The sequence below is a fragment of the Gastrolobium bilobum genome, unplaced genomic scaffold (assembly GCF_033153095.1).
Source record: "Gastrolobium bilobum isolate Gb01-03AN ecotype WA unplaced genomic scaffold, APGP_CSIRO_Gbil_v1 utg7242, whole genome shotgun sequence".
Lineage (NCBI taxonomy): Eukaryota > Viridiplantae > Streptophyta > Magnoliopsida > Fabales > Fabaceae > Gastrolobium > Gastrolobium bilobum.
In genome coordinates this window covers 57901-121240 of record NW_026898428.1, presented here as the reverse complement: position 1 = coordinate 121240, position 63340 = coordinate 57901, and the positions used below count along the sequence as shown (strand labels likewise).

At 34.1% G+C, this 63340-nt stretch overlaps 3 protein-coding genes across 6 annotated transcripts; all 3 read right to left on the bottom strand.

The window, feature by feature from the left end:
• Positions 1 to 5869: 5869 nt before the first annotated feature.
• LOC133316238 (gibberellin 20 oxidase 2-like) lies at positions 5870 to 7254 on the bottom strand. The gene is made up of 3 exons (XM_061517964.1): positions 6698 to 7254; positions 6249 to 6570; positions 5870 to 6133 (listed from the first exon to the last, which is right to left on the bottom strand). Exons 1-3 carry the CDS (start codon positions 7249 to 7251, stop codon positions 5870 to 5872), a joined length of 1140 nt encoding a protein of 379 aa, XP_061373948.1. The 5' UTR covers positions 7252 to 7254.
• A 19911-nt stretch (positions 7255 to 27165) lies between these two features.
• Positions 27166 to 47013, bottom strand: LOC133316252 (phosphoglucomutase, chloroplastic). 2 transcript variants are annotated; one of them, XM_061517980.1, is made up of 22 exons: positions 46509 to 47013; positions 46342 to 46407; positions 45977 to 46021; positions 45801 to 45893; positions 45647 to 45699; positions 45375 to 45426; positions 45198 to 45266; positions 44795 to 44863; positions 32987 to 33109; positions 32825 to 32877; positions 31944 to 32022; positions 31792 to 31856; positions 31643 to 31710; positions 29279 to 29397; positions 29116 to 29190; positions 28881 to 28996; positions 28373 to 28514; positions 28151 to 28236; positions 28026 to 28068; positions 27821 to 27898; positions 27611 to 27716; positions 27166 to 27523 (listed from the first exon to the last, which is right to left on the bottom strand). In XM_061517980.1, exons 1-22 carry the CDS (start codon positions 46725 to 46727, stop codon positions 27456 to 27458), a joined length of 1887 nt encoding a protein of 628 aa, XP_061373964.1. In that variant the 5' UTR covers positions 46728 to 47013; the 3' UTR covers positions 27166 to 27455. The 2 variants fall into 2 exon arrangements, with proteins under 2 accessions (XP_061373964.1, XP_061373963.1); XM_061517979.1 differs by having other exon boundaries at positions 28026 to 28072; positions 28155 to 28236; positions 46509 to 47011.
• An 853-nt stretch (positions 47014 to 47866) lies between these two features.
• LOC133316253 (O-fucosyltransferase 1) lies at positions 47867 to 53481 on the bottom strand. 3 transcript variants are annotated; one of them, XM_061517981.1, is made up of 9 exons: positions 53316 to 53481; positions 53069 to 53231; positions 52860 to 52938; positions 52658 to 52728; positions 52354 to 52442; positions 51344 to 51467; positions 50973 to 51256; positions 49083 to 49212; positions 47867 to 48924 (listed from the first exon to the last, which is right to left on the bottom strand). In XM_061517981.1, exons 1-9 carry the CDS (start codon positions 53321 to 53323, stop codon positions 48322 to 48324), a joined length of 1551 nt encoding a protein of 516 aa, XP_061373965.1. In that variant the 5' UTR covers positions 53324 to 53481; the 3' UTR covers positions 47867 to 48321. The 3 variants fall into 3 exon arrangements, with proteins under 3 accessions (XP_061373965.1, XP_061373966.1, XP_061373967.1); XM_061517982.1 differs by having other exon boundaries at positions 47867 to 48921; XM_061517983.1 differs by lacking the exon at positions 53316 to 53481 and having other exon boundaries at positions 52844 to 52938; positions 53069 to 53206.
• Positions 53482 to 63340: the final 9859 nt, after the last annotated feature.

Below are 63340 nucleotides of genomic sequence, written 5' to 3'. Positions count from 1 at the left end.
CACTGGTAATCATGTTGCTTGTTTTTATCAATCATCTCTTGGACCCTGGATAATAGACTCAGGTGCTACTCATCATCTTTGTGGTAATAAAGATCTCTTCACTTCACTTTCTTATTCTAATAACCTACCCTCTGTCACTCTTGCTGATGGCATTAAGGCTCTTGCTCGTGGAATGGGGAAGCCAATCCAACTCCCCTTTTAACTTTGCGTTCTGTTTATTATATACCTGACATTCCTTTTAGTTTAATCTATGTTAGCCAGTTGATTCATTCTCTTTCATGTCCTGTTACCTTCTCTAAACAATCATTTTCTATGCAGAAGACGATTGGAGCGGGCATTTAGTCACGAGGTCTCTACTATCTGATTGCACCACCTTCTCCAGTAGCCTGTTCTCTCACAGAGTCTCCTGAGCTAATTCACAGCTGTCTGGGTCATCCAAGCCTCTCCAAGCTTCGACATATGATTCCCTTTTTATCCAGTCTTACGTCTTTAAACTGTCATTCTTGTCAGCAAGGAAAGCACACTCGCTCCTCCTTTGCTAATAGAGTCAATAAAAGAGCCGATGCTTCTTTTTCTATTGTTCATTCTGATATTTGGGGTTGGAGTCGAACAATGTCTGTTTTGGGTTTTCAGTATTTTGTCACCTTTATTGATGATTTCTCTCGTTGCACTTGGGTTTATTTAATGAAAAATCGTTCTGAATTATTTTCAATTTATCAAAAATTTTGTGCCGAGATAAATACTCAATTTGGTGCTTCTATTCAAATTTTGCGCAGTGATAATGCAAAAGAATATGTGTCTCTTGAGTTTTCTAATTTTTTGGAGAAACGTGGGACGTTACACCAGACCACTTGTCCACACACTTCACAACAAAATGGAGTGGCTGAACGTAAGAATCGGCATCTAGTTAAAACTGCTCGTACCCTATTAATTCATATGAATGTTCCACTTCGTTTTTGGACAGATGCTATAATCACCTCTTGCTTTCTCATCAATCGCATGCCCTCTTCCGTACTCAATAACGAAGTTCCACTTAGTGTTTTATTTCCTGGAGCACCTTCCTATCCTCTACCTCCACATGTATTTGGATGTACCTGCTTTTTTCATGATCTTACTCCAGGAAAAGATAAATTAACATCCAAAGCCTTCAAGTGTATTTTCCTTGGATATACTCGTTTTCAAAAGGGGTATCGTTGCTACTCTCCTGATCTCAAGCGTTATATTGTCTCGGCTTATGTCACTTTCCTTGATCAACAATCTTTTCATTCTATCCCATCTCAGATAACACAAGTTGATCAAGTTCTTCCTGTTCCTTTTCTTGATTTGTCTTTACCAGTTGCAGGAGACTCTATCCCGGAGGAGCAGCCCCTTGCCTCCATCCCTGTGGACCGTCCTTTTCTCACCTATCAACGTCGTCAGCCTGCGCCTCCAGCGGATTTGACCCTTACTGACTCACCGCCTGCTGCTGTCGACTCTTCCCCTCAGGATCCTCCATTAGAGATTACTCCCATTGCCCTTCGCAAAGGTATTCGATCCACTCGTAACCCTCATCCACTTTATAGTTTCTTGAGTTATGATAGACTTTATTCACCATATTTTACTTTGTTTATAGTATTTCGTCTATTTCTATTCCTAAAACCACAGGTGAAGCACTCTCTCATCCGGGTTGGCGTCAAGCAATGATTGATGAAATGCAAGCACTTCACTCCAGTGGCACATGGGATCTTGTTCATGCTACTCCTGAAAAGTCAGTTGTCGGTTGTCGATGGGTATTCACTGTCAAAGTTGGTCTTGATGGCACTGTTGATCGCCTCAAAGCTCGTTTGGTGGCCAAGGGATATACTCAGATATTTGGTCTTGACTATGGGGATACTTTTTCTCCTGTTGCCAAGATGGCATCTGCTCGCCTATTTCTTGCACTTGCTGCCATTCATCAATGGCCTCTTCTACAACTTGATATCAAAAATGCATTCTTACATGGTGACTTGCAAGAGGAAGTATATATGGAGCAACCACCAGGTTTTGTTGCTCAGGGGGAGAGTTCTGGCATGGTATGCAAGCTTCGTAAATCTTTATATGGCCTGAAGCAGTCTCCTCGGGCCTGGTTTAGTCGCTGCAGTCCGCTGTTCAATCCTTCGGTTTATCCCGAAGTAAAGCGGATCATTCTGTCTTCTATCGGCATAGCTCTTCTGGCCAGCGCTTCTATTTCCTGGTCTATGTTGATGACATCATTATTACTGGCAGCGATCAAGCTGGGATTGATCAGTTAAAGAAGTACTTATTCAATCAGTTTCAGACCAAAGATCTTGGCAGACTTCGATATTTCTTAGGAATCGAAGTAGCACAGTCTAGGAAGGGCATTTCCATTTGTCAGAGGAAGTATGCACTGGATATATTAGATGAGACTGGTATGTTGGGATGTAAACCCATTGATACACCTATGGATCCTAATATTAAGTTATTACCTGGACAGGGGGAGCCATTGGCAGACCCTGGTCGTTACCGCCGACTAGTTGAAAAGTTGAACTATCTTACTGTGACAAGACCAAACATCTCTTTTTCAGTTAGTGTGGCAAGTCAATTCCTTGACTCTCCTTGTGACTCTCATTGGGATGCAGTTATCAGGATTCTTCGATATATCAAAAAGGCACCAGGAAGAGGTTTATTATACACTAATAAGGGGAATGCAGAAGTGTCTAGCTATTCAGATGTTGACTGGGCAGGTTCTCCTTCAGACAGACGATCCACCTCGGGGTATTGTGTTCTCCTCGGAGGAAATTTGATCTCTTGGAAGAGTAAGAAGCAAACTGTGGTTGCCAGATCAAGTGCAGAGGCAGAATATCGGGCCATGGGAATGCGACATGTGAGCTCATCTGGCTAAAACAATTGCTTAAGGAATTACATCTATGTGAACAACGGCCCATGAAACTCATTTGTGACAATCAAGCCGCATTGGACATATCCTCTAACCCAGTCTTTCATGAGAGGACTAAACATATAGAAATTGATTGTCACTTTGTTAGAGAAAAGATTCAGTCAGGCGAGATCGAGACAGCATTTGTCAATTCCAGTGATCAACTTGCAGATGTTTTCACCAAGGCTCTTAGAGGTCCCCGAATAGATCATATATGTAACAAGCTGGGTGCTTATGATATATACGCACCAGCTTGAGGGGGAGTGTTAGAAATAATATTAGTTTTATTATTATTAGCTTATTATTCTAGAAGGTTATTTGGGCTTAGCCCATTAGGTCATTTAACCTCTTTAAATAGATGACTCTTGTACAGTTTTATACAATTGAATACAATACATTCATACATTATAACTCAACCTAAAAGCTTAAGCTGTTGGGTGATGCTACATTAATGGTTTAATATATCTCAACACGCCCCCTCACACGAGAGCCCACTGGGCTTGAAGGGTGGATAATGCACAGGTCCACCTACTTGTACGAACAAAGAAATTCCACTTGAAAGAAAGTGGGGGGCGACGAGGATCGAACCTAGGACACGAGGCTTGATACCATGTAAAGAACCTTGGGATATGGTATCAGCTCTGATACCATGTAAAGAACCTTGGGATACACCACCCCAAAAGCTAGCTTTAAGGGTGGGAGTGCCCAAGACCTTATAAACCTCATATTAGTTGCACATACAATCAATGTGAGACTATATATCTCAACACGTCCCCTCACACGAGAGCCCATTGGGCTTGAAGAGTGGACAATGCAACAGGCCCGGCCTACCTGTGCTAAGAAACACCACAAGAGAAAGTGGGGGGCGACGATGCTCTGATACCATGTAAAGAACCTTGGGATACATCATCTTAAAAGCTAGCTCTAAGGGTGGGAGTGCCCAAGACCTTATAAACCTCACATTAGTTGCACATACAACCAATGTGGGACTATATATCTCAACAGTTTCAGAATGGGTTCCAATATAATTGGACTTTTGTATCATGATTTGCGATGCGCATCGACATTTTTTTGAGTTTTTAATTATTTTTTATTTCCATAATAACAATTTTTTTTATTAGGGATTAATGTTTATCATTTTAAAAGATATAAAATTATGTCATTTTAATCAAAACTATTGTGTTTCTTGGTGAGAGAAATAAAAACCATGGCGGGAGAAAGTGAGAATTTTTTTTAATTTAAATTTTAAATAAAAAATATTAATTTTAACTCAAATGACAGTCATTTAAAAAGATAAATATTTTTCTTTTTCTATTATTAAAATTTTTATTACTTATTTAAGGGTGTTGTGAACTCTAATTATTTGGTTTAATAAAAATATTATTAAGAATTATGGCTACTCTGAATCCTAATTTGTTCTATTTAACCAATTTTATGCACACTTCGCCATTACAAAAGATAAAATAAAATAAAATAATTCAGCAATTTAAGTTAGATAAACTAAATAATTATGTGGGAAGTCAATTCAAACACCTAATCATCTTTCATCTTTGTTTTGCATGCTAAACTACCTAATTGATCAGCCTCATCTACTAAAAATGACAATTACCTAAGCCTCCAATTTTTTAAGTATCCACAATGGGTTTTCAGCTCCCCAGCTATTCCACCGACTCATTCAAATAGTAGGCCACCTATTTTTATGGTATTTATTTGCTGGTTTTTAACCTCACTCTCACATTGATCCAAGATCTTGAATATATAGAAAGATATTCGTTGATGCATGAGAGTTGTGACGTAGGATGTAACACTAAATTAAAGCATCATTTTAATTAAGGGGTTATATTTATAAAATTTTTTTTTTACAAACTTACAAACTATATTAAGTATGACTAATCAGACTTCAATCAAGAGTATATCACCGATCAGACATAATATAGTTTGTAAATAAAAAATTTATAAATATAACTTTCCCCTTTTTATTAACTTACAATTAGGATTCATTAGTTGTTAACTTTTGTTTTCTTTTGAGTAAAACAATTGAACCTGGGAATACAAAATCTGACTACTCAATAGAGGAAAAATGGTGAGTTTCTAAATGAGGAATCTCAGTTGTAAAGTAATTGTTTTCCTTAGAACTAGTATTAAATAAAGGGAAAAACAACTCTCATGTTGTAAGAAAGTTTTTTCTTATACTAGTGACCTTCAATCTTTGTGTAGTATTTTCTTTTGTTTTTTATTTTTTAATAGATGTGAATTCCACACAAAATATGTCTATAACATAAAATATTTATGTCTTACTGCATAAAAAAATCAAAACCCTTAAATAAATGTATAAATTATTTTGGTCTTTGAAAGTTTTGACTAATATGAATTGGTCCTCCGATGAACTTGTTAGTAAGTTAATAACTTACCTAAAATAAATTTATTAATGAAATGAAAACTTCAAAAACTACTCTTTATAGACAAGAATTTTCCGAAACCAAAGAACCACAATTATACAGACGTGATAAGATTTTTTGACATGAGTATAAAAAAAATTTGGTTGACACCAAATCCTAACCGTTAATTTGTCTTGATCTAATGACTCTAATTTGTAAGATGTGATTTAATTAGTTGGGATTAATTTCCCTCTAATCCGACGCGTGATATACCTTACTGGATGCTGTTAGGCTAGGAGGTCATTCACAGTTGAAAGGTTACATTTGCATAGAGAAAAGTTGCTTGGATTACCATATCATATATGCACATTACATGAAGAACCCTTCTATATCATCAAAACGAACATTACAGAATTACCTGATGAATTTCACTTATTGATTCATCTAAACTATTTTATCCTCACTGTTTTGTTCATTACTCAACACTAGTGTACCATACTCAAAACATGAAGAAACTCCGATTCAGTCTCTCCTCGTTTCCTTAATCTGCCACATGCATTTCATTTTTCTTGAAATCTTAGTTCCTTTTCCGCTGAAGCCAATTGGCAAATGCCTCAAGTGTCTTCATGTCAGCTCTGTAGTGCTTCTGAGTAAACTCAAGCAGCATAGGCCATGTAAAATCTGGGTATAGCCTTGGACTGAAATTGTCCACTAATTGACAAGGTGCACTTACCACTTTATCATTTCTTGGACACAAAAAGAAAGCAAGAGATTTTCTTGTTGTCTGGCTGTTCACCACTGCCCTATGCAAGCAGCTCTTGTATCTCCCATTCGAAAGAGCCTAATCAATAGAAACCAAAAACAGGTTTAACACCAAATATTAAATCACCAACCTAAATTACAACCTCATTGTTTGGTTTGGTAAGTTGAGTGCATGAAAGGAAAAAGTAACATACCATGAAGGTATCACCAATATTGACAACAAAAGCATTGAAATCTGGGCTAACGGAATGCCATTGATTGTCAACATAAACTTGAAGGCCACCCACTTGGTCTTGGTGAAGAATGGTTAAAGATGTTGGATCACAATGAGGTCCAGTGCCTAAAGTGAGGTCAGGTTTTTGACAAGGTGGATAGTAATTAAGCCTCATTATTGAACTGTTCTCTTCAAAGAACTCCTTAAAATAGGCTTTACCAACTCCAAGGCTCATTCCTAGAAGCTCCATTATGCCTAAAGAAAGAGTGCTCATGGCTTCACAGTAGTCCTGATAAACCTTCCTGTATAAATAAACAAAAGCATAATTTAGCAGCAGAATCAAAGCAAATGAAAAACATGAGTTAATTATATATCAACAAAAAAAAGAAAAAAAGAAAAGAAAAAAAAAGGTGACATATTTTTGATTACCCAAATTGGTCAAACTCTTTGCCCATTGTATTGCATAAGTAGTCTTTGACAAGATTAGATGAGTTTGTGTCAGCTGAGAATTGAAAGGAAAGTGTCTCTTTCCAAGGAAGCTTGGAAGAGAACCTACCAGTGAAGCTACTAGCATAACCACAGTGTTCCCCTACTCTCCTCTGAGCTCTCTGTTTCTGAGACAGGGGAAGCTCAAAGAAGTCATTCATGTAAAGATGAGCATCAGAGATTAACTGTTTGTCAATTCCATGATTGACAACCAGAAAGAAACCATGCTTTTGGCATGCCTCACCAACAAGCCTTGAGGCTTCCATTGATGCAACTGGGTCACCTGAGAGGAACCCTCCCAAGTCAATGAATGGGACTACCAGTTCAGGTACATCAAAGCAGGCTTTCTCTTCATCAGGCCAAATGAATTGTTTAGGTAGATGAAGTTGGTCTCTAAGAACTGAGGCATCAAAAACCAATGGTGGTTCTTGTTCTTTGCTTTCTTGGTTTAGTGGTTGAGGCATGGAGTGTATGCTTGTTATGCAGTTTATTGCCATTGTATTAATTAATAATGCTAGCCTGTTGCTATGGTTGTGAGAGAGAGAGAGAGAGAGAGAGTGGTTGTTGTTACGAGGGAGTGAAATATAAGTTCGTAGATGAGATGAAAGAAAAGCCAAGGCCGTTTGTAATCTTATATAAGCACGGACACACATACACACACGCGCAGACGCACTGTACAAATAACATTTTTTTTTTTTGCTTTTATTCAGAATCTATTTTGATTCAAATTCACTTTCCACTTTGAATTTAATTTATCAACTTGTCTTTATTAACGTAATGTAAATTGGCATGAAACACAACTTACAGCACTAAATTTGCAAGAAAGGGATCCAAGGTGAGATATTTGCAGAATGGTAGTTCTCTCTGACAGGAAATAATTAGATTAAATTATTAAAATAAATAAATTTAATTTTTCTTTCTTGAAAATTAGTTGCTTAAGATTTCTCAATTATTTAAGTGATGGTCCAGCCGGTATTTATCTTTTATCTTGTTCCCTGAATTATGTTTCTCAATGGCATATTGTACTTTCTAGGTGAAATTAATGCTAATGTCAGAGTCTTCAGTCGAGAAACGAGGAGTTCAGTATTTAAGAAGAATTCCAGCTCACGATCAATTGTTAAAATCGAATTTTTATGTAGAAATGTAAAGGGATGCTAAAAATATAAATGGTAGAAACGATATGAAACATAAAGTTTTTATTACACAAAATTAAGATATAAAATTATATATATATATATATATATATATATATATATATATATATATGAGATAGGATCTTTTGACAACGGTGTCAAATTTTAAATTTGATATCTCATCTAAGGGCCGTTAGATAAAAAAAATCAATGCTGTCACATGCTTTCAAATCAGAGTCGTTGATCTTTTTTGATTTAACAGCTCTCAGATGAGGTGTCAAAATGTGGTGTCAAAGGATCATGCTTCTATATATATTATCACATAAGTCACTATTCAAAATTAAATGAATAATTTCATATTTAGAAGATATAATTTACATAACAATTCCACCGATGGTTTCACTTTCTTCTTTCTCTGCAATAGCGACCCCGTGCGAGATTTTTTTTTTTCATTGTGCATTTTGATTTAAGGGAAATGGAAAAAGTTTTTTTTTTAAAAAAAGAAAAAAGAAAATTGGACCATGGATTAAAAGTTGACCTGATTCAGGTTTTTTTTTTTGTATAAGACCCAATTTAATTTTTTATTTAAGTTACGTTTTTACACGTAGTTTTTACCTGTTTTTATTAAGAAAATTTTTTACTTGTGTTTTAACACTTATCAGTTTAGTAAAAACATAAAAATGTAAGTTTTTAAATTTTTACACTAGTTTTTGACAACAGTGATCACCATAGTATGAAATTTGTTGCTGTACATTACTTGTTATTTTTGAGTATGATTCATACTTTGCATATCAACGAGGGTTTTTCTTGACAGAGTCAGCAGAAAGTCAATTGAGATAAAACACCCGGGCCCTTAGAGGCCTGGTACTTGACTTATTGTAATTTTTTTCTTAGTTGTTTGGGTTTGAGAGCATATGAATAGTTACTATTAATGTTTCTAAATCTTATTTATATTCATTTGTAAATCGAGTAATTTGTAACGAGTGATGATAATATAATACAAACAAACTTAATATAATCTATATTAGATAATCAAAATAAATTAATATGTCATATTTTCCTTTCCTTTTTTTTTCTTCGATTTGTGTGATTGTCTTGTCCAACAGTTACAAGCCAAAGTGTTTGAATGATGTTAGAAATCAAAGTGTTTAAATGATGTTAGAAATGACACCATCTTACACACTTGACTTTCTCTTAATATTATGGAATAATAATCTTCTTATATGACATCCTAAAATTCCTAGTGCTCATTGCCACTTTCACACCCTCAACTCGGTGTAGCCTTTAGAAATGCCTGCAACCTTTTTGGGGGAAACAACTGTAGTAACTTGATGCAAACTGTGAAAGGCAAAAGCACAAGTAACTACTACAAGTGACTAGTCCACTATGGTATGTCTTTAACAAAATATCTTGGAAATTGAATGAATAAAATATCTTGGAAATTGAATGAATAAAACATCTTGGAAATTGAATGAATTTAGGATATCTAAGTGATTCATGAAAACAAGGGAAGAGTTCAAAAAGAATGGGAAATAAAAAAGGAGGAAAATGAAGAGGAAAAATCGTGAAAATAAAGAACAAACATAGAAGAAGTACATGCATGGATAGATAGGATCAACTAGTGTGACTAGTAACTAAATGATGGAAATAGCATCCGATATGTGAGAGGAGGGGAGAGACAGTTATAGAGACTAGTTTTTATTTTGATATCAGCTAGAGATTACAGAGGAAAAAAATGACAGGTATAGAGTTGGAGGTTTTCATGGAATGAAAGCACCAGAAATAACGAGCAAAATGACTTGGTAGCTTTCAGTTCATCATTGGCTGAGTTTCCCATTATAGTATTGATTTGAAGGGCAGCAACAGGTACTGGGGATTAATGTATCCTATCATAAATATATTTAATATGTACATAATAACTATTCTGTTTCTTGGTAGTGTTTCTTAAAAAAATTATTATTTTTTATTTTTGTGTCTTAGAATAGTTTTTGAAAAAAAAATGTTTAATATCATGTTTTATTTTTATTTCGAGAATGAGAATTTCGTTTGATAACACCACAAATAATAGAAAAAAAACACTCCTATTAAGCATAAATTTTTTTGGTTCATCACTTTCCTTTTCATATAATGCGATGGCAGCGGCAACAATAACGTGGTGATGATAATGGTGGTGGTGGTAGTGGCATGGTGATAATAGTGGTGGTGACGACTGTGGCTGCGACGATGATAGTGGTATTAATGGTGGTGGCAGCAGTGGTGGTAGTGGCATGGTGATGGTAGTGGTGGTCGTGGTAGTGATAGCATGGTGGCAGCGATGGTGATGGTGATTGGTGGAGGTGGTGGTTGTGGTATGACGATGGTGACGGTAGTTGTGTCGGGATGGTGGTGGTGATGATGGTAGTGATGAAGAGTGATTAAGAGAGATAAATGTTTTTCATTTTGTGTCTGGAACCAAAAAAAGAAATTTCTTTATTCTTTTTTATATTTCCAAGTATAAAAATTAAACCAGTTCATTCTCGGAAACAAAAAATAAATCGATATTGTCAAACACTATTTCTATCCATTTTTGTTTTTGGGAATAAAAATTGAAAAAAAAAACTAAATCCAGAAAGATTATCATGCATATTCTTAGAGGGCAGAGAGAATGGTGATTAAGTTTGAGAAGGGTATAGTGCAATAGTGCTAAATGTTGGGCAGTCTAGGGGAGTCCAAATTACTAGATTACTATTCACATATCAATGGACCTAAGTAACCAACTTAAGAGAAGAAAATTATGACACTATATTTTAACTAAAAATCTTAACGCATTCTATTTATATGTCATTTCACTTATATGTGCCATATCATGTTTAGCATATTCCTTCCGGTTGTAGAAGGTATGTAACACTTTCAAAATACTAAATATATTTTTAAAATTTAAATAAATTCACATAATATTTTGTTGAGTAATTTTCTTTTATTGCCATGCGCCTTTAGTTTCGTGAACATGCATAAACTGTATATAAAGTGGTATATAATCGCAGTTCGTGTGGCACATAGGAGGGTAATGATCAAAATGACACTTTTTCCTTGCAATTATAGAGGACAAAAGCTCAATAAGTTCTCTCCAACTCGAGCAAGTTGCCCAACAAGCAGAACAGATCAGGTTGGGCCTTACTATTTCAAGTATAAAGTTGTTTCCATTTAATTTGAAGACAACAGGGTTCGTGTTCTTTCATTTTCCACTAAAAGATGGCTTCCTTTTTTTCCCATCAAACGTAACATCATTAGCTTGTGGGTCATATGGGGTTTTGGATTTTATTAGAGAAGAACATGGGAATAGTACCATCATATCCCAAATAGAGTTTAGTCCTGGATCTTGAAGTGAAGTAGAGTTGATTTTATGGTCTAAGTGGCCACCAGAAACAAATCATCTACAACGATGTCACTAAAACCCATTTTCTCAAGTTTTTGGGATGCAGGATATCCTAAGTAATATATTTGTGAATAATTTTCAGTGTTTTCCTTTAGAATAATTCTAAATATTCCTATCCCATATTCTTTATAATTTGTTCGATTATTAAATAAATAAAGTATTAAATATGTTTTTTAAATTGATATCTTCTTTGTTGAATATTAAGAAGATTATTTATAAGATGTTTTGTGGGAATATGATAATTTTTTTTAAGAAGTGGTGATGGCTTTAGTTAATGAATAAATCTTATAAACTCTTATGGCAGTTATGAGAAAAAAAAATCTCACTTTATTAGATAAGCAATAAACGGAAGAAGGTAAGAGTACTATTCTTTTATTGCATAATTCATGCTAAATGTGGTTATCTATTTATTTTATAAAAGAATATTATATCTTTTACAATCAAAATTAATAGTTAGAAGGGTTTAAATGAAAAATTATATTCCAAGAGTTCACTCAAGTGACAATATGAACTTAGGGGGCGTTTGGTACGTGAGATTTTTCAAAAATCTCGAGAAATTGAATATTTTTAAATTTTAAATTTACAGATATTATCATAAACTGGATGTAAAAATCATATTTTTGAAAATTGAGATTGTCGGCTAAAAAAAATTTCTCCTCTACCAAACGACCATTTAGGACAAACAATACTGCCAAAATAGTAGGAGGTTCGAATTTAGTTGGAGCTGGATAATTGTCATATTGCTCGACTTATAATTAATTTCATATTAGTGTGCATATTTTTTCCCGTCCATTGTAGGGATATTCAGAAAATCTAATTCGTCCCAATAAATTAAATAGGGTTATGAAATTAAAATAAAATAAAAATTACCATCCTTTAAAATAAAGTTGTCGAGACCTTGAGAATATTCCTACCTGGTTTTTATTTTTCTTAAAAAAAATCCAAATTGATTTTTTTAATTATTAAATAAAGAAAAATTTAATTTTTTTGTGTTTGTAAGATGTTAAATATAATTTTTATTTGATATTTTATTTATTAAATAATAAAAATATTATTAAGAAGATGTTTTGTAAATCTACTATTTTTTTAAGGAGGTGACTTTATTCAATGAATAAATCTTATAACCTCATATAGCAATATTGAAAGAAAAAAGAAAACAAATCTCGCTTTTATTAGATAAGCAATAAATGAAAGAAAGTAAGAATCAAGATTGCTTTTTTTTTTATTATTATATTATTCGTGCTAAATGTGATTATCTATTTAATTTTCAAAAGAAAATTAAATGCTTTGTTGTAGGGGTATTCATCAACCAATCCAAACCGAAAAATCGATAACCGAACAAACCGAAAATTGAAAAATCGAAAATCGAAAAAAATTTGCAAATTTCAATTGGATTGGATCAATTTTCGGATTGGTTGATGAAAATCGATTCAATATATTAATTCTCATCTACCTACGTGGGTTTTTCCCCAATCATAGCCCAAAATTCTAAACCAATACTCATTAACCCATCAACTAAACCCAAAAAAAATCTAATCACATCTTATCAACAAAATTTCATCTGCGTAGAGCTCCATATCTCATTGCCCCAAAAAAAAAATAATATTATCATTTACTGATGCTTTTGTATTTCAATTTTTTTTACAAAGCCAATATATATACAAAAGATGTTATCTGCACAATAATCATGAAACAAATTTTAGGATATTCAAAAAATTGAAAACCGATCCAATCCAAATCGAAAAAAAAATGAATTGGATTGGATCGGATTTGAAAAAAATTCAAACCGAATGGATGATTATATGATCAAACCAAAAGAATTGGATCAGATAATTTTTGCTTCCAAAATCGATCTAATCTGGATCGCGAACACCCCTACTTTGTTGGCAAGATTAATAGTTATAAATACAATCACGCTGTTATTTATTACCAAATCTTACATTTATAAAATGGGTTTTCATTTTATCATTTAACATAACACAACAAACTTTCCTACACTCACAACATTTTGTGGGGCCCACACTTTAAAAAAAAAAGAAATAAAAAATTAAGGCACGTAAAACGAATCTCTATAACATTACACAATCACTTTTCCTACAACATAACTCTTATAAAACCCTTATAAAATCTTGGCTTTTAAAAAAAATATGACGGTCACCCTTTAAAAAAAAGCCGCCGAAGCCTTGAGATAATTAATTCTGTCATCGTTATATTAACTAAAATATATGCAATTCAATATTTGTTTGGATTATGAAAATATAAGAGATGAATAAGAATTATTACATTCAATAGTAATTGACTGTGGTAGAAGTAACTTAAATATTTTACCTATAACGTTAAATTTTGAATCACAAATCGTCTCTTTGTACTTTACCTAACAACTGTTTATAGCGTAAAATTATGTAAGTAGTTGATTAAAAATAATAACAAAGTATTATTTACGAAAGTATTTGTCACGCATAAAAATTGATTTACATTAGTAGAAAAAAATGTGTATCATTTTAAAAGATTATTTTTTTAAGAAAGAGAAAAAAAAATCATTCTCTCTATTATGATTTATCTCTTTTTTATTTCTTAAAAGAATATATATAAATTCATATTCTTTAAAAAAATACATATTTTTCCCTTAATCATATGAGATATAATTGTGGAAAAGGAAAAAATAAAAAGAAGAGAAAATAACAATAATAATAATAATAAAGTTATGTATAATAGATATCATTACCCTACTATTTTAAGTAGGACCGAACTGAAGAAGGCTTACAATGCTGTTTAAGAAAAAGATCAACGATATGACAATCTATGAGTTCATATATTGGACTGGCCCACAAGTTTTGACTTCAGAGGTCCAGTTAATCCGTACAAGATATATTGGTGTTTGAAGGAAAAACTGTTATTTGAGCATTGGTTCATAAAATATCTTAAATGCTTTAATATAAGACAGTATTCGGAAGAAATAAAAGTTATATTATAGTATCATTTATAATAATGTTGTAAAACTTCATTGTTTAATAAAAGTATAACAAATTTAAAATTAAAAATAAGCACTAAAATCTAAAATACACCACGTTTGTCATTATTTATTACATTTTCTATCTCAAATCTGTGTTACGCCCTATTTTCAATATAATTATAACCGCACAAATGATAATAATAATTCAAAAAAAGTTTTGGGTAAGTGTATAAAACATTGACTCGTAGAGGAAAAAACAAAACTTACAGAAGATTCTATAAGTAAGAAAATATTTTTGTATAAATTTATAGGGTGTTTGGTTTTGATTTAATTGTATAGAATTTGTTTTAAATAAAATACTTTATTAATAAAAAATTTATTATAAAATATTTGTCAAAGGAAGATGTTATATTTATAATTTTTTTCCTTTACAATCTCTTACTTTTATGGTTATTGGATTAAAAGCAAATTTACGGCTCTCATTTAATATTATTTTGTAACAACTGATTTGATTTTGATCAAATAATTATAAAGTGGTCGTAATAGAAAATAGTTTATAATATAATCTCCATCTTGTCAAAAACTACCCCAAAAACATACTTAATTTATGTAATTTGAGTGCACTAAGTTAATAAAATACTTAACACATCATTATTATACCAATAAATATAATCTGTTTTACTAAAATCAATAATGTATTAATATTTTGTTGCTGATCCTAATAATGTATTTATAAAGACTTAATTTATGACAAAATATAATGATGTCTTTTGATCGATACAGCCTACTCAATGAAAAAAAAAAAAAAAACTTATGTTGCTTTTTCTTGTTGTACTACATTCAATTCAAGTATACCAAGTTAATACAAAATTTTATCCCTAAAATCAGTATATTATAATTAACTTGCTTTCTGTGTTGACTTACATGGTTAAAATTGTCTTTGCCTTGCCTTATGGATGCCAAACCAACATCCTTAAAAACAGGAATTAATTATCTTGTATAAATTATGCACAAGACAAAGTTATGTGAAGAGAGACAACTACACACAAAGAATATAAATATGTAAACATTTGTGAACCTTATTATGATATTTGTATTTATTCCTGTCTTCGCATAAAAATATCCACGTAAGAGAATCTATAGTGTTTACCTCTTCAAATTAATTGCAAGGATGTCTTAGGCTTCGTTATCTTGTTTTTATCCTTATAAGTTTAATCCATTAGAAACCTCAAATGAGCTGTAACAGGAACATCAAGGAATGAGCAGAAAACACATTGTAGTGGCAATTTAGCTGCAATAAAATTGCAGAGGAGAAGCAATAATATGAATTAATTATGATCTTTTGTCCATATATTTTATGGACAAGATACATACAACTAAACCTGCTGGTTGTGCTATTTACTAGTTCTCATTAAATGTTTCTTCACAGAAATAATAATTGAATGCAGCAACACAAGTACTTGTGCAATATATATCATTAATTTAAAAAAACAAATAAATAAATAAAAGTGGTAGTTTAATTCACAAAAGTGAGGAAATGGGCCGGGGAAGGAAGAGAAAGAGAGACAATAATGGATGTAAAGTGTGAGCAGCTGGGGAAACAAATCAACACAAGATATCGTCTTCGTTTTTCTTTTTGTGAAATGACCCTGGAACTGATGATAACCACAAAACTTATCTTCATAGTAGTAAAAATGAATGAGCATGATTAGTGTGTAATCTATCTTAAAGATCATTTCCATACCCAATATAATAAAGACATGGATTTCAGCTCTTTTCCATTTATCACTTTCGAACTTGGGTATTACACATTGCCGACAAGATCAGGTGGAAGAAGATTGTTCACTGTTGGCAAGTACTAGTGTTGAATTATGGCGGGCATCTAAAAAAATTTCAACTAAACGTGAATTCATTCAACAATGTTGAAATTAGAATTAATCTCTACACTAATTAGCTCATGTTTTTGATCCATTAATTTCTTCATGCAATTATAGTCCAACTTATTTAACAATGTTGACTTCTCAAGATTTTTATTGAGGTAGGGTATATGAGAGTACTGTATATAATTCAATCATTCACATATTATCCTTTCTATCACTTAAATTTCAGTCTAGTGACTTACCAAAAAATAAAATAAAATTTCAGCATAGTATTGCTAGTTCTGCTTTTAACTAACTCGAGTTAAAAAGATCAACAATGCTAAGAACAGCTTCATATAAGACTAAGATGATAGGCGGCTCCCAGGAACAACAGCCAATAGCGAGGGATTACCATCAATGAAATAAGCTAGACCAATGACATAAAGTGAGTTGACACATGTTACAACTCAAAACTTTAAAACATTGAATTTATAGGTCTTCCCACTTATATACACTTCACTTAGTTTATTACCAATTAATATGAAACTTATTATACTTGAATATCTCAACATACGAGAAATACATTGTTTTCTTTTTTCTTAAAAATAGTTATTTAGATGAAAATTTATGTTGGGTTCATGAGTCTTCCCTCTTATATACACTTCACATAGTCCATTATTAACAAATGTGAGAATCATCTCACTTGAATATCTCAACATAAGAAGGATACATTGTTTTCTTTTTTCTTAAAAATAGTTATTCAGGTGAAAATTTATTGTTGTTTTTTTTTTTTTAGGATAACAATTTATTGTTGTTTTGTTTCTATAAGATGATATCTTAACTAGCCAATCTTCGTAGTTGACACTATACAGAGTTGAAATAATTCACAATTTTCATATAGATTCAAATCCAGATCTGAGTTGATATTAAATCAAGCAAAAGTATTTTTGGAACATACTTCAGAAATATTGTTTTCTGAAAGTGATTTAACAGATTCAGTGACTAATTTGTTTTGTGGTGTTTATTAAACTGCTAAAAGATTTTCCAAAAACAAAAAAAATAATAATATATGTTAATTAGTAGCTTCGACTTGTGTAAAACCGGGATTTCAACCCAAAATCCATCACAGCTCTTGAATATTTGAATATGAATAATCAATTTTTTTATGTTGAGTCAAATTAGTGTATCGAATACCAAGAGTTTTGAACTAAGTGGAAGTGAGTTAAGTCAAAAGTGAGTAAATTTGTATTCATGCAAGAACCTTTCTCCATATGCACCGTCTGCTTAATCTTTCCCTTTATTACTTCTTCTTCTTTTTAGATAAGTGCATGTCCTTTTTCTTTTTCTTTTTTGGTAAACAGATAAGTGTCCTTTTACTTCTCATATAAGTGCTTCTGACAAAAGAAATAAGAACTATAGAATAGGGCTATAAAATTGAATTACGAACATGCCATAAAAAGCACACTCTTCAACATGAATTCTCAAATTTTGCTTTAGTATTGTGGGGAAAAAATACAATAACAATCTATATTCACGATTAAAATACTTTTTTTTTTATTTGAAAAAGAAAATTTGTAAGTAATTAATCACGTGATAAAATTAATATTTGAAAAAGTTTCAAGTTACATGCTTTACTTCCCCACTCTTGTCCTGCAACTTTCCATCTGGGTACAACCATTCATGTCCTTAACTTTTTGGATGACAATCCATCTCTAGTACTTTATGAGCAAAATTAATCAAACAATGCCATTGGTGGTATCTGAATTCAAACCTATAAAAAGTATACTTCACATAAAGCAACAATGTTTCTTAGTTTGTTGCCTACAAGTCTAAAATCATCACCAATCTGTTAATCACCCCATTTTTAACATGCTTCAACTAGCACGTTTAAATTGATCTTTCATATTATTCCCAAAGTTACCTTAAGAAGAATGAGAATGAGTGTTGGTGATTATTTCTGATATACAAAATTCAATCTTCACTCATTCAGCAGTTCAATGATGCTGTGGCATCTCAAACTTGTAATAACCGTCAACTGATTAAGAACCACATATATTGAACATCCTCACCTGATAAATATAATATTGTAATTTGATTCTCATTGTGTCCATACAATTTTCTCGATGCTAAGTGCCAACATTTATCCTTGAAATTATAAAACTTCCTGTTCTAGACCCATTTAATGGACTATTTTCCTGCCACACAAAATGGGCCTAGCCCAACAGTAGGTAAAACTCTTTTCTTTTATAGATAAAGGGTTAAACTTCACACGCAGAGACCTTTGAACCTTAATCCTTATTTACTGCACATATGACATACCACACCTTTTTTGGCTTCCTGACTCCTCTTAATGCACAATGATCTGTAATCATTGATGGCTGCCTCCTCCATTGCATACCAAATAACAGATCCTAGAGCAACATTGATCCACAAGGACCAAACACTTCCTAAATTCCAAATTGCCTGAAATCCCACATTCATCACTAATTTGGACAAGGGATATTGCGTGGAGAAGACGGACAGAGGAAAGATAGCAATTAGGTCTTGGTAGAGGTAACTACATATCATGATGTAGTTATCACAGTGTCATGCAGATATCAGGCAAAGGTTAATGAGCATTTCCTAATGAGAAAATACCATGAAATTGACATAAACAATAAGGTTGGATCATAGCAAAAACTATAGTTTCTAGACAAAGGGGGTGGGTGCCACAATTAGGACAAACACAGTTCCATATCCTCTTATTATCTTGGTTAAAAGATTGGTTACCTTTGCTCCTATCATGTCTATACCATTATTTGTTGGTGGGAATTTCAGCCATCAGAAACTGGGGGCAGAGACAATCCCATATTGATTTTGGTTTTGGAGTTTAGAAGAAAAAGGCATGCTTGATTGTGATGATAGCCAAAGTATGTTGGCTTATCCTGGGAAATGTGATCATGACTAAGTTGCTTTTCAACCTTGATAATGTTCATTCTTTGGAATTAACAAAGGAATATCCTACGGATGATAACACATACGAATGCATTTTTATAGTACCACCGTCCCATTTAGGGCTGTGCGTGGTGGGTCAGGTCGGGTCAGGTTTTTGTCCGACTCGACCCAACTTGATTTTTATAGGTCAGGTATTTTGATCCGACCCGCTTTAATTTGATCCAAGTCAGGTCTGACTTGGTTTGGATTTTGTTGAACTAGTTCAGAACTCGATCGGATCTGACCTGACTTGGTTTCCGAAGTGGGTCTGACTTGGTTTCTGAAGTGGGTCAAATCTGATCTGATCCGTTTTTGACTTGGTTTTCTCATAAAATTTCGTCGAAATTTCCACATTGCAAATGACGAGAATTTCGTCAAGAAATTATTTTTTCGTCGGAATACTTTTTGTCGAAAAGCAACGAAATTTTTTCTCTAATGAAAATTTTTACAAAAATAAATTTTCTATCGAAATTTAGTTTCCGTCAAAAGTTTTGACGAAAATGATTTCTTCCATCAAATGTTTTAAACGAAAAAAAAATCTATCAAAAATTTTGACGAAATGTTTTTTCGTTCAAAATTTCGATGGGAATGTGTTCTGACGAAAATTTCAATGGAAATTGTTTCGAGAAAAATGTTTCATTCGAAACTTTCGACGAAATTTAGATTCTCTAAAGAATTTTGACAGAATATTTTTTCCGTCAAAATTTTTCATTGAATTTTTTTTAACAGAAATGTGTTCCGTAGAAATTTTTGATGGAAATATTTTTTATCAAAAAACTTAACGAAAATATTTAGTAGAAAATTTTCGATGAAAATGTGTTTCGCTAAAAATTTTGACGAAATTTTTTTTTTCTGTCAAAAAGTTTAACGAAATTTTTTCCGTCGAAAACTTTCGCCGAAATTCGAAATCTGTAAAGAATTTTGATGAAATTTTTTTCACTCAAATTTTTTTAATGGAAATGTGTTTCGTCCAAATTTTCGATGGAAATTGTTTTGAGGGAAATGTTTCATTCGAAACTTTCGACGAAATTTAGATTCTCTAAAGAATTTTGACAGAATATTTTTTCCGTCAAAATTTTTATCGAAATATTTTTTGTCAAAAATTTTTACCAAATTATTTTACAGAAATGAGTTCCGTTGAAAATTTTGATGGAAATATTTTTTATCAAAATATTTAGTCGAAAATTTTCGATAGAAATGTGTTTCGCTAAAAATTTCGACGAATTTTTTTTTGTCAAAAAGTTTAATGAAAATGTTTCTGTCGAAAACTTTCGCCGAAATTCGAAATCTGTAAAGAATTTTGATGAAATTTTCTTCCGTCAAAAATTTTTGATGGAAATGTGTTTCGTCGAAATTTTTGATGAATATTTTTTTTTTAAGGTTACAAGGAATTGAACACAATACCCTACACTACACACACTCCTAACACACACACCCCACACCACTATTTTTGTGAAATATTTTGACGAAATTTAGATTCCGTAAAAAAATTTGACAAAAAAAATATTCCGTCAAATTTTTTTACATAAATGTTTTTAGTCACAAATTTTGATGAAAATATTTTTCGTTAAAAATTTTGACGTAATTGTTTTACGTTAAAACTTTTCTTTTAATGTAATTGTGATTTTCTTTTTTTTTCACATAATGGGTATGGGTCAAGTTTTGGGTCAATGAGTCAATATTAAAACAAGTCAGGTCTAAAACTGACCCAAATAAAAATGGGTCAGTATTTAAACCAGTTCAAAAAATATAGGTATTTATGGGTCAGGTCAAGGTCGGGTCAAGATCAGGGCAAGTGAATCAATTTTTTTGCACACCTCTAGTCCCATTGAATATTAAAGACTCTCGTTCATTTTGTGACACGTGAACGGTCATTCATTTTGTGACATGTGTAGGATCCGCTCCCATATCCTGATAAAAATATCATGTCATCAAAAAATAAAAAAGTTAAATGACAACTCATGTCATAAAAAAAGAGAAAATTAAATAATAACCAGAATAAGCGAATTGTCACAAAATAAATGGCAATCCCACTTAATATTCAGTGGGACAGTTGTATTTTAAAAATTTCCAATGCATACACTATGGGAACTTAGACCCTGAACTCATCCGACATATATAAATAATAATTAGCCTTGGACACCATCTGTAATGTCTTTTTCTTTTTCTTTCTCTCTTCTTCTTCTTTATTTTTTCCAGTTTTCCAATTTTCAAAATGTTACTCACGCGAACTATTTGTTGTACAGAAACTTCATTATAATTGGTTTACAGAAATTTCTCAGTTACAAATAAAATGATGGTTTAAAATTTTTCTAGAATGGATTTAAAATTTGTGAGCTATAAAAAATAAAAATCCTATGTAATTATAAGAGTTATTTTGGCCTTCAACGTGACAGGGAACAATTATCAATTGATTAAGTAACCGTCCACAGATTCCACACAATAATTTTGGATGGGCTGTTTTTTTTTTAAAGAAGTTTTTTTTTTTTTTTTTTTTTTTTTTGCAAAATAGAAGTTTTTTTCGTACTTATATGCAATTTTATTTTATTTTAAAATGTAAAATTGTATTTTTTATTAAACCAAGATTTCTGATTTCTGAAAAAGGATAAAATATCATTTATATTTAAGAGTGCTATTTAGATATTGATATAAACACAAATAGATTAAAAATAATAGTTGATAGGACCTTACTTGTAAAATTATTACTTAATTTATTCTTAGATAACGTGAACTCTCACTTGTATTCTATTAAAGAATGTGAGAATTTCTACCTTCATCATTTACTCCATAATAAATCATAAGATGAAAGAATGAACCAGTCAGATGAATCTATAACTTGACTTACAAAAATTTCATTTTTACACTTTATTTTTTACACTTTTACTCTATATTTCATTTTTATATATATAAAAAAAAATCAAAGTAAAATTTTCTCTCCCACTTTCTATTTTCTTATAAAAATATAAAATGGAAGTGTATGCAATAAAGTTTAAGAATAATAATATTTTTTTACTATAAAATAATACTTAGAATCAAAGGAAAACTGCTAGAAAAATATCTCTTATATCAGTTGGTAATTGGAATAGCTACTCTCGTGTTATTTAACATAACCATATCATGCGGGAAGATCTATATATTTATGATTAGATAAACGATTATGAGAGATGAGAGAGAAGAAATATAGAATAGGGGGTGATACGGTCATGTTAAATCCCATATATTTTTAACATGTTTTTCCAATGATATAATTATGTTAAATAATATATGAGAAAATTCTATAGGAAAAATAACAAGAAATGTTAGCAAGGCTATATATACTACCTTATTTGCACCTCCCCTAACGCGATATTTTTTTTTTAAGATTTTGAAGTATGACTATTGCATAGATCTGTTTTTTATTATTTTGTGCTGAAATTTAAATTTTATTTAAAGAATGAGCATAAAAAATAAGTTCTAGATAAGTTGATCATAGATTCTGGTACATGTAACTAATTCTCTTAAGAAAACATACAAAAAAACTGATAGTTTTATTGATGGAGTGTAGTCGTTAACAAATAACAATTAAATAAAAAGTGTCTCAATGAGATAACACTAGGGTATTTTCCGTATGAATTGGATTGATTTTGGAAGCAAAAATTATCCGATCTAATTCTTTCGGTTTGATCATGTAATCATTCATTCGGTTTGAATTTTTTTTTTCAAATCTGACCCGATCCAATCCAATTTTTTTCAGTTTGGATTGGATTGGTTTTCGATATTTTGAAAATCTTAAAATTTATTTCATAATTATTGTGCAAATAACATCTTTTGTATATATTAACTTTGTAAAAAAAATTGAAATACAAAAACATCAGTAAACGATAATATAGTCTTTTTTTTGGGCAATGAGATATGAAGCTCTACACAGATGAAATTTTGTTGATGAAATGTGACTAGATTTTTTTTTGGTTTAGTTGATGGGTTAATGACTCTTGTGTTTAAATTTTTTTTGGCTATGATTGAGGAAATATCCAAGTAGGTAGAGAGAAATTAATATATTAGATCGGTTTGGATTGGATCGATTTTCATCAATCAATCCGAAAATCGATCCAATCCAATTAAAATATACGGATTTTTTTCAATTCTCAGTTTTTCGATTTTTGATTTATTCGATTATCGATTTTTCAGTTCTGTCACCGCAGTTTGAATCGGTTGATAAACACCTCTAGATAAAGCGAAGCATTGTACAGCTACAGGCAGTCCATTTCCATCTCTACAGCTCAGGGAAGACCATATCTCAATCCCCAGAGCTTCTAATTCGTACTTTATCACAACAAAAGCACAATTAGTTAATCTTAAAATGATGAACATATATCTGTATAATCTTATACGTATTATTAATCATTTGATCTCATTAAAATTTTAACGATTCTAATTTATTCATGTGCATATTAATATATATATATATATATATAAAATAAAATTTAGCATCTTGATATCCACTAGTCGTGCTTATCAGTTTTTTTTCCACTTTATTACTTTTGATTTATTTTTATAAAAATTAAAAATCTAATTTAAATAACAAATTTACTGTTCACATATAAATGTTTTTGCTTTTATTTCTATTTCTTGTGATAAATACTTAGATCTTATCTTGTCAGACTCAGTTGAGGGGTCTCTATTAGTATTAAGTTTGGGAAATAATTGTCTCATTTTACATGAGATACATGAGATAATTATCTCATGTTTCTCTCACATAAAAAGTTATGACATCATTTTTTCTTTTTTCTTTTTTTAATGGATGGTGGGCTCCATTATATTATGTATCTATAGTAGGAGATACTTATCTCCTACAACATGAGAAAAATAAAACCCATTAATTATTAAGTAACCCCTAAAGGAACAAAGTAAGGGAAAAGGGACAGAAAGTATTGTCGGGAATCACATTTTTTGAACTTTTTTGTATACGTCCTCACCTGTTATCACCTAAAGTCCTAAAATGTTCATGTAAGTCTAACTGCAACATTTTTCTTTTAGGCCACGTATGACGTATATATCTACTAATTAGGTATAACTTTTTTCTTTTCATGATAAAATTTATATGGTGGGAAGGAGCCAAATATTAAAATTGAGTTTTGTCCTTATAATATAATAAAAATTCAAAAATAAATAAATACTTGAAATATAATTTGTACATGTAAATATGATTAATGCAGCAAAGCAAACCTTTAGAGCTGCGGGATTGGCGAATTTTACTGTAATTACTTTATGGGAAAGTGTGTATTATTTTAAAAGATGTAAAGTTGTGTTATTTTAAATGAGAGAAAGAGATAGATAAAAGAAGAGAGAGAATAGACAAAAAAAAAATAAATGTATGGGTCCCACCTCTTTGTGAGAGTAAAATAACATAATTGGCAGCTGAGCTCCCAAGGGATTGCTTGGTGTAGGGCTCAAACCCTGTCTCAAGCAGTTTCTTGGAAAATCTTTGGGGGCCAGAGGATAAGCCAAAAATCTTCGGTTGACGGATTAGTCTCGTCTTTTCTCTGGTTGCGAAGCTTAGTGCACCCACTGTTACAATGAGGGGCTAACCCAAACGGGCCGTACCCCGAGGGCATGGTGCCCGGAGAAAGTTGAATGGAAATACCTCCTGGCAATGTACCAAAAAAAAAAAAAAAAAGGACAAACACTTTTCCCTTAATTTATTCATCATGAATATTTCATGCTTCTTAAATCTTATTATATTATAACGTCGCTTCTCTCTCTCTCTTTTTCTCGAAAATCAATGAGGATGAAATAAATACACCTCCCAGCAAGAAATGAAAATTAAAGCGAACATCTATAATCCTAAAAATATTTTAAAAATCTAAATAATGTACATTAAAAATATTTTAGTATATGCAAATAATTTGAAAAGAAAAAGGTTAGAGAGCTAGCTAGAACATATGATTCCTGTCCCGTTCCATGTCCTTATTATCAGGCCTTAGCAGATAATCATCCCCATACCCGTTGCCTGTTGCATCAAGAAAATACCACTGGCCTTATCTATCTGAAGAATTTCCCTATGCATAATATCGTGCAAGTTACCAAACTCAAATTCAGATTGCTTTATATATTATCATGCAAGTTACAAACTTATTGTTATTATTATTATATTTTGATGGGTAAAAAGTATAAGAAAAAAAAAAATGTCCCCATTTCAAGATTAGGGTATATCACAAATCTCACCTGAACTTACAAGTCCAAAGGTTCAACGCATTTTAAGCCAATCTCGTTGCCGCCATACGTTTTAACTTCTTCTTCGATTTTATTTTTTTTAGACGTAGGCAGTTCCAATATTAGGAATTTGTATTTAATTGATTTAATATAATGAATCCCACATGACACCAACATATTAAATTCAATACGTAAGTGCCCTACCTTATGATGACTTACCCTATATCTATCTATACATTACTTTGACTCCAACCAAATTAAGTTAAATTCAATTGACATTAGCCAACTAATATGACAAGATTGAATTCCATAAAGAAGTTTTCAAGACAAGTGGTTTCCCAGATGAATATGCGCTCTCTAACATTTCATATATGTTTTATGCTGAGTGTATTATTATTATTGTGACTATCGTTATTTAAGTATGATTCATTGTACAAATTAATCTAAACTGTTAGGTCTAAAAGGTAAATGTAGACTGAGTACATAGAAGATTTTCTTATATTTTCTTTTGTTACTTTAAAGTAATAACTTTCGCTTCCGAAGGATGCTCATGACACAACTGATAAATCTCTTGGGCTTAGGTCGTGTTTGGTACTCGGATTTTTTTGTAAAAGCCTGGAAATTGAGTTTAGGTAAATTAGAATCTTATGTTTGGTAGCCAAAAATTGAAAATTATTCTAGATATATTTTTTTTCTGGATTTCATTGTGCAGTGTAAAGGGGGTACAGATACCAGCTCAACAATACCACAAATTTATTGGCATTTTTGGTTTCCAAAGGAAGTGATAAATTAATAAGAAATTCTGGACTAAATTAACCCTACCTTTGTGAAGTCTGTGAAGAAACTTTAATTTTTGAGTTCAGAGCTATGTGGTTCAAAAAGCTCTACCAAAAAATAAACGAAACTGAGGTTATTTTTGTAAAAAAATGTCATATTCCTATTAATATTTCACAATCAATCAAACGTAAATTCATTAAACTTAACCAAATAATCTCGAAAAAATTAGGGTCTACAAATAGCTTTTTAATAACATTCCAGAAAAATATATTTTTACTACATTTTAATAATAATTATTTCTCGAATAAAAAAATATTTCTCCTGTACCAAATACTCGGTCAATTCCCACATAAGCATATGGAAAGCTGACCAGATCATGAGATGAAAGATGATCAAAAGGATTGCTAGTTACGTGGGCAAGTACCTATTGTTAACTCGATCTTGCACCGATTGCCACCACACCACATCATGTCTTTCAATGACATAACCATGACAGTATATGCGGTCATTGTAATCCCTATGAGCCTACACCAAAGTCAAGTTACATGATGATGATGATGATAGGTTGCTGTCATTCATTGTCTTCAAATGATATACCAAGACGAAACAACTGAACAAAATTCAAAATAGTCCAAATAGTATGACCAGCGTATCAAAGTGAATAGTATTATCACTTATCATTATCCTTAATTATTAGTCAAAATATATTTTATAATATACTTATTATATAATTTAATATAAATTTAATTAAAGCAGTTAAACTAGTAACCTACCAATTAAACCAACAATCTAATAAACCAATATATATCTTCACCGAGTCAAGTTTTAAAATACTGATTTATTCATAAACCTGTGGTCCAGAAATATACAATCTTTTTTTTTTTTTTTTTTTCATTTGCTGAGATGAACTAGTTGAAATTTAGCGGTTTATCATAATCACATGCTAGACTGAGAACATAGTAAATTCATCACCAAGAATACAACCCATTTAATAGTTGTTGACAAAAAGAAAATATCGAGTATATACGTCAACTATATTACAGAAGTTTAGAACATAACTCAAATTGAAATTCTGCTTTAGATGTAACTCCAGTTTCTGAATCTAGAAATTGGGCAAAACTATGAAAGATTATATTGTTATTATTGTAACAATTATTATTATTATTATTTTGTTACACAATAGTGATACTTCATTTTTTGCTCATTAATATAAAAGACCATAATATTTTACAGAGGGGCCTGTTGCTCCAAAATGCTTGAATAACCAAAACTGAAGCTGACAAATGGATCGAACTCGAGCTCTAACAAGGATAGGCGTGACAAACAAACAACCTGCGTATGCACTCAACTTATACACCTTGATATATGACAACTTGATAAGTGATTGTGGAATTGTACATTATGTGATGACTGTAGGCTTCTCCCTCCCTGTGAAGTCTTTGAGCTTTGACACGGATAATGCTAAATCTGCACAATAATAAGAGCAATCAATAGCATAGAAAATAAACAAATCAGTTTATACTAATATACTTTGTCTTGGTAAATGAAAATAACCTATTAATGGTTTTAAGGCAATCTGGGCATCAACATCATGTTTAGAGACATCTGGTTCAAACTGTTCAATGTACACTCTAACAGTTGCACCTGCAGAACCCGTTCCCTGGGAAAGAAAACATGACAATCACGTTATGTTTAATTTTACATTAATTTCCAAGATGGAGTCAACTTCTTTGGTGGAGAAACAAATAGATGGATGCCACGTACTGATAAACGATATATAATCCTTGAACCATCTGTAAAAACAAACCGAACACCTTGTTTTGATACTACACTTCCATCTACCTGCAAATTTAAATCAGATTAGAACCAATTACAAATGCAAGGAAAATTTGAATTATTATTGCTTGACCTTGAATTCAAAAATAAAAAATGAACATGATAAAAAATATACACAACGTAAAAAACTTACAGGATCAGTGTACGTAAAATCATCCGCAAACTGAAGGACATAACTTCCTGTAGAAGAATACTTTCCACACTTCAAATATATTCAAGAGAGGATCATCAAGATTAAAAGAAAGTGCTTGTATCAACTTACCATACTTATCACCAGGCTTGCTCTTAGACACACACTCTCGTAGGTATGCTATCATCTTATTGGCACCTTCCGATTCACATTCCTATTATATAAGGACTTAGATTTTAATGAAACATCACACTTAACCTAGTTCATGGTATTGAAAAATTCCAAAACTAAAAACTGAAGTGCCAAGAATATATTACACATGAAACTTCAATTGCAGCAATAATATCTACCTCGTAGTCATATCTAGAAAAAAAATTTCTTCCGTATGTTGCCCAGTGCTCCTTCACAACATCAGATACAGAGATCAATTTCTCCCCTGGCTTCTTGTCCTTGTTGCGTTGTGCAATAATAGAAAGCCAAGCTAGGACAGCCCTGTAATTCGGAAGACACTTACATAAGACAGACAATTAACAATAGGACAAAACTTGGATAAATTTCCTTAAGTGCTTCTGATGCTGTTTCTTTAATAAAAATATATCGTGTATTATTGTTTAGCTACCTTATCTTCCATTCTAAGGTTGTCCTAATCGAGGTATGAAACATAATACACATTTAAGGAATTTTAACTGAGTTTGGCCTAAACCATAATATGAGGATATACAGATGTTACTGTTCGCCAGTGTCAACATTGTATTTCAGAATTCTAATAACAACTTCAAGATACACCAAAGTAGCCAGCCATAAAAAATAGAATTGAGTAAATTATTTGTAAATGAAGAAAACATGGGGAATATTTACCAGATGCCGTCCTTCTCACGAATGTGGTCAGAACCTGTTCCAAAACTCTCTTCCCCGCAAATTGACAAATTCCCAGCATCCATAAGATTCCCAAAAAATTTCCAACCAGTGGGGACCTGAATCCAAGGTCCATCTTTTGTTATTTGAGAACTATGTCTATTATATGAAGCGTACTTCATCTAGAATATTTTAAGAAGATAAAAACTGCAAAAGAAATAATAATAATTATACATGCCTCAAAGAAAGGGAGGTTCAACTTTTCAGCAACACGATCCAGAGCACCGCTTGTGGGCATTGATCGAGCAAGACCCTGCAATTAAAATACAGAATAGTGACTAGTGACACTCCTGTTTTACAATGATGGATGCCTAATAATAATTTGTGCATAAAATTTCTACCTTAACACTGTTCTTGAAGTACGGAATCGCTTCTTTTGCATTGGCTGCAATAACTGCTACAGAGTCTGAAGGAGTTACAAAGAAACTTTTTCCTAAAATCATATTTCTATCACCATCACCTGAACAAAGATTGAAATACATAAACATCATTAAATAAACACACAAAAAGGTAGACAAAACATTGTTGGACAAACATACATCAACCACATCTTCTGCAATAATATGTTTAAAAATGGTGCTGTAACCATGTAATACGGATGCAGAGTTTCAAGATTACAGAGATAGATTGTACCATGTCTACAAATACAACATAAACGTTCAATTTCAATTGTTTGTTTGGGAAACAATAGCCAGAGAAAAAAAAACTGGAAGAAACAAATTTAAATGAATGTAGACAAGATACATTCATCAAGACATTGCTTATTTTCATTCCTTCCACTTACTTTTTCCAAAACAAAAGCTAGATTTAGGTCATAAATTTCGGTATCAGTATATCAGACTGTCAGAAATATAATTGAATATCTTTTATGGCTTTGAATTCTTAGAAATATTAGAAGGTCAAATAGCTATATTACTTTTTTCAATTTATTTTGGTTTCTTTTTAGAGCACTCTTTTGGTCATATAAACATCAAATCGTAAGACCTAGCTAAAGCTATGATCAATTTCTTATTTTATTGGGTACTAATAAGTTACTTGTATCATTTGATTTTTTATCATGAATAATTGAGAACCTAACCTTAACAAATGTTTTTCCTATAATATGTTAAGCAAGCTGATCAGATATAAACTTCACATGGAATGTGGAGAGGACTTAAGCAAGGTTGCAAAGAGAGGATCGGACTTTCCCAAACTACAATCTATAATCATTGAGTAATCTAGTATCACTAAACTGATTAAGTGTAATTCTAATAAATGCTTTTGTTCAATCATTTGACAATCCCCTTTCAATCATTTGTTCATTCATTTGACCACGAGAGGATCAAACATATAAAGGTGGATTATGTCATCCGAGAGATGATCCAGTTAGAATGCACTGCTACTAGTTTTAGATAAATTACGCAGCAAATTGTTATCTTCTAGGCTATGTTATGCAATCAAACCCTTGCTGGTCATGCAAGGGGCACTAGGTGTGAAGCCTAGGTAAACTTTTATATTTTTCTTCTCAATCTCTACTCTGCTTTATTTGGTTTTCAACCCTAATGAGATTTAATTTCTTTGGCAGACAGAATTAAGCATACTTTTTCAAAACCCTCACCAACTTATAAGATTTCCTGAAAAGCCATTGAACCTGAAATTACAAATTTGCAGGCACTGTTCACAACACCCAATCAGGCCACCAATGTGACACTCAAAATCCACCCAAGAAAACACTTTGGTAGCAGGATTTTTTTTGTCTTCCCGAGATTCCTTGATTGGGTAAATAAGAATGCATCGTTTGGTACAGGATTTTTAAAATTTTCCCGGGAATCTGATTTTCCCGGGATTTTCTTTTGTGCGTAAATGTTTTTGAAAAAACCATCCAGGAATACCATCCAGAAAGTGGTATTTTAAGATTTTTATGACAAGGGAAAATTTAATACAACTAAACACAGTATCAACAAAATTAACTCAATATTTCCGGGAATATGTTAGTCTACCAAACAACTTTTTGTTAACATTTCCAGAAAACTCATTTTCTCATCATTTTCCTGAAAATCATGATTCTCAGATAAAAAAAAATTTCTCTTGTACCAAATGCCCCCTAAAGAAAACCTATTAAACCCGAAGCATTCCAGTATCCTTTATCGTATTGCCCGTACCAAGTTGATACAAATACCAATTGAGAAGACTATTTAACAAAATTATAAAAACTATCATGAACCAAAGACAGAAGCAGAATGTGGACATGAATCGAAGACAGAGTAAAAATACAAAGCACAGAGCATCTTTATACGGATAAGAACTGGACATGGAATGAAATAATTGAATAACTACGTTAGGAAAGGGTAAAGGGATGGCATCAACTTTGAATTTCATGAATAACAAAGCACAGCAAAAAAATGCCAAAGTGAATTGAAGCAACTAAGGCAACATCTACAAGTAGTGACCATTAATAAACCAGTGCAACAGGCAAGATATATTTGACTGGAACATCTGTAAACAAATAATTTAAATTAATTTTTTTTATCATATTAAGAGATTAAATTATTTCCTGTGTGATGTTAATCATAAAATTCAAGTACAGTAATAAACTAAAAATATACAGATGCATGTGAAACTGTGTTAGCAAACTAAGCATCAGCTCAAGGGATATAATTATATAATAAAAACATGTAACTAAAATCTTAAACCAAAGGACTGGCTGCTGCTTTGATCTCACATACCATCACTGGCAGCTCCAAAATCAGGTCCATTTTCAGCATACATAATGTTGACAAGATCCTTCGCATATCTGTTCAAATAAACATCACCATCAAAATTATTTTTCTCATGGATGAAAACAAAATGTTAACAAATAAAGCACTAAACTCACGTTAGATTTGGATCAGGATGACCATGTCCAAAATCTTCCAAAGGAATTCCATTTGAAAGTGAATCCTACATTGCATACTTAACATCTAAAATCAACAACTTCATATAAATTTTTATTCACTCCCTAAGAGAGTTTAAAAGGGAGGACCATACCAGACTAGCTCCAAGTTTATCAACGAAGATGGGTTTTGCATAAGCACCAGTAACTGCATGCATGGCATCAAATACGAACCTAATATAAAAAATAACAAAAAGAAATACAATAAATATCAAGACTACGAAATTTTCAGACTGTAAACACGATAACCAGCTATGCCCACGAGTCGATAAGCCCACTCTGTTCAGAAAAATAATAAATTATATATGTATCAAGCCATATGCACTGTAAGGACAAAAAAGGCCAAAACTAATTTAAAAAAATGGAATATGAAATACCAAGAATGCTAATAACACACTCTTTTCAATACTTTTGCACTATTGAGTGAAATTTCATGCTGGCCCAGTATAGGATTTCACCCAACTACAAAGAGTGTTGAAAAGATAGTGATACTACTTGCTAGCATTTCTCTATGAAATATATAGAGAAGGGGGAAAAAAGCATATATATTCTTTTAACGAGTTCATATTTAAAGACAATATCTCTATATTTCTTAATTCTAATGCTAGCCACTCGAGGATTCTTTTAGGGTCACGTAGAAGTAGCACAGAAAATTAGATATTGTCAAATGGGGGATCTCAAATTGTCATTGTTGAGAGAGCAGGATATTAGAGAGAACCATTTTGGAGAATGTGACTGTCACTGTAAAAAGATTATATAGTACAAGAGTGTGGCTGTAGTACTAAGTAAACAATATGGAAAAAACTAAAATTTCTGTAGTGACTTTGCCCTCTAAGACCAACACCTGCTAAGCAAAATAAATGAAAACCAAGAGACCAGAACAAAAAAGGACACTAAAAAGGGAACAAGATCCAAAGCAACATGCGATCCCATAAAATCAAAATTTGCAATATTCAGAGAACAAAATACATTGTACCTAAAATCCGGCAGTGAAAGAAGACCTTTGATTAGTTGAAAATCAAATACTGTCTGCACAAAAGATAACAATAAATAAAATAAAATAGAAAACAAAACACTGAGATCCAGTTCACATGAATTGTTCTATCAGATTATAATGATGCAAACAGATGATTTTCACCTCCAATAGCTCCAGATAGTCAGAAACTGGGTCTATTACTTCCACACTGAAGCTTCCATACTTTGTAACCCCAACATTTGATAAGTCAACATCAGGAATGTCAGCTATCTTTATCTCAGATATCTGTGTCAATGCAAAACATTTAAACCCAATATATAATATGAACTTGATCATGGGTAAGAAAAGAGGTCATAATCCTTTAGGAGATAGTATTCCTGATAATATCAACATCCAGATCATATTTTTTTCAAGCCTAGTTTAAATTGTATATTCACTCCCAAAGGAGAAAAGATAGCCCATTTCAGTGGCTTATTAGAGCAATTTCACATATGAACAAAGAAGTCAAGTCTCAGCATTGTAACTGTTAGAGTAGTTATTAGAATAGTTCAGTGTATATAATAGAATAGTTCTTGTGGGCTTAGCCCATTAGGTCTTTTAGTCTCTTTAAATAAAAAGCTTTTGTACATTGTAACACACAATTATTCAATATACCATTATTCCATTATTCAATCTTAAGTTGGTACCAGAGCTGGTTGTTTTGGGGACCCTTGCTTCCGCTAAAACCCTAAGCCCACTGCTTAGGTATTCTCTTCTACTTTGCCGTGCATTCTTCCGGCAAGTCTTCCTCTACGCCATGCGTCCCTCCGGCTTGTTTCTGCAACTATTCGTGCAGTACTGTTCATCTCGTCCGTACGTTTACTATTCATCGCGTCCCATACGATCTCGGATCACCGCGTCCGTACAATCACTATTCATCGTGCCCCCGTACGGTACTGTTCACGTCCGTACAGTCATTGTTCACGTCGCCGCAGACACTGTCCAAATTGCCGGAGTTACTGTTCATCGCCAGAAACATGTGTTCCTTCTTGTTCGGCTATCCGATTGATCCGATTTGCTTTGTTCTGCAAGTTTTTATTGCGTTCGTAATGGCAGAATCATCCCCTGCTCCTGATTCATCTTCTGTTGTTTATTCCATTGCTCTTGTTTCCCATACTGGCTCTCGTGGGAACAGTGGATGTAGTCGAAGACCTCGTTGTAGTTATTGTCAACAATTTGGTCATTATGAGGAGTGTTGTTACACGAAGTATCCTCACCTGCGACCTTCTTATGCTGCAAATATAGTTAAGTCAGATACTCCTTCATCTGGTTTAGTCTCTCTCTCTCCTGCAGACTATGCAGCACTTCATACTTTTCTCAGGAAGACTTCTCCTCAGTCTCGGTCTTCTGCTCCAGATACTAGTAATCTTATTGCTTGTGTTTCTCATTCTACATCACTTGGCCCTGGGATATTTGACTCAGGTGCTACCGATCATCTCTGTGGTAATAAAGAACTATTTATGTCTCTTACTTATTCTGATCATTTACCTTCTTTCACCCTTGCTGATGAAACTAAAGCCCCAGCTCGTGGGATTGGACAAGTTCGTCCGACCTCTAGCTTGACCTTGACATCTGTCTTTTACATCCCTAGCATCCCTTATAACTTAATTTATGTTAGTAAATTGGTCTACTCCCTCACTTGCACCATTACTTTCTCTAACCATTCTGTTTCTGTGCAGGATCCGAGTACAAGGAAGACAATTGGAGAGGGTCGTGAGTCATGGGGGCTTTATTATCTGGTTGTACCTCGTCCTACAGTGGCATGCTCTCTCACAGAATCTCCACAACTTATCCACAGTTTCCGCGGTCATCCAAGTCTTTCAAAATTGCAAAAGATGGTCCCTCTTTTATCTGGTATTCAATCTTTAAATTGTCTGTTGTGTCAGCAAGGGAAGCACACACGCTCCTCCTTTGTCAGTCGAGTCAATAAACAAGCTGATGCTCATTTCTCTCTTATTCATTCAGATATTTGGGGTCTAAGTCATACTTTGTCTGTTTTAGGTTTTCGGTATTTTGTTACTTTTATTGATGATTATTCTCGTTGTACCTGGGTTTATCTAATGAAAAATCGTTCTGAGTTATTCTCCATTTATAAAAAGTCCTCTGCTGAGGTTCATACTCAATTTGGTGTATCTATTTGTATTTTACGTAGTGATAATGCTAAGGAATATGTTTTTTTTTACTTTTCTAATTTCTTGGCTACACAAGGTACTTTACACCAGACCATTTGTCCTCACACCCCACAACAAAATCGGGTGGCCGAACGTAAAAACAGACATCTCATTGAAATTGCACGTACTCTTCTTATTCACATGAAGGTTCCTCTTCACTTCTGGGCGGATGCTGTACTAGTATCTTGTTTTCTCATCAATCGCATGTCTTCCTCTGTGTTTAACAATGACATTCCCTATAACCTATTGTTTCCAGATGCTCCTCTTTATCCTCTATCTCCACATGTTTTTGGTTGTACCAGTTTTGTTCATGATCTCCAAAGCCATTAAGTGTATTTTTCTTGGTTGTGCTCGTCTTCAAAAGGGTTATCGTTTTTCATTCTCCTGATCTTAAGCGTTATATTGTTTCCGCTGATGTCATTTTTCTAGATCAACAACCCTTTCATTCTAACCCATCTCAGTTGTCACAGGTTGATCAGGTTCTTCCCGTTCCCTTTCTTGACTTGTCTTTACCAGCTACAGGTGACTCTTTTCCAGAGAAAAGTGCCTTCATCCCTAAGGATCGTCCTTTTCTTACCTATCAGCATCGTCAAAAAGTGCCTCCTACGGACTTGACCCTAGGTGACTCATCGCCTTCTCCTGTCACCTCTTCCCCTCCAGCTCCTACACCAGAGGCTCTTCCCATTGCCCAAAGAAAAGGTAAACGTACTACTCGTAACCCTTATCCTCTTTATACCTTTTTAAGCTATGACCGTCTTTCTATTCCTCATTTCACCTTTGTTTCTAATCTTTCTTCTGTTTCTATTCCTAAGACCACAGGTGAAGCACTTTCTCATCCAGGATGGCGCCGAGCGATGCTTGATGAGATGACTGCTCTTCATTCCAATGGCACTTGGGATCTTGTTCATGTTCCTCCGGGGAAGTCTATTGTTGGTTGGCGGTGGGTCTTTAATGTCAAGGTTGGGCCTGATGGCCATGTTGATCGTCTCATGGCGCGTTTAGTCGCCAAGGGTTTTACTTAGATTTTTGGTCTTGACTATAGTGACACGTTCTCTCCTGTTGCTAAGATGGCGTTTGTCCGCATGTTTCTTGCCCTCGCTGTTATTCGTCACTGGCCACTCCTTCAACTAGACATTAAAAATGCTTTTCTTCATGGTGATTTACAAGAAGAGTTTTACACGGAGCAACCACCTGGGTTTGTTGCTCAGGGGGAGTCTAGGAAGGTATGCAGACTTCGTAAGTCCTTATATCGCCTCAAGCAGTCTCCTCGGGCATGCATCAGCAGTTTCAGTTCTGTCGTTCAAGCTTTTGGCTTAATCTGCAGTAAGGTCGATCATTCTGTGTTTTATAGGTTCACATCTCCTGACAAGTGCATATATTTGTTAGTCTATGTTGATGAAATTATTCTCACTGGAAGTGATCAAGCTGGGATTCACCAGTTAAAACAGTATTTGTTCAGTCAATTTCAAACGAAGGATCTTGGTAAGCTTCGTTATTTCTTAGGGGTTGAAGTGGCACAGTCTAGACAGGGAATTTCTATCTGTCAAAGGAAATATTCCTTGGATATCCTAGAGGAGACTGGTACGTTGGGATGTAAGCCGGTTGATACACCCATGGATCCTACTATCAAATTACTACCTGGACAGGGAGAGCCATTATCTGATCCTGGACGATATCGAAGGTTGATTGGTAAGCTTAATTATCTCACTGTGACTAGGCCGGACATTTCTTTTTCTGTTAATGTGGCTAGTCAGTTCCTTGACCCTCCTTGTGATTCTCAGTGGGATGCTGCTATGAGGATCCTCCGGTACATCAAAGGAGCACCAGGGAAAGGCTTATTATATTTAGATCAGGGAAATACAAAAATTTATGGTTATTCAGATGCCGATTGGGCAGTATCACCCTCGGATAGGCGCTCTACTTCAGGCTATTGTGTCTTCTTTGGAGGAAACCTGATTTCTTGGAAAAGTAAGAAACAAACTGTTGTTGCCCGCTCTAGTGCAAAGGCTGAGTATCGTGCAATGGGAGTTGCTACCTTTGAACTAATCTGGTTAAAGCAGTTAATTCAGGAGCTCCATCTTTGTGAACAGAAACAGCCAATGACACTCATTTGTGACAATCAAGCTGTACTACATATATCATCTAATCCTATATTTCATGAGAGAACAAAATATATAGAGATCGATTGTCATTTCATTCGAGAAAAGATTCAGTCACGAGAAATCAAAACGGCATTTGTCATCTCCAATTATCAACTCGCGGATGTCTTCACTAAAGCTCTTAGAGGTCCTCGGGCTGAATACATTTGTGGCAAGCTGGGTGCTTACAATATGTACGCACCAGCTTGAGGGGGAGTGTTACAGTAGTTGTTAGAATAGTTCAGTGTATATAATAGAATAGTCCCACATCTTGTGGGCTTAACCATTAGGTCTTTTAGTCTCTTTAAATAAAGAGCTCTTGTACATTGTAACACACAATTATTCAATATACCATTATTCCATTATTCAATCTCAAGTGTAACATTTGATGGAGAAAACAAGGATATATATATATATATATATATATATATATATATATCAAGTCTTGTATGACTTATTATCACTTCCTAATCGGGGGATCCCATAAAAATGACCCAGTGCAAGACAAACCTACTGGCAAAGCTGTTGTTTAAAAGAATTGAATAAATCATATTTTACAAGTCTGCAAGACCAGAACATATGCAAAAGAAAATTAGTAAGTCTTATAACCTATCTAACCTAATCAGATGATCAGTTCAAAATTGTATGAATAAAACTGCTTGTTTTAGTTCTTCCTTTTTCACTGGGATCTGATACTACGTCGTTGCTCAAAACCTTAGAGGATCGACTTTATTGCATTAGTGGATTCCTAACTTTTCTATCTGATAGAGAAGTATAAAATCATTAACGTAGTCTCACCTAACATCTTAAGCTTTTAGATTGAATTGGTTCTTTACATAGTATCAAAGCCTCGGTGTCACGAGTTCGATCCTCACCACCCCCATTTAATTAATAATTAAATAAGTCTTGTGGAGTTTCTTAATACAGGTAGGTGGGCTTGTGCATTGTCCACCCTTCAAGCTCAGTGGGCTCTCAGGTGAGGAAGTGTGTTAAAGAAGTATAAAACTATTAATGTATCCTTACCTAACAGCTTAAGCTTTTTGGTTGAATTGATTCTTTACACTATCATCGTGTAAGTAAACTTTTCTCGTGATAAAAGAATTTATTGAAACAGAAGTACATAAGTTGAGTATTAGTTGTACAGGTTCAGTTTTAACACACAGATAAAATGAACATTGACTCCCAGACCCAATTCCGAGCAGTAACTTTATCAGAATTCCAGATAAATTTTAGAAAGAAGTTTTGAAATGAATAATTCTTTTATCCAATTATCATGATGGCAATGCTTCATATTAGAAGTTATAGTTTGCTAGAATATTCAAGTGGTTAACTGTTGTAAATAATAATGATTTAGTTATTATTTAGTTTTTATTTAGTCATTTATTGTTGTATTGGGCCAAGCCCATTAGGTTAAAAGTAGGTCAAATATTCTCTATAAATAGAGAACCCTTTGTACAGATTATTTACAATTCTAATATATATCAGAATACCCTTTTTCAAGTTGGTATCAGAGCTCTCGATCTTGAGGGCTCTGCTTCCGCGCCTACGAAACCTTTTTTTTGTTTCCCATCTCTCGCTGCCATCAGCCGCCACCGGAAAAATTTTCCGGGGACCTCTTGGACCGAGAGATCACTGTTTCTCTTTGTTTTTTTCTCATATTCCTCAATAACAAGACCCAAACTGAACCGTTCAACGTCACCTCCAAACAGAAAGCGTTTTTCACTAACGAAGAACACTGTTCATCGCGATTGATCTTCTTTCTGGCGGCCATTCAACTCCGATCAGCCCCAGATAGGTTCGCAACCCTTGGACGACCTTCGCCTGAAAAGCCCAGCCCGATCGGACGTCAGACGCGCCTCCACGCGCCGCTCCTTTCCCTGCGCGTGAATCCCACGCGCCGCCAGCTTCACCGGCGCGTGACAGCGCGTGACGGTTGCTATTGGCTGCGGACCGGTGCAGTCTTGATCGACTCTCCAAGCTCGTTCTGGAGCTGTGCTCACCTCTTTGATCGGACGTCATTTGGTAATTTTTTCGTGATTTTTTTGGCTTCTTGGTACTATTCCTTGAGTTGTTTTGCAGTATGGCCGCTTCCGACGGTGATTCAACTCTAAACTTATCTGAAAAAAATTCTACCCCATCTGTGGTGACCCCTCTTGGTCACAACGATCTTCCAAGCCTACATCAGAGTTATCGATTTGACGGATCAAATTATTTGTCGTGGTCTCAGTTCATTCGTACTACCATCAAGAGTCGCAATAAGATTGCTCATCTTGATGGCCCTGCTCCTGCTGCCACGGATCCCGATTTTGCTGTTTGGGATAATGAGGATTCTCTTATCATGACTTGGTTGTGGAATTCGATGACTCCTGAAGTGGGTCGTCATTGTATGTTCCTGTCTTCTGCTATAGAGATTTGGGAAACTGTCCGCTCCACTTATTCCTTGAAACACGATATGGCTGCGCGCTATGAATTGCGCAATAAAATATTCACTACAAAACAAGATTCTTTATCCGTGACTAAGTACTATGGCACCTTGAAGGAGTTATGGACTGAACTTGATCAATTTCAGAGTTTGAAGATGAAATGTATTGCAGATGGTACTGCTTTAGCCAAGGAGGTGGAAAATGAGCGTATTTTTGATTTTCTTGTTGGTTTGAATTCCGAGTATGATCCTATTCGGGTTCAGATACTTGGCAAAGAAACTTTTCCATCCCTTTCTGCTGTTTTCAATACTGTTCGGGGAGAGGAGAATCGTCGGGGTGTTATGATGAACCCTGATAAATCTGTCATGTTATCATCAAAAGATGGTGCTGCTTCTAAACCCACTGATGGGTCTGCTATGATTTCAACAAAAAAGGATGGTTCTACTTACAGGAGTTCCTTTCCAAAATATTCTGATGGAGCATCTTCTAGACCTAAGAAAGATGATCGCTGGTGTTCTTATTGTAAAAGAACAGGTCATATCAAGGATCTATGCTATCGCCTCCATGGAAAACAAACTGTCTTAGAAAATATGGCAAGGATGCGTGGTCAAGCGCATTTTACTTCTTCTGATATAGCTCCTACACCTAATGAGACCCAACCTGCATTTCGTCCAGATGAGTTGGAACGACTTCGGACCATACTTGATTCTCTGAGTAAGCCATCTGGTACTAGTGATTTGGCTATGACTGGTATGAGCTCCAAAATTTCTTCTTTTCTTACTTCATGTATTGATTTTAAACATTCTTGGGTTGTTGATTCTGGTGCTACTGATCATATGGCTTGTTGTGCTGACCCCTTTGTTTCTTATAACCCTACCATTGGCACTCATACGATAGTCGTAGCTGATGGCTCCCATACATCAGTTGCGGGTTCTGGTAACATAAAATTACAGTCTTCCTTACATCTCAAAGATGTTCTTCATGTCCCTAAACTTTCTACTAATCTTCTTTCTATTCATAAAATCACAAAAGATTTAAATTGCACTGTAACCTTCTTTCCTACTCACTGTGTTTTTCAGGATCTCGCCACAGGGAAGACGATTGGGGGTGCTAAAGAGCAAGGTGGGCTGTACTATCTGGTTCACAATCTCCTGCAACTCATGTTAAGGATCACATCTTACTGTCACATGGCCAGTCAACTGTTGATTCTCTGATTTGGCTTCATCATAAGCGCTTGGGACATCCTCCATTTAGTTTACTCAAGTCTTTATTTCCGTCTTTGTTTTTGTCTAAGTCAGTTGAGTCTTTTCATTGTGATGTTTGTGAGTTTGCTAAGCATCATCGTGTGTCTTTCCGTTCTAGTATTACTAAAAGTGTTGAACCTTTTGATCTTATTCATTCTGATGTTTGGGGTCCTTCTAAGGTCCCTCATTCTTCTGGAAATAAATAGTTTGTTTCTTTTATTGATGATTGCACTCGTGTAACTTGGGTTTACTTAATGCATGAAAAGTCTGAGGTACCACAACTGTTCTTTCAATTTTATAAAATGATTGAGACTCAATTTTGTAAAAAAATCAAAAGACTAAGGACAGATAATGATACTGAATATGTCAATCACTCTTTTTCCCAATTTATACAAAATCAAGGTATGATTCATGAACTTACTTGTGTAGACACCCCTCAACAAAATGGGGTTGCTGAAAGGAAAAATCGTCACCTTCTTGAAGTTGCTCGTGCCTTATTATTTCAAACACATGTACCCAAATGCTATTGGGGAGATGCCATTCTTACTGCAGCGTTCTTGATCAATCGTCTACCCACTCGGGTTCTCGATCATGTAAGTCCTATTCACTCCATGACTTCTTTTTTTCCTTCTGTTCCAACTTTGCAAAGTCTTCCTCCTCGAGTGTTTGGGTGTGTTGTCTTTGTTCATATTCATAAACAGCATCGCAGTAAGTTGAATCCTAGGGCTCTTAAATGTGTCTTCCTTGGATATGCTCCTGATAAGAAGGGCTACAAGTGCTATCACCCTGGAAGTCGGAGATTTTTTGTTTCTATGGATGTTACATTTCAGGAATCTGAGTCCTTTTTCCAAGGTCCTCATCTTCAGGGGGAGAATAATTCACCAGAAGACTCATCACCTTCCTTCTTTGAAACTTCAGTGTCTACTCCTTCACCTGTGTCAGTGTCTCTTCCTCTTGTTCCTGTTCCTAATGTGTCTATGTCTGATCCTCCTGTGACTGATCCTCCTATGACTGATACATCAAGTACACAAGAGATACGGAAGATTGTAACACCTGAATTGGTATATCAAAGAAGGAAACAGCCCACATTGCCTCAACAGCAACCTCAATCGTCTGAACCACTGGTAAGTCCTGAATCTCATATTTCTGATCATGATACTTCTGATGACTTACCCATTACTACTGCTTCTGATGATTTACCCATTGCTTTAAGAAAAGAAAAAAGATCTTGTTCCAAGAAATCTTGTTCTTCCTGTCCCTCTTGTACTCAATACCCTATCTCCCATTTTGTTTCCTCTGCTAATCTTTCTGTGCAGCACAAAAGCTTTGTTTCAGCACTAGATTCTACTTCAATCCCAAAATCAGTACATGAAGCTTTGAAAGATGGGAATTGGGCTCAAGCCATGCAAGAGGAGATGAATGCGTTGGAGAAAAATAAAATATGGGAGGTTATTGATAGACCCAACGGAAAGAAAGCAGTAGGGTGCAGATGGGTTTATGCCCTAAAATATAATTCTGATGGCACTCTTGAGAGATACAAGGCTCGATTAGTCGCCAAAGGTTACACTCAAACCTATGGCATTGATTATGAAGAAACCTTTGCTCCAGTTGCAAAGATGAATACAGTGAGAATCTTGTTGTCCCTTGCTGCCCATTACAATTGGGATATAAATCAATTTGATGTGAAAAATGCTTTCCTCAATGGTGAGTTAGAAGAAGAAGTCTACATGGAAATCCCGCCTGGTTTTGATTCTGTGAAGGGGGAAAATAAAGTTTGTCGATTAAAAAAGGCCTTGTATGGATTGAAGCAGTCACCTCGTGCTTGGTTTGGAAGGTTTACTAAGGTTATGATGACCTTAGGATATAGACAGAGTCAAGGAGATCACACTCTTTTCTTCAAGCACTCCCAAAATGGGAAACTTACTGTGCTCCTTGTATATGTTGATGATATTATTATCACAGGTGATGATTTTGTGGAGAGACAGATTCTGCAGACACGGCTTGCCTCTGAGTTCGAAGTCAAAGACCTTGGGAAACTGAGATATTTCCTAGGGATAGAAGTAGCTCATTCAAGCAAAGGAATTTTTATCAGCCAGAGGAAATATGTTCTTGATCTTCTCAAAGAAGCAGGAAAGCTCGGGTGTAAACCCTCTAATACTCCTATTGAGCAGAATCACAAGATGGGCTATGAAGAAGAGAGTCCTCCAGTTGATAAAGGACAATATCAACGGCTAGTTGGGAAATTGATATATCTGGCCCATACTAGACCAGACCTAGCTTATGTTGTTAGTGTTGTCAATCAGTTTATGCACGATCCAAAGGAAAAACACATGCAGGCAGTAGAGAGAATTCTTCAGTATCTTAAAGGTACTCCTGGTAAAGGATTGTTATTCCGACGTGATGGCAATCTATCTTTAGAAGTCTACACAGATGCTGATTATGCTGGATCCGTGATTGACCGTCGTTCTACCATTGGTTATTGCATGTTTCTTTGCGGTAAATTGGTGACATGGAGAAGTAAGAAACAAGATGTAGTTGCCAGATCAAGTGCAGAAGCTGAATTTCGAGCTATGGCTCAAGGCATTTGTGAGTTACTGTGGCTGAAAATTGTACTTGATGATCTCAAAATAAAATGTGAGGGACCTATGAAGCTGCTATGTGATAATAAGTCCGCTATTTGTATAGCTCATAATCCAGTTCAACATGATCGGACTAAACATATTGAGGTCGACCGCCATTTCATCAAAGAGAAACTTGATAGCGGGTTAATTACCACTCCATACATTCCCACTGGGCGTCAATTAGCTGATCTATTAACAAAGGGGCTTCCTTCAGACAGATTTCAAGAACTTACTAGCAAGCTGGGAATGATAAATATCTATCTCTCAGCTTGAGGGGGAGTGTTGTAAATAATAAAGATTTAGTTATTATTTAGTTTTTATTTAGTCATTTATTGTTGTATTGGGCCAAGCTCATTAGGTTAAAAGTAGGTCAAATATTCTCTATAAATAGAGAACCCTTTGTACAGATTATTTACAATTCTAAAATATATCAGAATACCCTTTTTCAAGTGTAACCATTAGGAGCATGTTATACATTGAGATACTCATAGAACCGATCATCTGCAACATGTCACTCATTAATGTTCAAGTGTAGTATCATGCTGTAATCATTTTATAGATTTCATATATCACTGCGTCAACCAATTTAATTGCTACTTCTATTGAGCAAAAAAAAAAAAAAAGAGAGCGAGAGAGACAGAGAGAAAGAAAGAAACAAAATAGACTTTTAGTACATAACAGATTTTGCAAAAAGTGTACAACAACATTGTCATACTCTTTTTCCCAAGCTCATGCCACAGGGTGTAAAAGATAAATCATCATGAATTGATATGTTAAAAATAAGTAAAGTGATTTTTAGACATCTAAACAGTGAAACTGACTTAGGGATATGTGGAAATACATGTTTCGCAAATCATACAACAACACATAAAGTTTTATATTACCAGTCGCTTTGCATTGTACTAGATTTTGGCAAGAAGGACCCACTTCAGTCTCGTGAAAAAAAGTACAAGCTGGAGTAAAAGCTTTATGTTAAACTAATGGTCCAAAGATAAGGGGTAAGATTTTAGATGCATATGCAGCATTATTCATTTAGCAATGTTCCAAGAAAATGGTAAAAACGCACTACGAAATTAATTCTACAATAACGTATAGATTATATGAGAAGAAAGTTAGTAATGGTACTCTATGGTAAGGTCAAGATTACATGAGATTTTTCATCCTCCAACAAGACAAAAAAACTACTAAAAACCACTCCTCGTTAAAACCCGACTAGCGAGTGTGAGGTGGAGCAATCCTCCAACAAGACAACACAGGACATTAATATCAAACATTTCAAAGAACAGAATTTAGTGTAGGAATAATAAGGCATGCTTTAATAATGGGACACTTACTGATTGGGTGTTTCCATAAATCTTGTCGGTAATGGATTCTGGTGCAGGTTGTCCACTACTGTAGTTAAACTGGAGTCAACATCAAAGGCATTTATCAGAAACACTGACAGATTTGCACACAACATAAAGTATAAGACATTGGCTACATACATTCTGCAGAAAAAACGTTTTGGCAAAGCTTTATTTATTATTTGTATGGGATAGAAAATAACCAAATCCCCTAGGGTAATATTCACAAAAAAAACCAAGTAACCTATGAATCAAAGGATTTTCAAGGTATCAACCAATGTCCTCACGAAAGTTTAAACAGTAGCAACTTCAGAAGCACCATCTATCAGCATTAGTCAATGCACAGTTGATCTATGACCATTTAATTGATGAGAAATAGAAACTATAAAGTTACCTTAATACCCCAATCATACTCAGGGCCACCAGGATTATGGCTTGCACTCATAATAAATCCACCATTTGCCTGTAGAAGTTTAAGGAAATGAGAAGAAAAGAGCAAGTGAGCTGAAAAGGCCATGCTATCCCTATGTGCTAAAATACTGTAGGAGAAAAAGGAGTTTGACAAGCTTGCCTTCCTCTTCCTTATGACAGCAGAAACAGCTGGTGTTGACAATATACCTTCCCTGCATTTGAAAAGAAAAACTACACTCAATTTCTATTAAGAAGACTATAGTGCTAATACCACCCCACAAGTGATTTTGCATTAAACCATAGCCCATGCACTAGTCCAACAAAGATGTCTTATCCTAATGATGCCATTCACTAGTAGCTCTTGATTTAAATAATTCCTCCCATTCGTAACACGAAAATTAATTGGAAAAATCAAGTGATTAAGATGCTTACTTTCCAACCAGAATTTGTCCAACACCATTCCCAGCAGCAATTTTAATTATTATCTGCAATGCACAAAAACAGCAGCACAAATCAGAAACAAAGTAATTTTCTTAACACGAGATTCAAATCTGATAGCTATAGAGACACATTCAAAAAGCACAACCTGCGCAGCTTCCCGGTTGAAGTATCGACCATCACCTCCCAACACCAACAAACCATTCTTATAATCCTCTGGAGGCAATGAATTAAACAGTGCCTACACATGCACTCAATTTTCATTTAAATGTAAAGCAAAATGTATAAATCATGTAATCAAATATTGCACGGAATTCTACAAACCTGGATCCAATTTCCGAGGTAATTCTCTTGCATAAACACTTTCACCTACAAAACAAGTTTGGATATAATTATAAGGAAATACCAATGCGTGCTAGTCGGAGTGGCAAAGAGCTTTGTCCCCTTTAAGCAAGGTCCCAAGTTTGAGTCTTGTGAATGGAAAAAACATGTGTTAGGGAGAGAGAGAGAGAGAGAGAGAGAGAGACAAAGGGGGAAGAAGGACTTCAAAGAAGGGGCTAATTTATCACTTTGGTCCAAATCAAACATGAAACTCTATACAAAGTTATTATAAATTTCATTGCTTTTTATTTACACAGAAAAAAAAGTAAATCAAACCCCACAAATCAACTAACAGAACAATCAGGTACCTTCTTTCGAAGCCCGCTGGTACCAGTTTTTTGTCCTTCTATGGGTTTGGTTGGAATCGAGTTAATCTTCGAAACAAAACAAAATGAAAAAAAAAAAAAAAAAAGGTGTTAAAACTAGAGAGCACTAAAAGAAACAAAACAACAAAGAAAGTGTGAAGAGAGAAAACCTTAATGCCTTCAGGTTCGGCAATGGTTGTGGGAGGAGATGAGGATGACGAAGTGGCCCTGATAATTGGACTATAGCGGATTCCGAAAGGCAACTTTTGAACTTTGAATGAAGAATGACATGGGAAGTACGAGGAAGGTTGGATTGAAGGTGAGACAATGGAGTTTTGGGGCTTAAATGCAGAAAGGATGAAGTTGTCAAGCCTGGTGGAGAAAGCCATTGATGGGTTTTCTCAGAATTGCTCTCACTCTCTCACTCTCTACGATAAAGAGATAGAAGACACTGACACTGACACTGTGTGATGACTGAAGTGATGAGGTAGTGATGACCAGTGGCAGTGACTCTCTCTGTCTATAATGGAATCCGTGGAAACACATACATAGGTGCCACATGCAAGTAGAAGTAGGACACTTATCTTGAGTTTCAAACTCTGCTGCAACTAGGGACGCTTATCTTTAATTTCAAAACTAAGACACGACTAGGGACACTTATCTTGAGTCATGTGACTGTGAAGTGCTTTTTTCTCCCTTTTTCAAACTTTCGCATGATCTTTTTTTCGTATAAGGTTAACGTCGGAGGTTTGGAGAAGCAACGGTTGAGAATTAAGATCCCTTCTTGATTCTTGTAAAGTGGAAAATAGTTTCATTGACTCTCTTTTTTTATTGTTATTTATCTCTTTCAAAGAATTTAAAATGATGTTTATCAAATCGCAATTCAAATAATGATTATTAAATTAATTTTTGAATCGTGAGTTTTCATGAATTTTTTTTATTGGCATTTGGCATTGCTTTCAAGGAATTGAAATGATGTTTATCAAATCGCAATTCAAATACTGATATATTAAATTAAATTTTGAATCGTAAGCTTTTTTTATTGTTATTGCTTTCAAAGAATTAACATTCTACTTTATTAATATATGTATTTTTTTTAAAAGAAATACATATATTAATAACTTAAAACATATTGGTATTTATGGCAGTCAAAGCTGAAAGTTACCTCGGTTTACCACAAAGAATTTTGCATGTTCAATTCACCAACCTTTTGGTAGTTTACCTAGGTGGATATGACAATGTGCTTTCCTTCGTCTTTATTCAAAAACATTCGTGAAGAAAGAAAAAGAAGCCCATTTTACCAAAATTTAAGGTAATGTCATTAATGCGAATTTCTCTGCATCCAAAAGCATGAAGTCCAAAGTGCACTTTTTAAACTGCATTTAACAAGTCCTGCTGATTGTCTTAGTTGTCCTGCTTCTGTGATTTGGTCGAATAAAACCCATCGAGGGCCTGACAGTAGATTTTGTAACATGGTATTTTGATGAAAATCTCAACATTTGGATAATATTTTTATCAAAAAGTGGCATTTTAGTCTTTATCCCTAATGAACAAAGGCCATTTTATCCCCGACCAAAATAAATTAAATAAATAAAACAAAGCATAAATTTAACACATCTGTTAATTTTCAGCATTCCAAATTTCTAACATAAATCTGCCAGAGTTTTCATCCTTTCCCAAGTAACTAGAAGTGCCTATCTCATACATCCTTTCCCAAGTAACTTTCGTATAACTCAAGTCACATCGCCAGCTCTCTATCCAATCCATGCGATCCTCTTCTATTGTCTACACGAAACTGAAGGCAAATAGAACGCCTTGAATTTAACTATATTATTCCCTCAGTAGACAAAATAGTTTGAGACAAAAAGACGATCCCCTGAAACTCTGGATCTAGTAATTGGAGCTCATTCCTTTTCAATTTGGACCACAGCAGTTCATTACTGCGGAGTAAAAGAACCATTAGCCCAAAGCCACAAGTAACTCTTATCTTTCTGCTGACGATATTGTAGAATTTGTGTCTGTTGCTTCTTTCTCTAATTCGTTGTTCAGAGTATTTAAAATATCATTTGGTGGACATTTGTCTGCAGGGTTCCTTGCAGATGTTTGGCAGAAGCATTCAGGCCAAGAATTAGTATAGAAAGACTCTGGAGACACACGCTTATGAGGCTCACCAAAATTTGTTTTAAGCATGACTTTCCTAATAGCTTCCTCAAAACCAGTCATCCGCCCATTCTCCCTATCAATGAAGATAGGGGCAAGAGCTTTCCTATCAGGTCTGATTGTAGTCCGGAAACCATAATAAAGGCGATGTCCAAGGAGGTTATTTGCAAAGTTGCTTGGGCCATCATATGTTGGCATGAAAATGTCAGAAAGAAGACAGACCATGTAGTCCACAGCAGAACCTGCCAATCCCCTAGTGTTCTCGACAAGCTCTTCAGAGTGTTCCACAGAAGTATGATTCTCGAGTCGGGGGAACAAACTTCGAAATGGCATCATAAATCGATCCCCACCAAACAATTCACCAGCTGCTAGGTATATCCTGGTAGAATTGTCAAAACCCAATGCACGCAAAATAAGACCAACCTGCTATGAGAAACACATCAATGCACATCCAATTGAAACATTGGTATCATAATCTTCAACAAATTTGAAATTTGTAATCACCAGCATGCATGTAAAGGTTAGTCCATTACCAGACCCTGAGAAACAAATTAAAAAACAATCACAGCATAACTAATTTTTACCTCCTCAGGAGTCAATGGGCATTTTCCAATGGCCCTTCTTTCATTATAGACAAGTCTTTTAGGGGCAAAATTTTCTTCTCGATATTTCTTCAATATCTTTTGCTCCTCAGGAGTAAATATATCAAAACATCTACAATCACATTCATATTGAACATGAGAAATTTAGAAAAATAAGCATTGCCATGTTTTTAAAAAAAGAAAAAAGAAAAAAAAAAGATATTTTTATCTACCAATAAAACAGATTCTACTCTTGGATCAGCACTTGTAGTACATGCCCATACAAAATTTTTCAAACACTCAAGATATAACAGGAAGATATCCCTGGTGCGTATCTTAGAATTTAATAAACTACCCAAATTATTAATTATGCAGCACAGTAAAAGTTACATCAGGAAGAGCATTCAGTTTCTTGAACAAATAGATGCGATGCACCACACATCATCAACTGCAACAGACTTAAAACCTTCCAGCTGAAGTTTGTTTTTAAAGCCCATGTCAATCCATTAGATCACATGTATATCAAAATCAAGAAAGTGATCCAATAGGAGCTATATTTTTTAGGCTGGGCAGTGTTTTAGTTGAAATAGGGTGATGAGTATTGCCTTTGGGATGATGAATCAGGTCAATCCTTCCACAAAACTTAATCTAGGTTCTTTTATGCGCTCTTTTCCTTCTCGCTCAATATTCTGAACTAATTCTTCTTCAAGCTTTGCTCTCTAATCATTGGTCTCTCACCATTGAAGCATGAAAATCTCAGTTCTTCTAGTGCTTGTTGAAGCTTTAAGGTCCTCAATCTTTTGTTTTGATTCTGCTCAAGCTCTGTTCTCAGCTAAAGCAACTACTGCACTCCGTTTTAACTCCTGTTATTTCTGATTTTATTTTATTATTTCTCTAATAGTATCATCTGTTGTGGGAACTGGTGGGTCTGCTGATATGAAAAGGAAAAAAAGCTGGTGGAAAAAAAAGTGATGGGAGATGGTAGCATTACTATGAAGTTAATGAAAACACTAGAACAATAAAGTGAAAATATTGTCAGAAAGTACTCAGCGGGTGCTAATCGTTTAAAACATCACTTAGCTGGTACTAGAAAAATGTAGAGCCCTGTTTGGCGTGACAGAAGAGGTTAAGAAGAAAATATTGGATATTGTTTCAAACAGTGGAAAACACACAAAAAAATAAAAGGAATAATTAATACCGTGATCCTGTAGAGATACGAGAAAACACCAAAATGCAAAAGGTTTCTCTTCAATCTATTATTTAAAAAAACACAAACACACACACCCTGGTGATTTTATAATTTTCAGCACCAAGTTATGCCATTTTCACCTGGGAACCTATATTAATCGAAATCAATAGAAAGACTTTGCTGTAGGTAGCTATTAGAGACCTTTAGAAACAATAAAAAGGAATAAATATAGGTCCCTTCAATCTATGATTTAAAACAAAAAATCACCCCGGTGATTTTATAATTTTCAGCACCCAGTCCACCATTAACCACGTTTTATGAGGCTGCAATGGTAAATATAAATATATATATATATATATATATATATATATAATTTGTCACATAATAAATATGCCATTTTCACCTGGGATCCAACATTAATTGAAATCAATAGAAAGACTTTGGAGTAGATATTATAGACCTTTAGAAACAATAAAAGGAATCAATATAGGTCCCCATATGGATTGAAAATCCCACACTTTTGATCTATGCTTTCTGACAAAACTTGGCATGAACATTCATTGCATTACATTAAATCAAAAGGAAAATATCCATTTAACCCTTGATAGTGTAGGACATAAAATACTAACAAAGCAATGTCTATAACTCAATTGATGTGAACAAATATGCAAACACAATTGTCCAATGCAACCCAGATAACTTACCCAGCAAATGCCAACATATCCATCTCAAACCGAAGATGTATAGACATGAAGGGACCTTTTGCACGTAGCTTATCCACTATTGATTGACTTAGCTTCATGATATGTGGCTTGAATCTTAAAGCATGATAATTAACTCTACACCTCAACCTTTGGTACTCAGGATTGTCAATTTCTTCGGCTAATCGATGTGAAAAGGGAGTAAGATAGATGGCACCATGTTCCTTCATTTTCTTGAGAGCATCATTAGTATACCAACTTATAGGAGCATCTCTAGGGGGTCGAAGCTGTGTCAAAATAACATATGAACTTATTATCCAGGAAATTGAAATAGTTTCAAACTACTCATCAATTACCAAATTATTGTAGTCTACCTGAAATGCCTTTATTTTCTTCTTTTTGCCGTTTTTTTTATTTTCTGGAATGCTTTCAACAATCTTTACATCATACCTCAGTGTATTAATGAAGTGCTCAACATCATAGATTCCATGGAAACCACTGCATGTTAATAAAAAAAAAGAAGTCATAGGACCTATTGTGTAGTGTGACGCTGGTTCATGACAAATTAACAAGCCATTAAACCAGCATCTACACTATCATAGAAAGGGGATTCCCCATTTGGTGTCTTCCTACTTTTCCAAAAAGTCCAATATATATTGTGAAAGCCCACCACTTACAACTACTCCTAGTTTTAAGGTACTTCTTAAAAAAAAAATTAGATATATAAGGCAGCTTAAAGCTAGTATGTAGATTTGAAAAAGCAAATTGTCATACCATAAAATTGAATTTTCTCTTTATGCAAGTATCACGGGTGCCCCTTCTCTTAAATCAGAATAAGATTTTAACTACCAAAATACAAACAATTAAATTTAAGAAATTTAGTCTGAAATTTAAGTGAACCAAGCTTTACGTGGATTTTGGATGCTAAAACTAGATGCAATTCATTTCTATGCTTCTATCAAAGAAGTATAAAGGGATTTAATAAACATCCAACTTAATAATCCATCGGATAAATGAGCAAGCATTTAATGCTAGTTTATAGAAAAGTACAAGATTATTAAACCTTGGCTAACAGCATGAAAAGGTATATACCTAAGGAAATGCACATACACAAAAAAGGGAGAAAAACAATGGCAACCACATCAATTCGTTTCAAAGAAAAATGGACTGAAGCAGTTCTTAACTTCTAATAAGATGAGGAAAAAGGGAATTACTTTAGCAAATAGCAATTGTTCTCGCTGATAATTAATAATCACATGCAAATTGAACAACCAACCACTTTTTTTTCTTCTTCCCAATAAAAAAAAAAAATCCAAATCCAGAATTTGAAGAATCGATGCAGTGACTCAGAAGTCAGTTAAGAATTAAATTTAAAGACAGTTACCTGTCATCATGCCAAAAGGAGTTTGCATCCAACTCAGGTAGCACTAGTGTAGCATTCATGATTCGTGCAGCAAGAACAGCATTAGAGATCTACAGCATTGAAATGCAAATGTATCAACATATACAGAATAGCACCATAAATATAGGAAGCCCCATCCTAATAACAGCACTAACTTCATTCAGCTTTATGAGAAGACATAATGCAAATACTTTACAGTCTGAGTGAATGCGCTAAACCAAAAAACAGAAAATAAAAACCCCTCTAATCATGCTACAGTTTACAGTGAGAGGGAAAAGGTACAAACTGCACTGCGCTGCTGATTTAGACCACCATTACATCGAACACGCAAATAGCCATTGCTTTCGATCGGAGGAGCTGCCAAAAACACATCAATCAACATCAAATTTCAGCATACAGCATTAGAAAGTAATAGAACATCTGTATTCATATTCAAATGAAAATTCTTGGATCAGAAATAGTATGTAACTACAAGAACAGATAGATACGGGGCCAATGAGTTCGGGGAGCGGATGATGGCCGCCAACCACCGGAATCAGCATTGCTCCAAAGTTCTTCTAAACGAATCTGTTTAACCACATGAAATGCAGATATCATATCACAAAAATGTGCAAGAAGATTCCGAACTGAAATTGCTTCGATTTGCTAACATTGATTTCAGCAACCACCGAATCTGAACTAAACAATTAGAACGAACCTCGGTGCGATAATTGGATTGAACATTTGCAGTTCCTGTTGACGAGTAGAACAAGGAGAGCGTGCAGATCAAGAGCACCACAGCAGCAATCGACAACTTCACAATCATCCCCTTGAATCCTGACCCTCCTCCGTGCCTACCATGCGGCCTATGAAATCCAGCTCTGCAACCAACAACATAGTAAACATTGGAAAATCGAAATCGAAATTAAAACCAAAATCAAGCTCAAATCGTTATCGTCCCCTACCTTCTCATGGTTAAGATTCAATAGCTCTGTTCTACTTCTACGGATCCACCACTTCAAGATTACACTTAAGTGATGAAGTAGGGAACAGTGATTGCGGCCAAAAGTAAGGGAAATGAACGCCGTTCCGGCGATCTGCGACTTGGCGGTCGACGGTGGAGAAGTGGCGGTGAACGGCACTGGAAGAAAGGAAGTGAAGCCAAGTAATAAGAAATAAAAATAGAAAATGGCTTGGACCAAGGGATTTGAGACAGATTGTGGGCTTCTGGTTGGGCTTAGAGAATGGGCTACGGAGATTAAATAAAGGGGACTATTGGGTTAAAATTTTGGGCTTCAACTAGGTCATGGGGCAAAGTGCAAAAAAGGATAGAATTTGACGAAAAGGATATGATTGGACCCCTAGGGTGTTTGGATATATGTTTGAATATCACCGGAGAAGGAAAGAGAATTGTATTATAAAATGTAAAAAGAAGAAGAAGAAGAATAAAAGGTTAAGCAATTATTATTTTCAATCTTTGGAAAAAGAGAGGAGATTAACATGTTAAGCAATGATTATTTTTATCTTTGTGTTTAAATCTTTTTAAAAATTTAAAGAACTTAGTGAAGAGTAAAACATGCAAATATTGTAGACTGTGATGTAAGGATTGTCGTCAGAGTCGGTTCGAATTAGTGTTTTGGTTTTTAAAACAAAAAAAATCAAAAATTGTAATTATTTTTTTTATTTTTAGAATCAATTTAAAGAACATGTTTGAGTTTGTTTTTATTTTGTAGTTTGACTTTTAACTTTCAAAATAAACTTATTTTTATAACTATTCTACAAAATAATTTTAAGGATAAAAAAAATCAGAACACAATCAAACAAACAGACCCTTAGGAGCCATTTGGTAGCAGTCTTTGCAAGAAATACCTTGGCAAATTAGAACTGGGAACTGAGGATGTCAATGTTTGGTAGAAGAGTCTCAAAAAATATGCCAGCAAAATGATATACCCAGGCAACGTGAATCATGTGAAAAAGTGAGCTGATTGCACTGTTGTTAATATTCACATCGTCAGTGGTAATTCATGGTTTACCGGGAAAAAGTGAGCTGATTGCACTTGTTGTTAATACCCACTTTGTTAATTTACACAAATTATCCTAGATCTTTTACCATACATAGATTTTGAAAACTTACTTAATTTATCCGGTAATATTTCGTTCTACCAAATAACTTTTTATCAATTTTACCAATAATTTTCTTTACCCATTATTTTCCTTATAATTGTATTTACCTGTTTAACAAAATTTTCTTTTCTACCAAACACCCTCTTAGTCTCTTCTTTTGTCAAAGTTTTCTATAAGTTGCCTATGTTTGGCTTGTATTCTTTGATTAAATGATTTCTATATATGTTATATGATGTTTATGGATGTGATCCTGCTTAGTTGACATGAGTGTTAGGGACGATTATGATTTCAGATAACGTTGCTTAGAAAGTTTATGCTTCAATCAGGAACTCCCCTCCACTGCTTCACGGTGGAAAGTGTGCTATGGTTACATCAAGCGACAACCATTGAGTCCATCAATTGACTAGATGGGAACAAAGTTTATGCTTTATTTTTATTTTTTTTATACAAGTAAAAATTGAACACATGATCTAATATAACTTATCTAAACTCCTTTGTACCAGCTCTAATTCTTTATTTTGCTGGCCAACTTGATACCAGAAAAACTATCTCGCGCTCTTTGTGAAATATTTATTGCATTGCTGGACTGAGAAAGAGTTTCCTGATTTTCTTTTTCTTTTTTAAAAAACTAAAAATGTTCCCATCTTTTTCTTTTTTAAAAAACTAAAAATGTTCCCATCATCTGATGATCCATATGTGGCTAGTAGAGCAGACACGTTAAAATGAAAAGGAGACAATGAATCCCTATCCACCCACCACGTTAAAACAAAAAATGTTTCTTTTTTAGACTTTGTTTCCGAGTTTGAAAAGGTAGAAAATTCAAAGGAGAGGAATAGAAGAAAGAAAAGAAAAATAAATAATATTTTTTTCCTTTGTTTGAGAATTAAAATCCCTTAGATTAGGAAAACTTTAATATTAAGAACAAGAAATAGTTTTGAAGTGTTTTGTGAAAATCCTCAAATTTTTCCCTTCATTTTGTTAAACTCACAAAAAAAGGAAAGAATTAATAAAATCCTTTTCTTCTTTTGTTTTCTCTCCTAAAATTAGCTTCCGAACAAGCCCTTAAGGGAAATTTTAATTTTTTTTACTTATTGCATTTTTAAATTAATTTATGGGGAATATTACACTTATATTACAAAACTCTTTCATACACAAAGGTGGATGTCATTTTATATATTTTTTCTCTCTTCTCTCCTCTAATTTGTGAATGCATAAGAGAATTTTTCTTTCATGTAATATGATAGTAATATTCCACTTAATTTATTTTAAAAATCATTAATTATCTTTGCAATTTTTTAACACAATTTTTTTTTGAAAAAAGAATATTCATTGAAAATGATTTATACTTAAATCATTAATTATCTTGCGTGACTCAATCGGATTAGTCGATTAATTGATAAACCGATGGAGAAATCTTCAAAAGGAAATAAATAATAAAAAATGAAAGGGGATACTTTTTTATTTAATTAAATATGTTTAAGTGTGGAAAAGAAATAAAATGTGAATTACCTTTCTATTTAATTTTAAACAAAGCATTTTGAGAAAAAGAAAAGAGGGTGTTTTTCCACTTATTACAAACTTTTAAATTTAGAGGGAAATAGACCACGAATTTTTATAAAATTTAACTCAGAAATCACACTCTTTTATTGAGGTAAGTAATAGGAAATTATAGATTACCAAAAAAAAGTAATAGAAAAATAAAAAATTACTATAAACAATACATCAAAATTATATATTAAATCAATATAAGTCTAATTAAATTCATAAAGTAAAGTTCGATTCAGTTTTTTTTGTCGAACTGAATTGAACTGGTTTATTTTACTGCACCAGTTCAAAATTAGTTTTTGAATTAATTGTTAACCCAAATAAAAACTACAAAAATATTAAGAGAAAAAAGATAAAAGTATAAAAAAAATTAAAAATTTAAAAGAAAAATAAAATAAAGTAAAATAAGATTAATCAAGATAAATAAAAGAAATAATATAAGAGAAAAAAAAGTAAAAGTAAAAATTAAAGAAATAAAGAAAATGAAATAAGAGAAAAAAAAATAAAGAAAGAAAGAAAATCAATTCGGTTCATAAATTTTTTTTTAACAATCTAATCTTTTAAGTGTGGTAAAATTCAATTCACAATATTTTTTTTAATATAATTGTGGCAATGAGATTATAAACCTATGAACTCATATAAATTATTCAAATTCTTTATCATTAGATCAATCCCAATAATTATCTTTTGATTTTTTTTTCACTCTCCTACGTAATACCATTAACATATAAAGTTAAATAAGACCACACCAAAAAAAAAAAAAAAAAATTAAATAAGACATAAAATCTTCTAAACGATTTATATTTAGTATTTATCCAACCTGCATGTGGGATGACCATTTTTTATGCCGGAACTTCTCGAAAACAGCAAAACTAACATTACATCAAGGTTTTTGGATTCAGCAATGCTCTTGGTAGGTAAGTCTTTTTTTTTAAATACAAATCTTATCACAAAACACTATTGACAAATCATATTTGGAGAAAAAAAAAAAAAACTAATAAAAGTATAAAACACAGCATAAACTTTTCGGTGAGCAGTGACAATGTAACGTGACCAGATTCACGTCATTTACAGGAAAAGTTCCAAATCCACAGCACTGTGGGGTGGGACCATGGAGGAACGTGTCAAGACTCAAATGGATCGAAGTCTTTTTCATGCGACACAAACTAATGGTTAACTAGGTTACAAAGTGAAAGAGCCACTGGGGTTCTGAAACGTGCCAGTTAAGTGGAAGAGGACCCAGAAGATAATAACCTCCTAGGTCCAACATCTAGGGTGAAATACTATATAAACTTTCATAAAGGGAAAAGTTGAAAATTTGAAATTGATTGAGTTGACTCACTGTTAGGTCTCGTTTGATACGCGAGATTTTTGGAAATTTTTGAGAAATTAAATTTTTTTAAATTTTTAATTTTCAGATATTATTATAAAATGGATATAAAAATTATATTTTTGAAAAATTGAGATTCCAGATAAAAAAAATTTCTCCTCTGTAAAACGTGCTTTAAGTGAAATGGAAATCCACAACAACGAACGTGGACTAACCGCAATCACAGGTAACTAGTTAATGGGAAACATAGCCTCGGCATCTCAATGGCTATGATGATAAAAAAAACAAAGCTTATGCTAAATATTCTATGTACACTGCCCGACACGTATATCGAGGTCGTCTCATCATTAATTATCTTCATAGCTAGTATAATTACTTGACGTTGCCTTCACAACTACCATTGAGCTCTCTCGTCACCATCTCCTCACTCTCTAAGGGATGTTTGGTACGAGAGAAAAAAAAGTTATCTAGGAATCACGATTATTAGAAATATGATGAAAAAATGAATTCTGAAAATGTTAACAAAAAATTATTTAGTTGACCAAAATATTAAGTAAAAATTACTGAGTCTATGTTTGATTAATTGAGAAAAATTTCTGGGAATACAAGATTATTTTACAAAAATAATCCCTCAATATTCTTACCGAAGCACGATTTACATTGATATGGGTTGCTTGGATCTGCATTTGGGTTTGAGAAAGGGTTGAAGTTTGATGATTTTGAGAGGAAGTAATTATGACCCATATGAAGAATCAGCACTAGTTTAAACAAATTTCGAACAACGGCAAGTCAAGGAGAAGGGTTTCTTTTGGGGAGTACAAGCGAGTAGTGTCATGGTCCAAGTATCTGGTTTCATCTGGGTCCAAGTTTGCTTCTGGCAGACACAGAGAGCAAGGCAACGCAAGAGGACATAACCTTACTGAAAACCAAGCAAAGCGTAAATCGACTTGTTTCACAGACAGCAGCAAGGACTACAGGGCATTTTCGTCTCACAAATTTGTTTCAATTTTCCCTTGGTGTGAGATTTGTAAAATACCACACTATAATTGGTAATCTGAAATAAGAAATTTGTGTGTAAATGAGAATACAGGGAAAGAGAGATGTCAAGGAAAATTTTTGATGACCTTGTACCAAACATGGCAATATAAGATTGCCAATGTAAGTTTCCCATCAATCTAAAAAAGTCCCTTATACCAAACCCCCCTAAGGGGGCGTTTGGTAGAGGAAAATTTTTTTTTTTTATCCGAGAATCTCGATCTTCAAAAATATGATGAAAATATTCAGTTTACGATAATATCCGAAAATTAAAAAATTAGAAAAATTCAGTAACGCTCCCTAAATGACTTCAAGAAGACCAATGGTAACTATGCACAATGTCTAATTCTAATAATTAACGGAAGAAGTTGTATATTATTAACGTCTATAAAACACGAACTCGTCATTTTTTTGGAATTGTGCGTGTCGAATACGTGTCCGACACAGACACGGTCCGACACACTCGGACACGCGGTCAATATTTTGGGACACGTGGTCAACTCTCTGACACGCCCCAACACGTTTTTCTGACACGCAGTCAACTTTTTCGGACACGTGGTCAACGCTCGGACACGTTTTTTTTTTGTCTTAATTTTATTTTATTAACTAAAAATAAAAAAATCATTTATAAATCAATTTTTTTCTGTTATGAAATTTGACATAAAAAATTAACAAAGTACGAAAAAAAATTTGTTTATATTTATGTTATTAAATTTGCATATTTGATTGGTTATATGACTTATTATGAACTGTTATATCTATTAAATATAAATTATATTATATATATTAAAAATATTATTTAATATCAAAACGTGTTCCAACGTGTCGAAATATGTCATTTTTAAAAATTAACGTGTCGTGTCAGGTCATGTCGCGTTGTGTCGTGTCGTGTCCCGTGTCAGTGTCCGTGTATCATTGATTAACGTTGATCAAAAAAATTGATAAGCTACGATGTCACCTAAAAATTTAAGCTTAGAAGTGAAGCCGTATAAATAGTTTTTATATTTCTCTAACACACCCTCACACATTAGGCTTAAAGCATGGATATTGCACATATGCCTCTTTTTTTTGTTTTACTTTGTGCTTACTTAATTTGATTAAAAAATGGGAGGTGGTAAGAATCGGACTCGTGACCTTGTGGTCACATAGACTTTAATATCATGTTAAGCTATATGATATCACCTAAAAGCTTAAGCTAGCTTAGAAGTGAAGAGCCATAAATGGTTTTTATATTTCTCTAACAATTGTAAAGAATTATTTCAATCTAAAAGCTTAAGTTAGTAAGTGATGGACTTTCAATGGTATATATTATATCTCTGTAAGACACTCACTCATGTAATGAAATTCCTCATGTATTTCATGAACAGTGAAAATTTATATCTATCTTAATCTGAGTTCTCAATCTCTTTATATATCAGAGAAGTGAAGTCTATCTAAAGGTAATGCAAGGGACACTTCATAAGAGAAAAACCAAACACAGAAAAACATGTATGTTTCCTAACCAACTAACTGATACAGTTACAGATGTGCTGACGTGGAAGATTCCTTCTTATTCTCTAATACCCCCCCCCCCCCCACAAGCTGGATGATGTATATCATGCATCCCCAGCTTGGTCATAGCTTGTTGAAAACTGGTTGGAGACAGTGGCTTAGTGAACATGTCAGCAAGTTGGGCAACGAATGTGATGGGAAGTAGGTGAATCAGTCCAGATTGAATTTTGCCACGAGTAACATGGCAATCAATCTCAATATGTTTAGAGCGTTGATGAAAAGTGGGATTGTGAGCAAGATAAATAGCTGAACGGCTATCACAGTAAACTGATGCAGGACATGACCAAGGTAGATTCAGGTCCTGGATCAAAAATTGAATCCCTTGGAGTCGCAAGAGAGACATGCAAATGCTCTATATTCAGCTTCTGAGGAAGACCTGCTCATTGTTGTCTGTTTCTTCGAGTGCCAACAAACAAGAGCAGATCCCAAGAAGATACAAAAGCCTGATGTAGATTTCCTTGTGTCAGGGCAAGTTGCCCAATCTGAATCAGCAAATGCTTGAACCCGAAGATCATTTTGTGCTGGAAAATATAATCCACATCCAGGTGATCCTTTTAGTTAACGCAAAATGCATTTTGCTGCAGCATGATGAAGGTCGGTTGGTTGTGAAACATACTGACTCAAATGATGTACTGCAAAACAAATATCGGGTCTTATATTAGTTAAATATGAAAGTCTTCCAATCAACCGGCGATATGAAGAAGGATCTGATAGAAGAACTTCTTTGTCACGTTAAAGTCTCATATTAGCTTCCATAGGTGATGATACTGGTTTTCCAGCAGTAAGTCCAGCATCAGAAATAGGCTCAAGAGCATATTTCCTTTGGTTGAGTATGATGCCACGAGAGGAACGAGAAACTTCAAATCCTAGGAAATATCTAAGTTCCCCAAGATTTTTGATTTTGAATCTGTCATCAAGGAGTTTCTTGACACGATTAAATTCACTCATGTCAAATGGTCAGCTTGAGCCTGCTTATAACCAAGATCAGTTAGAAAAGAGGACAGTTTGGCATGCCACTGCCTACTGGCCTGACATAGCCCATAGATAGATTTCTGCAATCCGCATACTTGACCAGGTTTCTCAAGAGGAAGACCAGGAGATGGCAACACATATACCTCCTCATGAAGATCACCATGTAGAAACGCGTTGTTAACATCCAATTGATGTAAAAACCAACCTTTGGCAGCAGTTATGGCAAGAAGAATTCGGACAGAATCAAGTTTAGCTACAGGACTGAAAGTGTCAAATAAATCCACACCTTCTATTTGAGTAAACCCATTGGCAACAAGGCGTGCCTTGTATCGTTCAACTGAGCCATCTGAGTGATATTTAATTTTATAAACCCATTTGCAGCCAATGGGTTGTTTATCTTTAGGAAGATCCACCAATGTCTAAGTGTAATTGTGATTCAAGGCATTGATCTCAGATTGCATGGCCTTGCACCAAGCTTCAGATTTAGCAGCTTGATTGTATGTGCTTGGTTCCATATGAGAAGATATATTTAAACAAAAATGTGTGTAGGAGGGTGAGCAATTATTTTATGACAAAACATTGGACATAGGATACTTGGGAGGTTTAGTGAAAGACATACCTTGGAAAGTATTGATATGCTGATTGCTTGATGGATTATAGTGATAAAATGTAACACCCCGTATATATCCGGTAATGTTATCATATCATCGTATTAAGCTGCGCTTAATTAAAAATGAGGAATATCTTTTTCTTTTCAATTATGACGTCATTAATCATTACCAACTTGCTTACTTAATCAATTAATAAAACATTTCCTGTATGTAAAATACAAAAGACAGCTAACTGAAATACCTCATTAATTAAACAGCATAAATATGTCTCTAGTCACGGAACTACAACACGTAGACCGGACAAGCTAACAGTTCATACAACTCAACCCAAAGTACTAACATCAAGTGGCATGGACAAACCTCATGCTCACACAAATAAGGCGACAAGCCCAACATAGTCTCAACAACAACATCATAATAAAATAAAGCTAAAGCATAACATCAGCAGATAGATCCAACATCCAAACATGTCAGCATATAAACAACAATAATCATCAACTAAGCTCCGGCCTCCTGCCGCCAGAGGCATCAGCCCCCAAATTACCTGAACTTGAAATAAGCGCCCCCAAACGTGGGGTGAGATCTCTAAACAAGAAATCTCAGTAAGACAAGGGGTCCTCAAGGATCTTCCACCCCAAGCTCACTTACATGCGCAATATAAGTTTAAAAGCAGTTTAACAATATAATTTCCAAAATAGTGCAATGCAAAAGATAATCATGTCATGTGTGTCAATTATATTCTATTGATCAGAGAAATGCAAGAATACGTCCATTACCCACACAATATGCAAGACGTTACTTGCACCCACCCACGGGCTCACCATCTTGTATGACGCCACATACTCAGGCTTACCGACTAAGTGGAAACAACACATACATATTATATGTCATTGCACATATAAATTCAAAAGCATTTCAAAATATCCAAAGCATGTAACACAACATGCATATAAACCATTCCCCCATGGGGTATGGTGGAACCACAACATGGCTAAACCGAGGACATGAAAGCTTACCTTGCAAGCTAACAATCCAAGCCAAGAGTCCAACCAAAGCTCACAGTCCAAATACAGCAAAATCACAATCTGATTTGGACCAGCAATCATATCAATAAACATAGCTCAATAGCATAAACATAAAGACAATGCTTCTCTTTTACGTTTTACGTCTTAAGGCTTCTAACAAAGCTGCAAGTCATTAATCACTTGATTCTGACTTAGATTAGTTATAACAGAAGTTCAACTTCCTCAAACTAGGGTCCACAAACCCCCATACATCAGTTCTGGATGAACAATACGCTACTGTTCTTCAAATATCCAGAATATCCGAATATTTATTGGGGACATATCCAGAAATCACAGAACCTCAATATCCGGATATCACTGATCCACATATCCGGATATCAATATCTGGATATCACATAACACATATCCGGATATTTCGCGACAGAATGCAGTTCTGCATTTTCACGAAGATATCATCCAAAGGTTCATCTTTTACCATTACAAAACGTCCAAGGATCCATTTTTAAGCATATACAGGTTCATAAACGTGGTTGTTATCTTATTTAAAAAATTACATGCCAAGACACCAACTTTAACCCATTAAACTCATGATCAAAGGTTCAACCACTTACCTAAGCTTCAAACTCAGAAAAAGAAGGCTCTTGGAGCTCACTTGAAGCTCCCAAGGTTCTGACTTCACAAAGTAAACGAAAATGTAATCAAAGATGGGTTCTTTGCACTCAAAGATCACTCCTAGAAGCACCAAGTGACATGACAATGGCTCCACCACCTCAACAAACAAAGTCAGCCCTTACACT

Coding starts and splice junctions, on each gene's coding strand:
- LOC133316253 (XM_061517981.1), bottom strand. Junction 51,257..51,343: donor AGAAAATAAAGGCATTTCAG/GTAGACTACAAT, acceptor ATTTTGACACAG/CTTCGACCCCCTAGAGATGC. Junction 49,213..50,972: donor GATATGTTGGCATTTGCTGG/GTAAGTTATCTG, acceptor ATGTGATTGTAG/ATGTTTTGATATATTTACTC.
- LOC133316238 (XM_061517964.1), bottom strand. CDS start 7,251: ATGGCAATAAACTGCATAACAAGCATACACTCCATGCCTCAACCACTA. Junction 6,571..6,697: donor AAAGAGTTTGACCAATTTGG/GTAATCAAAAAT, acceptor TTATTTATACAG/GAAGGTTTATCAGGACTACT. Junction 6,134..6,248: donor ATATTGGTGATACCTTCATG/GTATGTTACTTT, acceptor TCTATTGATTAG/GCTCTTTCGAATGGGAGATA.
- LOC133316252 (XM_061517980.1), bottom strand. CDS start 46,727: ATGGCTTTCTCCACCAGGCTTGACAACTTCATCCTTTCTGCATTTAAG. Junction 28,997..29,115: donor TGAACCTCCCTTTCTTTGAG/GCATGTATAATT, acceptor CCTTGGATTCAG/GTCCCCACTGGTTGGAAATT. Junction 28,069..28,150: donor CCTGGTGATAAGTATGGTAA/GTTGATACAAGC, acceptor TTCTACAGGAAG/TTATGTCCTTCAGTTTGCGG.